This window comes from Haliotis rubra, unplaced genomic scaffold, assembly GCF_003918875.1.
Source record: "Haliotis rubra isolate DU_JTF1 unplaced genomic scaffold, ASM391887v1 Scf189, whole genome shotgun sequence".
Lineage (NCBI taxonomy): Eukaryota > Metazoa > Mollusca > Gastropoda > Lepetellida > Haliotidae > Haliotis > Haliotis rubra.
In genome coordinates this window covers 654,482-726,570 of record NW_025765880.1, presented here as the reverse complement: position 1 = coordinate 726,570, position 72,089 = coordinate 654,482, and the positions used below count along the sequence as shown (strand labels likewise).

At 39.3% G+C, this 72,089-nt stretch overlaps 4 protein-coding genes across 4 annotated transcripts; all 4 read left to right on the top strand.

Annotated features, from left to right (window-relative positions):
- The first annotated feature begins 21,382 nt into the window (after positions 1–21,382).
- Positions 21,383–28,030, top strand: LOC124274201. Its single transcript, XM_046709507.1, has 4 exons — positions 21,383–21,664; positions 25,489–25,849; positions 26,150–27,006; positions 27,983–28,030. Exons 1-4 carry the CDS (start codon positions 21,383–21,385, stop codon positions 28,028–28,030), a joined length of 1,548 nt encoding a protein of 515 aa, XP_046565463.1.
- A 3,992-nt stretch (positions 28,031–32,022) lies between these two features.
- On the top strand, positions 32,023–33,111 carry LOC124274199. The gene has a single exon (XM_046709506.1). It carries the CDS (start codon positions 32,023–32,025, stop codon positions 33,109–33,111), a length of 1,089 nt encoding a protein of 362 aa, XP_046565462.1.
- A 15,221-nt stretch (positions 33,112–48,332) lies between these two features.
- Positions 48,333–52,037, top strand: LOC124274198 (sodium-dependent glucose transporter 1-like). Its single transcript, XM_046709505.1, has 3 exons — positions 48,333–48,411; positions 50,269–50,554; positions 51,079–52,037. The coding sequence occupies exons 1-3, from the start codon at positions 48,355–48,357 to the stop codon at positions 52,035–52,037; spliced, it is 1,302 nt and encodes a 433-aa protein (XP_046565461.1). The 5' UTR covers positions 48,333–48,354.
- Positions 52,038–61,207: 9,170 nt separating this feature from the next.
- LOC124274197 lies at positions 61,208–63,942 on the top strand. Its single transcript, XM_046709504.1, has 3 exons — positions 61,208–61,225; positions 61,696–62,691; positions 63,791–63,942. Exons 2-3 carry the CDS (start codon positions 61,755–61,757, stop codon positions 63,940–63,942), a joined length of 1,089 nt encoding a protein of 362 aa, XP_046565460.1. The 5' UTR covers positions 61,208–61,225; positions 61,696–61,754.
- Positions 63,943–72,089: the final 8,147 nt, after the last annotated feature.

The following is a 72,089-nucleotide window of genomic DNA, read 5'->3' as shown; positions in this document are numbered from 1 at the left end:
GCACCAGGTTAGTTATATTTGGTTGTAGAATGGCTTCTAAAGTTTTAGGTTATAATATCTCAGTAATGCATATAAAATAAAGTTCTAGACTAAAAACGTCTATTAATATTAAATAATGTTAGCAGTTTGGATATGTAAATATGTTGTGCTAATTCGTGATAGGCTGTAAAGTTTTTATGCCTCAATTGGATTGCTATTTTAAATATTTTCACATAATGTTTCTTGGATGGGTGTCGTGCGTTTAGTCTGTGGTGGTGACTGTTGAGAATATGATGTTCACTCCTGTGTGCTAGTGATGGGTTCATTGTGATTCATGTTAACTTTCTGTTCACTTTACTGCATTAGTCTCTAGTCACCTGTCACGCATCGAGCAGATGTCTAGGAGTAGCTTCGTCTTATAGACGGGTGAGCAAAGTTTGAATATAATGTAAACCTGTAAATAGTTCATTTTCCTCTGGAAAATGTAACCAATATGCTAAGTTCTTATTTCACACTCAGTATGCTTATATTTGTGAACTAACTGAAAAGGAAAAATATTTGTTATCAATGTATTTATTTCGCTCAATGTGACCATGATTTATATGTGCTTCAGTTGTCTCCCTCTTCTGTTAATCAACTGTTACAAATGAATCTGTGCTAATACCCTTGTGATAAAAAAACCAAACAAACCAAAACATTGTGATATTAATATATATAAATGAAATGTTTACAGGGTATTCTTCTGCTTCTTCTGCTACTTCTTCCTGTGATCTAAAGAATAAATGGTTTCGCACCCTACAGCAAGTCGTTGTGTTTTCTCGGCGTGATAGCTGTGACATGAATACAACATAGTTATAACAGTGGAGTATGAATACAACAAATGAAATCAAACGGACTTGTTAGTGATTCAACTGTTCTCTGACAACATAGTTATAACAGTGGAGTATGAATACAACATAGTTATAACAGTGGAGTATGAATACAACATAGTTATAACAGTGGAGTATGAATACAACATAGTTATAACAGTGGAGTATGAATACAACATAGTTATATAATAGTGGAGTATGAATACAACATAGTTATAACAGTGGAGTATGAATACAACATAGTTATAACAGTGGAGTATGAAATCAAACGGACTTGTTAGTGATTCAACATAGTTATAACAGTGGAGTATGAATACAACATAGTTATAACAGTGGATAATACAACATAGTTATAACAGTGGAGTATGAATACAACATAGTTATAACAGTGGAGTATGAATACAACATAGTTATAACAGTGGAGTATGAATACAACATAGTTATAACAGTGGAGTATCAATACAACATAGTTATATAATATTGGAGTATGAATACAACATAGTTATAACAGTGGAGTATGAATACAACAAATGAAATCAAACGGACTTGTTAGTGATTCAACTGTTCTCTGACAACATAGTTATAACAGTGGAGTATGAATACAACATAGTTATGACAGTGGAGTATGAATACAACATAGTTATGACAGTGGAGTATGAATACAACATAGTTATAACAGTGGAGTATGAATACAACATAGTTATAACAGTGGAGTATGAATACAACATAGTTATATAACAGTGGAGTATGAATACAACATAGTTATATAACAGTGAAGTATGAATACAACATAGTTATGACAGTGGAGTATGAATACAATATAGTTATTATATGAATACAACGTAGTTATAGCAGTGGAGTATGAATACAACATAGTTATAACAGTGGAGTATGAATACAACATAGTTATAACAGTGGAGTATGAATACAACATAGTTATAACAGTGGAGTATGAATACAACATAGTTATAACAGTGGAGTATGAATACAACATAGTTATAACAGTGGAGTATGAATACAACATAGTTATATAATAGTGGAGTATGAATACAATATAGTTATTATATGAATACAACATAGTTATAACAGTGGAGTATGAATACAACATAGTTATAACAGTGGAGTATCAATACAACATAGTTATATAATATTGGAGTATGAATACAACATAGTTATAACAGTGGAGTATGAATACAACAAATGAAATCAAACGGACTTGTTAGTGATTCAACTGTTCTCTGACAACATAGTTATAACAGTGGAGTATGAATACAACATAGTTATAACAGTGGAGTATGAATACAACATAGTTATAACAGTGGAGTATGAATACAACATAGTTATAACAGTGGAGTATGAATACAACATAGTTATAACAGTGGAGTATGAATACAACATAGTTATATAACAGTGGAGTATGAATACAACATAGTTATGACAGTGGAGTATGAATACAATATAGTTATTATATGAATACAACGTAGTTATAGCAGTGGAGTATGAATACAACATAGTTATGACAGTGGAGTATGAATACAACATAGTTATAACAGTGGAGTATGAATACAACATAGTTATAACAGTGGAGTATGAATACAACATAGTTATAACAGTGGAGTGTATAAGGTGGAGTATGAATACAACATAGTTATAACAGTGGAGTATGAATACAACATAGTTATAACAGTGGAGTATGAATACAACATAGTTATGACTGGAGTGTGAATACAATATAGTTATTATATGAATACAACATAGTTATAACAGTGGAGTTTGACTGCAACATAGTTATAACAGTGGAGTATGAATACAACATAGTTATGACAGTGGAGTGTGAATACAATATAGTTATTATATGAATACAACATAGTTATAACAGTGGAGTGTGACTGCAACATAGTTATAACAGTGGAGTGTGACTGCAACATAGTTATAACAGTGGAGTATGAATACAACATAGTTATGACAGTGGAGTATGAATACAACATAGTTATAACAGTGGAATATGAATACAACATAGTTATATAACAGTGGAGTATGAATACAACAAATGAAATCAAACGGACTTGTTAGTGATTCAACTGTTCTCTGAGAAAAATTGGGCACATTTCTCCGAGATCGATCTTAATTACAAGAAAAGAGCAGAACCCATATCAGCAAAAACAAATATTAAGACCCATTTAATTTCACACCGAGGATCAAAATAACGCAGTATACATACTTTACCTATCATGGCAACCCAATACATGTGCTAGTCTACACACCAGTCATTGATAACTTGCGCAACATGAATATGAGCTCATAAGACACACATGCAGTTCTAGGATGCACAATATTCTGATCCTGAATCCCGAAGATAACAGAATTTAGACAATCATGGCATCCTACCTGAATGACTCACTGATGTGGTTGATACCAGTTTGAAAGCACGTTATTCAGACAACCAATATATCGTGCGAAGGGAGAAGGATTGTTTTATAAGCATTCCCATGCTGGTTGTACAGCATAAGAGACGACATGTCTTCGAATGCAGCCATCCAGATGATAAAGAATCCATTCTTCATCATACCCACTCTCTTAAAATATCCGACTTGTTCGTCACAGTGCGAGATTCCTTTCTGTCCAGGAAGTACTGCTTTGTGCTATCATCAGTTGCACACCAGGTAATGACAGAATACGTAGCTGCGAAAAGCCAATATCGTTCAAGAGTATGTTGAGGTAAAGAAATAACATGTTTGACCTTATCATTTCTAGAACTATACCCCTTACTCAAAATCTTAAGTCGGTCATTAAATTGGGGTCCTATCCAATAAATCCTCTGGTTAACAAAGTCGGCACCTATCAACTTAGACATTTTCTGGAGCTTTGTAATAGTCTGTTCTGTCCTTGTGTTAACGTTCAACATAATAATTCTCGGCTTGCCACGTCTGTGAGGCACTTTGACATAAAAGACACTGTCCAAGATGGGATCAGAAGCAATAAGCCAACCGCCCTTGAAAGAAGCCAGTGTCATCTTGCTACATCCGTTACAGCAGAATTTTGAAAGTGATATCATAGGAACAGGAGATTTGTTCTCCACGATATACACAACACCATCATCCACGTCGACAGCGATGTCCGTAATCTCTTCAATTTCGATGTTCAAAGTAACAAATGTTTCTGTTGCAAAGTCAAAAGCCTGAAGGTACGTCTTCTCATCCTTCGTTTGGAGAGTGAAAATGTTTGGCAGGGCATGAGTAGTACCTTTCTTGTACTGAGGATGAATGCATTTGCAATGTGATGTTTCACGAGGATCCCCGTGACCTCCAGCAGGGACAGTAACTCTTTCAGGAACAGATGATACCTCCTTTTTGTCATTGGTTGGAAGCATGGTTCCTTGTTTCGGGGAAGTTATGGCGACATCTTCAGTGGGAGATACCACATCTTTAGTCGTGAGTCTTTGTTCTGGTCTCGTAAAATGTTTGTTTGAATAGACGATACAATCATTGGACGCACGAAGACCACCAAACACGTCATCATCTACATTGTAACTTGAAAAGGTGAGGCATGTTCTTGGTTCCTTCTTGTGATGCGAAACGTACCTGCAGTCTTGTTTCTGGGCACATAAGGCAATACATTCAATCCTGCTGAGATGCAACCTCTTCTCAATCAGCTGAGACAGCTGCTGCAGTCTTTGTGTGCCACACCCTGCATGACAAAGACGCTTCCAACTACTTATCTGTATCCCCATACCTGTTCCACAGAGAAGAAATGCGGACATGATGAATCTGAGAACTGAGTCTGTCATGTTCACAGGACTACCATACACAGTGCCGATGCTAGTTTGTTGGATGGTAACCAGCATATATGCCCACGCCAAAACCACGGGTCACTTAAAGCATCCTCCGTTTAACTTACTATTAACCCTATCCTAATACGTTCTTTAAATGTCACTTAAACATATCTCGACGATTAACTTCACCGATTTGCAAATATATGTGGTTTCTTTATAGTTTAAATCCACTTATGCTGATATAGCTGAGAAATAAACTTTTAGAGATGAAAGTAATTTTGGGGGGAATAAACATTGTTAAGTAAAAGGGTTCATTGGTTTCTAATGTTATTATAAATATTTCATGGAAATCAATCAAGTAATTGTGGGCTACTTCTTTGGATATGCAAGGTAGATTCTCCAAACAATTATACAAATCGAACATACGTGATAGAATAATAGACTAGGGCTGGGACGGGTACTCGGGTACTCGAATCCGGGTCGGGTACAGCTGGAATCGAGTACCCGGAAAAGGAGAGAACTCTGTAATGGCAAGGGCAGACAATAACTGGTCTTTTTTATTATTGACGTAACACCCTTTTGCATCATTTGCATTGTCCGATTAATGGGGGTCATTATTAACGACTGTAATATATCTGAGCATGAGCAGTGAGGAGTCTAGTTACAGTAACAGCGGCAATGGTGTTACTCTATATATTGGTTAAACCAGGGATAATCTACAACACATATAGTCTCCCTGGTGAAACCAGGGATAATCTACAACACATATAGTCTCCCTGGCTAAACAGCGGCAATGGTGTTACTCTCTATATTGGTTAAACCAGGGATAATCTACAACACATATAGTCTCCCTGGTTAAACCAGGGATAATCTACAACACATATAGTCTCCCTGGTTAAACCAGGGATAATCTACAACACATATAGTCTCCCTGGTTAAACAGCGGCAATGGTGTTACTCTCTTTATTGGTTAAACCAGGGATAATCTACAACACATATAGTCTCCCTGGTTAAACCAGGGATAATCTACAACACTCTCTCCTGGTTAAACCAGGGATAATCTACCACATATATAGTCTCCCTGGTTAAACCAGGGATAATCTATATATAGTCTCCTGGTTAAACCAGGGATAATCTACAACATAGTCTCCTATAGTCTCCCATATACCAACCAGGATAATCTACAACACATATATAGTTAAACCAGGGATAATCTACAACACATATAGTCTCCCTGGCTAAACAGCGGCAATGGTCTCCTCTGGTTAAACCAGGGATAATCTACAACACATATAGTCTCCCTGGTTAAACCAGGGATAATCCTGGTTAAACCAGGGATAATCTACAACATATAGTCTCCCTGGTTAAACAGCGGCAATGGTGTTACTCTCTATATTGGTTAAACCAGGGATAATCTACAACACATATAGTCTCCCTGGTTAAACCAGGGATAATCTACCACACATATAGTCTCCCTGGTTAAACAGCGGCAATGGTGTTACTCTCTATATTGGTTAAACCAGGGATAATCTACAACACATATAGTCTCCCTGGTTAAACAGCGGCAATGGTGTTACTCTCTATATTGGTTAAACCAGGGATAATCTACAACACATATCTCCCTGGTTAAACAGCGGCAATATTGTTACTCCTGGTTAAACCAGGGATAATCTACAACACATATACATATAGTCTCCCTGGTTAAACAGCGGCAATGGTGTTACTCTCTATATTGGTTAAACCAGGGATAATCTACAACACATATAGTCTCCCTGGTTAAACAGCGGCAATGGTGTTACTCTCTATATTGGTTAAACCAGGGATAATCTACAACACATATAGTCTCCCTGGTTAAACAGCGGCAATGGTGTTACTCATCTATATTGGTTAAACCAGGGATAATCTACCACACATATAGTCTCCCTGGTTAAACAGCGGCAATGGTGTTACTCTCTATATTGGTTAAACCAGGGATAATCTACAACACATATAGTCTCCCTGGTTAAACCAGGGATAATCTACAACACATATAGTCTCCCTGGTTAAACCAGGGATAATGTACAACATATTGGTTAAACCAGGGATAATCGGCAAATGGTCTGGTTAAACCAGGGATAATCTACAACACATATAGTCTCCCTGGTTAAACAGCGGCAATGGTGTTACTCTCTATATTGGTTAAACCAGGGATAATCTACAACACATATAGTCTCCCTGGTTAAACAGCGACAATGGTGTTACTCTTATAGTCTCCTGGTTAAACCAGGGATAATCTACAACACATATAGTCTCCTGGTTAAACCAGGGATAATCTACAACACATATAGTCTCCCTGGTTAAAACCAATGGTGTTAATCTCTCATATAGTCTCCCTGGTTAAACCAGCGGCAATGGTGTTACTCTCTATATTGGTTAAACCAGGGATAATCTACAACACATATAGTCTCCCTGGTTAAACAGCGGCAATGGTGTTACTCTCTTTATTGGTTAAACCAGGGATAATCTACAACACATATAGTCTCCCTGGTTAAACCAGGGATAATCTACACATATAGTTAAACAGCGTCTGGTTCAAATGGTATAGTCTCCTGGTTAAACCAGGGATAATCTACAACACATATAGTCTCCCTGGTTAAACCAGGGATAATCTACAACACATATAGTCTCCCTGGTTAAACAGCGGCAATGGTGTTACTCTTATATTGGTTAAACCAGGGATAATCTACAAATCTACAACACATATAGTCTCCCTGGTTAAACAACCAGGGTGTTAATCTACAACACATATAGTCTCCCTGGTTAAACCAGGGATAATCTACAACACATATAGTCTCCCTGGTTAAACAGCGGCAATGGTGTTACTCTCTATATTGGTTAAACCAGGGATAATCTACAACACATATAGTCTCCCTGGTTAAACCAGGGATAATCTACAACAAATATAGTCTCCCTGGTTATTCAATCTCTGTCAACTCGTGATTGGATATTCAGACGTAAAATAAATAGCCTATGTTCAGTTTCATAGTCTTATTGACATCATTTCAAGTTTTTCAATCTCTGTCAACTCGTGACTGGATATTCAGAAAGTTGACAGAAGCGCTTTATTCCTTACATTTCCGGGTACTCGATTCCGATTCGGGTAAGTACATGCGGGTACTCGATTCCATTTTTTCCTACCCGTCCCAGCCCTATAAAAGACACAATCCTTTTCATATTCATGTATTTTTTGTGAAATTCATTCCATTCAGCTGAATAATAATAATTATTGTTTATCAGCCAAAACTGAGCCCATATGGGTAAACTATATTTTCAAACTAGATGAAGATAAATCAGTGATGCGGTGATACACCTGATATTGTCCTTTGACAGTTGTTTATGTGCATACATTGTCAAAGTCACAGCATTGCTGAAATATTGTTGACTTTGGACTGCTATTATCATAATAATAGTTAGCCTCACAATGACATGTACATACATCCACGTGTATGCATGGGTATTTATGCATAAATTATCTTTAGGTAGTGGTTTTGAATCCAATGTTCTGGAACAAACATCTTTAAAAACTGCATGGACAGCAAGCCTCCCAAATGACAACAAGGCGTGCTATATCCATCAAACCAATGAACATGGAAAGCATGATTGGAGCACATTATTTCTGCAATGACTTCTTCCGCAACTTCAAAACGTTCAGTGGCAGGTCTCCTCGTGTGACTGTACAATTAGGCTTCAACATACCAGATGATCTGTTAGGTCAGTTATGGCCCGCCTGTCAGTCATATTGCAAGGTATTACTGTACATGTTCATTTCCTCATAGTGGTAAGTAATAACTTTTTTAATTCAAGAAATTGTATCCGATTTACATGTACGAATAATATATGTTCTTCGCTTGATCTTGAACACTATTCTTAATCTTACCGTGTTCCTTACACTAAACTCATATTCATAGGTTTAATATCACGTTTTGGTTATCGAATTGGAAAACGTCAACCAGCCTCGATTATCCGTTGATGCGGATTCCATATAGCCGCATGTTTATAGGAAGCATGAGTGAGTGACCTGATCTCGGATTGTGTTGTATATGTACATATACTATCATATCCTTTTCAATCGATTTTCATTCGGATAATGGGGAAGACTATAACGAAATCTTTTCTATCCATGAGCTTCATACAGCTATTGAACAACTTCACAATACTGCTACAGGAGCTGATAACATTCATTATCAACTCCTGAAACACTTACCTGAATCCTGTTTAGAAACACTATTAAATATGTTTGATGACATTTGGACATCTCGTAAATTTCCTTCATCCTGGCGTGATGCCATTGTTGTAACCATACCTAAACCTGGACGTGATCATACAGATCCCGCTAATTATAGGCCCATTTCCTTGACTAGCTGCGTTTGGAAAACCATGGTCAATAACAGATTAAAGGAGAATACGAGTGAATTGCAATAATTTGCTAGGTGAAAGATAAAGTCATCAGAAACATATTCCCACATTTTCAATTAAAAATTATGTATAATTATGTTTTAATTGCGAAAACAGTTTCTGTAAATCTCAGCTTCGGCCATTATGCATATTTCGCTGGAACCCACGTGACCTTTCTGCTCGTGACGTCAAATGTGCCTGGAGTCCGCCATATTGCCAAAGACCAAGCGCTACAGTAGTACAAATCGTGTTGTTTCTGTTGTTTTTTAAAATGGTACGATGGTGTATTGTGTTGCCGGGGGATGCACGGCATCATCCAACATGGGAAAGAACCACCATTTCTTCCGTTTTCCAAGATTTCGGCAATAGAAATGCGCCGATCATTCCTAGTCGGATTCATATGAAAGAGACATGCACGCATGGGGTATGGAAATCCCCAAGCTAGGCTGAAGAAGGAAAAAGTACCCACGAGATTCATTTATACTCCATATTCCCTGTAACAACTTACTGTCAGTGGTATTTTTAACATAAATTAAATCAAGTCCGATTGCCAGTCGAATTGCCCCCGCTACAAAATGACCCAGCAAAGTTGGTCAAATTGCCCCAGTGGGGTAGTCAAAATGCCCCAATTTATTTAAAATGAATAAATATAGGCCATAAATGCATAGTTTTGTCAACTTTGATATTATGTTCTTCATATATAAGTATATACATAGTTATGAGTTTACTTATGAAACATTTATCAGAAATATTACTTCCTAATAACTTTTATATGTAGAACATAATATCATAATAAGTTGACAAAAACTATGCATTTACGGCATATATTCAATCATTATAAATAAATTTGAACAAATGAGAATGAATGACCAAATTTGCTGGGCATTTTGTAGATTTCTCTTCAGATAGATTGCTAGACTTTTAATAACATTTGTCAGTAGTGTGTGCCGTGAAAGTTGTTCTGTATTCCCACTGGCTGACAGGATGTCATTCCAAGGTTATGACCGAGTACCATAACTATTTCCATAACCAAACAATGGGGAACATAGGTTGTCCTGACTAAAATTTTTATCAGTTTTCGGGGAATAACGTATCTGCGTCGCGAATATTATCTCTGCTCGACCAGGCTGGGATATTGTGTCGAGACTTGATACGTTATTAATGAGAACTAGGAAGGATCCTAATTTTTTCCAACAAAATAATTCCAGTGTAATTTTTGAAGCAGATAATTTTTATGTTCCCTCGTCTGAAGCATAATTATTTTGTTTTTAAATCCCAGACACCATACAGTCACCCATTTGACACAAAATGAACTGTTATCACATTTAAAAAAAATTTCTTAGTGACTGGTCATATATTTATAGGGGTGAGTTTGCTGGCTGGAACTGTATGACATTTTGCTGACAAATAGTAATCTTGTTGAATGATATGGTATATTTTAACATTTATTTTGACCTCAAGCGGTGCCTCCGTTTCGCTTGATTCTTCTTCTTCATCCTCACTGGAAGATTGTCTTGCAAGATGAAAAATCGGATCTTATTGATACGGTCTAACATCCATTTCAGAAATGACATCAGGAACATCTTTTACTGCTTCAGAATCCACAGACACTGTTAAGTTGTGAGGTAAAATCAAAGAGGAAGCCATCAGCAACAGGCACTTATGACGTCATGTCACGTGATACCCCGTCTGCTCATTAACTGTCGGGTGTTTCCGTAATAGGCGGAAATACGAGTACATTTTTGTGTTTTTATTGCTATTTTACAAAGTTTTTGTTCAATTTTAATCACGGAATGTGACTCTTAGAATGTCCTTTACAATATATCCAAAGTTTTGTTTTCGTTCGTTTTCTCCTTTTACTAATAATTTAATCGCAAATATTCAATGTGGTTTTCGTAAAAATCGCAGTACCATTGACCATTTAGTGCGACTGGAGTCATTCGTTAAGAATGCCCTTATTAACAAGCAACATGCAGTGTCAATATTTTTCGATTTAGAAAAAGCTTATGACACGACATGGAAGCACGGCATTTTAAAAGATTTACATGATTTTGGTTTACGGGGCCGTTTGCCTTAGTTTATATCCGAGTTTTTAACTGACAGGCAATTTCAAGTCCGCGTGGGTTCTACCCTGTCTGATCATTATAAGCAGGACCAGAAAATGTAATTCCGAAAGCGGAATGGTTAAATCATTTTAAAAATGTATTTCATAATGATTTTGTTTTTAATAATTCTTTTGATGATTGGGGCGGTGGGGTAACCTAGTGGTTAAAGCGTTCGCTCGTCACGCCGAAGACCCGGGTTCGAATACCCACATGAATGTGTGAAGCCCATTTCTGGTGTCCCCCGCCGTGATATTGCTGGAATATTGCTAAAAGCGGCGTAAAACCAAAATCAGTCAGTCAGTCAGTCTTTTGATGATTGTCTATTGCAGGATGATGCAACACCAGATATTTTAACTGCAGATATGTCAGACGTCGAATCACTTGTATTAGACTCGCCCATAACAGATAATGAAATATCAGAAGCGTTATTGCATTTGAAAAAGGGGAAATCAGCTGGTCTTGACCTCGTCGTGGGGGAAATGCTTAAAGAACCAATAAACTTTGTTTTTTGTTACTCTTTTAACCATTACATATGAAAGATTTGTGGTTAGTCTTATGCGGAACACCAAATTTATTCTTTAAAAACTTGTGGTTAATTAATACCGAGCGATTAAAAGTGGCCAAAAAGTCGCCTGCTTCCCTCTCGCCCGCCAACGAAACCACAGACAGGTTACGTAACTCTGTCGCCAGAGCACTGCAGTGACGTCATATGAGGAACGATTTTCAGTTAGTTGTATAGAAAATGTGTAGCACGCTCATCATTTTGATGATTTCTCGACATCAACGACGACATGCCGAATCGTTGCTTTGTCGTCGATTGCTCCTAGGGGTCGGGCGATGGTGTCCCCATGCACAGATTTCCACAGGACCCCGCAGTTCGTGCTAAATGGGTTATGTTTGTGAGTGCGAAGCGAGCGTTGTGGAAGCCTGAAACGATATCTTACTTGTGTTCAGATCGCTTCACGGAAGTTAAAGAATCAAAACTACTTACTAGTTACTAGTAAAATATGCATATGATTGATGACCATAAAGATTTTCTATGACACAACTTGTAACATAACGATTTCTTCCTCGGAAGTGAGGTTGTGGTCGAAGTACCAATAATATTGTAAGTAGTATTATATTGACACCCACCTCGCTGCCACGAGAGAAATTGTTATGATATACGCTATGTCATGCAAAATCCTATTGGCCATCAATAAAATACATATTTTACTGCCAGTAGAAAGTAGTTTTGATTTTGTAACTCGGTGAAAACAAACCTAAATACCATTTATCCTCAGACTGGCGGATGTTCCCGACAGGGCGCCGCCATTTTTAAAAATAAAAAAATCTGTTAGAATTAATGAGATTATAGTTTGTTTTCATCAAGTTAGAAATTCAAGACTACTTTCTACTCGTAGTTAAATATGTATTGGAATCATAACCAAACGGATTTTGCATGACACAACTTATAACATAACGATTTCTTCCACGGAAGCGAGGTGGGGGTCGAAGTCACAATACTGCGCGATAAATTTCTTGCTACATTCCTATGGTTAATGTCCACTCACCAGTATGTAGATACTAGTCAATGTGCGTCTTTATATTTGGTCTTATAATCCTAATTAGTTTATTATCACACTTGTATGCATTTTGAAACTAAATAAAAAGCAGACGATCTGCTGATACTTATAGTGAATTTATAACAGAACTGTAATATCTAGACATTTTATAGTTTGCCAATGTGAATCATAATTCGCACACACACCCTAGTGCATTTTGTCTGTCTCATTACACTTCACGGCGAAAACAATGATTCTGTTGAATGCTACGACAAATGAATAAAAACAAAATGCAACTATTAAAATTAAAACAGATTAAAGTTATAGGAACAATATCAGGCCATTACCTTGTTCGAGGAATGTATCCATCAATATCCACAAAACTGTTCCAAATTATGTGTCTTTTAACAGTTTAATATACGAAAAAGTGATAAATCTTTTCAGGTATTGGTGTATAGTCTCATTGGTCACCCAAGATAGCACACCTGGCAACTAATTGCATAATGTCCGCCTTTCTTTAAAAACAGTAATTTAGTTAGCCAATAATGGGCAATCAATCAATGTATTGCCGGTTAATCCTTTGAACGGAGCACGTTGTTTGTACGCAGACACCGACACGACAGAGTGTATTCAGTATAGATTAGTAAATCTACATACATAAACACTACCTTTTGACAATTCCGCTGTGTAAGATAAAAGTAATTAATCAATCAGCGTGTTATCGGTTAATCCTTTGATCGATGTTTATAATGTTGAATATTTACTCCAGACACAAGAAATGCCAAATGGGAACCTTTGTCGGGTAATCTAAGTGTGTTACCACTAATTATACCTGTTATAAATTCATTAACTGACCATCAAGTGAATGATGACAAATAACATGTGTAGGTTTATACCACCTAACACGGGTTACAACAAGGGAGTATTAATTGCTGTATTGCATGTGAAAACTTATGGGCCGACACTGTTTTGAGAATACAAACAGATTTTTACATGACATGATTAAATATCGAGGTAAAAAAAACACAGAAATGGGATCAATTTGGATCAGTCATTATACAAATAGGGCCTAACGACACCAATGGATTTTGACAGAATCGTCTATGAAAACAAGTTGTAACTCGGAAACTAGGCAAAGCAGGAGACAAAATTAAATGACAGTAGATTGTGAGAACATATAGCTTTCATTTTCCACAACAATTGTCACGATTTCAGGTTTATACAAGCCTGTAAACAAAATAATTTAACCCCTAAAATGTAGATGAATTCTGCATCGGCCCTCAAAGCTATTCCTCATATGACGTCACAGAGGCGCGCCGCTCTGATTGGTTGAAATTTCGTTCGCGGGTGAGAATTGTGCACTGTTGTCAAAAAGGTCGATTTAAGTCAATTAAAGGTCGAAATGAGTAGTTTTAATGACGGGGTTTCATTTATAACGATGCCAGTTAGTGATTTATGTATTTGTACCCCCTAGGGTTTATGTGACCTTTAAAAGTTCAGCGTTTGTTGTCATGCCCTTTTTGAATAAGTGTTTTAATAAATTCCCGAATCACAAGCAGGCTTTAGAAAGAAACTTCTGATCATATCTTTACACTATTTGCACTAGCCCAGAAATGTCTATACCGTCGTAAGCGTAAATTATATGTAGCTTTCGTTGATTTCCGTAAAGCATTTGATTCTGTCAATCGTTCTAAATTGTACTCTTTAAGTAATGCTGGCCTGAAAGGTAGAATGTATTCAACTTTAAAAGCAATGTATACTAATGTGATACCTTGTGTACGTTGTGGTGATGATAATACTGATTTTTTCGACTGCCCCGTTTGCTTAAGACAAGGATGTGTTGTGAGTCCAATTCTATTTTCCCTGTTTATCAACGAATTGTACTACGATATTACCGCAAATGGTAAGCATGGCATCCAAATATTTCCAGATCTCTTAGAAATTTTATTCTTTTATTTGCTGATGACGTAATTCTTTTATCAGAATCTGTAGTTGGACTACAAACCCAGTTAAATATTTTGGAACGGTATACTAAAACATGGGATTTATCCGTTAATCTAGATAAAACTAATATTGTTATATTTAGAAAAGGTGGCCGGATATCTTCTAAAGAAAGGTGGTCCTTTAATGACCAGCCTGTAATTGTCTCTGATCATTACACTTATCTTGGTATTAAGTTTATATCTGCTATGAACTGGAAAACATCTGTTACTGAATAATCATTGATAGCTAAGAAAGCATTGATAAGTCTTTTATCTGCCTTGTGTAAAATTGGTGTGTTGACGCCCAGTATTTACTTTAAACTATTTGATTGTCAAATTCAGCCTATTCTTTTGTATGGATCCGAGATTTGGGGATTCCAGAGATATGAATGCATAGAAAAAATACATCTGATGGCCTGTAAGAAATTGTAAATGTAGGACCCTCTACACAGAATTGTATGGTGTACGGTGAATGTGGGAGGTATCCCCTGTATATAAATGCTCATATTCGATGTATAAAATTCTGGTTTAAGATATTGTGTATGCAAGAACATAGATTACCCCAAAAGGCTTATAACATGCTTGTTCATTTGGACAACATTGGTAAAGTGACGTGGGCATCTTATGTAACAAATCTTCTGTTTGCACATGGTAATAGTTTTGTATGGTTAAGTCAGTCAGTTGGTGATGCAAGTTTGTTTTTAACTCAGTTTCGAGAAAAAAGTCTTAATATGTTTAATCAAGAATGGTATTCAGTAATACATAATAGTTCACGGTGCGACTCTTATAGAATATACAAATCTGTCGTTTTTAACATCGAAGAAATTAAGATATCCATTTATACGTTTTAGGTTAGGTTTGATCAACATAATGGTAAACGAAGGAAGACGTTTTTATATTGAACGATGCAAGAGAATGTGCCCACTGTGTAATATAGATGTGGAAAATGAAATCCATTTTTTACTTGTATGTCATTTTGTATAAAGATTTGCGTACGAAATATATAGCTGAATATTATCTATGTAAGCCACCTACATTAGCATTTAAACTACTTCTTTCATCAACTGACCAGCATGTTATAATAAAGCTGTCGTACTATATCAATTATGCTCTTAATAAATGTAACAATCTCATAAAAAGTTTTGTAGATCCATCATATTTCACTGCTTGTACATAATTTACTGCCTGTATTATGATTTGCTGTTTAGATCACTAATTACTACTTATTGCACCATATGTATAATGGATATGTATAACTCCAATGTATATGGGCCGGAGGCCTTTTGTACAATAAACATCTTTGACTTTGACTTTGGGTGTCCCACAAGGCAGTATTTTGTCTGCCACTCTGTTTAGTATTAAGATCAACAGTTTATCGAAGGTTTTAAGTGATTCAATAGATTTTGTCACTTTTTGTGGATGATTTCAATATTTCTTGTCGTGGTAAAAATATGAATACTATTGAACGGCAACTGCAGTTGTGTTTAAACAAAATAGATAAATGATGTCTTGAAAACGGCTTTAAATTTTCTAAATCAAAACCTAATTGTATACATTTTTGTAGAATGTATAAACCGCATAAAGACCCTGAACTGTTTCTAAATGGCACTCCCATCAAAGTTGTTAAGGAGGCCAAGTTCTTGGGTTTAACTTTTGACTCACATTTAACGTTTTAGCCACCTGTTAAATACCTTAAAACTCAATGCCTGAAGGCTCTTGACTTGTTGAAAGGCGTTTCCAATTCTAAGTGGGAAGGGGATCAAACTACCCTCCTACAACTTTATCGATCATTGGTCCGTTCAAAACGTGATTATGGTTCCATCGTATATGGTGGAGCCTGCAAAAGCAGCCTACAACTGTTAGATTCTGTCCACCATCAAGGTCTAAGACTTTGTCTTGGCTCCTTTAGAACTTCACCTGTTGACAGCCTCTCTTAATCAATGCCGTATAAAACGTTACAGTACATAACAAAACTATATTCCTTCGAGTCAAACCCTGCATATAACTGTGTCTTTAATCCCCTGTATGAGGATCTGTATAACAAAAAGTCTTCTCTTGTTCCGTCTCTTGGTATGAGTGAAACCTTTCATTTCTGCTGCTGGCATTGAGCTAGAAAATATAGCTCCTTCCCGTCTGCTTTCTTCTCCTCCTTGGCAATTGGTGAGGCCACAAGTTGACCTTACACTCCCAACATTTAAACAATCAGAAACTAATGACTTACAATATAAACAAGAATGTAATCAATTAAAAAGTAAATATAATACATACAAATCCTTATTTACATATGGATCAAAGGATGTTGGCGCGGTAGCTTGTGCCACTGTCATTGGATCTGGAACAATATCTTCTCGATTACCGGATAACAGCTCTATTTTCACAGAAGAAGCTAACGCCATATTAACAGCCTTAAAATATATTAATAAACACCCTAAATACAAAAAATACATCATCTTTTCAGATCTCTTTCTTGCCTTCAGGCACTGCAAAATCTTTCTTGTAACCATCCACTTTTAATAGAAATCACTGAATTATATAATGATCTTGCTTCTGGCCAATGCGACATCGTCTTTTGCTGGTTACCCAGACACGTTGGCATTTCCGGGAACACAATGGCCGATTTTGCTGCTAAGGCAGCACTCAACAAATCTGTGACACCACTTCTCATTCCATACTCCGATTACAAAGCAACCATTAGATCGTACATCCGTGATCTGATGCAGAAGAAAAGCGACACCCAAGTAGGTATCAATAAATTGCATGAAATAAAACCCATAGTTTATATTGGTAACACCTACTTGGGTTGTCAGTCCAGATTTGAAGAGGCCATTATACGACGATGTCGTATTGGCCACACAAGATATACTCATGAATACAAATTGAAAGGTGAGGATCCTCCGTTTTGCATCCCTTGTGATGAAAGAATCACGGTCAAGCATGTCTCGCTTGACTGTGTTGAATATTCAATCAAAAGGGATAACTTTTTTAAATCACGAACTATGAAGGATTTTTTTTATTAATATCAGTTCTGATTTAATTATTGCAATTTTAAAAGAATTAGATAAGTTAAATGATTTGTAAATAGAAAAATATTTTATGATTGGAAGTTTAAACTCAGATTGTTAGTGGCTGTACCCTCAAGGAGGTTTAAAGTATTGTAAAGTTTTTGTCCTCCTCAGAGGGTACGTAAGTCCCAAATCTCTCAAAGTAAAGTTCAAACTTACCAGGATTTTAAGCGCAGAATTTTTTTAAATTTTAATTATGGCTAAATTTGACTACAATCGCCGGCTGCTGAAGGGATATGTAAATCCAACTAGGGCCCATGTAGGTAGCAAAGGTACTGTAAGTCCCCATGGTCCTTAGTATGGTGATCAACCTTCAGTTGCTGGTGATCTATAGCCCGTTCGTATATTGTTCTTTTGTCTCTCGTGATATATTTTTATGATACATACTAGTTTTAAATTAAAAGTTGTGATATTCTAGTAGTTTTACTGTCCTTTGATGACAAGTTTTTACGTTATACATTTATTGATTTGAATATTGATATCAACTGTTCTCGTCACGATATGGCTGCAATATTGCCGATGTGACGTTAAATTTTAACACACTCACTCACTCATACCCTTTTCTATTACATCATTTCAATAAGCACATCTTTTTAAATATCAAACACACACACAGACATATATATACTCTCCCAAAAAAGAAACGCATCATGAAAATAGCAATTGCATGTAGCAATGAATTAAAACGTGATTCATTTTACAAAAGGTTTTGCTCTGTTTAAGAGTCCTATGGTGTTTATGTTTTGAAACATCACAACAAAACGCACCATCCGTAAAATACCCGTATTTAACAGCATGATTTTAAATTTCGGCGTGTAGTGTCACAGAATACACAATTCACATGCAATGCACGTGAAAGGTGGGGATCAGATAGTCTCAGTGATGGGTATAAAAGGTTGATCGCTGTCTGTCGATTATTCACTGTATTTGGAATATTGTTGACGAACGCCAAATGCCACGTCTAAGTGAAGCCAACAGTCATATCGACATTGGTTTGCTTGAAGCTGGGCAGTCTCAACGTGCAGTTGCCCGAGGCACGGATGTTCACCAAAGCACCATTTCAAGGCTCTGGGAGAGATATCGCCGGCAGAATACGGTAGCAGATGCCCCTCGTAGTGGTCGACCTCGAGCGACCACTGCGGCGCAGGATCGCTACATCCGGGTATATCACCTGCGTCATCGAACAGCTACGGCGACCAGTATCGCTCGACAAATACCCGGATTGAGGAGGCTTTCTGCACAGACCGTCAGGAACAGGTTGAGACAGGCTGGTTTACATGCCAGAAGACCTTATTTTGGCCCTGTGCTTCGACAACAACATCGTCGACATCGAGTTCAATGGTGCACCAACGTTCAGGCCTGGAATTGGCGTAGAATCTGTTTCAGTGATGAATCACGATTTCTATTGGAACGACGCGATGGAAGAATGCGGGTGTACAGACGTCGACGTGAACGTTTCGTCGACGCTTGCGTTCCCCAGGTGGACAGATTCGGCCGGGGAAGTGTTATGATGTGGGGAGATCACCTGCCGTAGGAGAAGTGATTTGGTGTTGATCCAGGGCAACCTGACAGCTCAACGGTACTGTGACGAAATCCTACGCCCACACCTCCTTCCAATCATTGATCGCCAAAGGGAGTTGTCAAGATCACCGGACTTAAACCCGATCGAACATCTGTGGGATGCCCTGGACAGACGGGTGCGACGCCGTAACCCTAAGCCCCAGACACTTCAGCAACTCGCACAGGCACTACAGGCAGAGTGGGCTGCGATTGGGCAACACGAGATTCTGAGACTTATTCGTTCGATGCCGAGGCGATGCCGTGCAGTTCTGGATGCCCACGTTGGTCACACGAGGTATTGACTTCAGCGCCACCACACGTCTCCATGTGACACTCAAACTGACTTTCCTCGAGTTGGTGCCAAAGACGGATAAGTCTGCATTCCCAGTTTGCTATATTTCATTGACTCATAAGCCTACAAGATGTTTCAAAATAAACATAAAAATACAGTTGAAATTCCTATATGCGTTTCTTTTTTGGGAGAGTATATATATAAAATATATATAAAGTATTATACTTTTATAACTATAGCTGTAATAGTATAATACTGAATCACTAGAAATCAATGTGTGTGTGTGTGTGTGTGTGTGTGTGTGTGTGTGTGTGTGTGTGTGTGTGTGTGTGTGTGTGTGTGTGTGTGTGTGTGTGTGTGTGTGTGTGTGTGTGTGTGTGTGTGTGTGTGTGTGTAAAAGCGGTAAAAGTATAATACTGAATCACTAGAAATCAATGTTGACACGAGGTGGTGGCGAAAATGGTAACACCATATCTCATAACTGGTCTTCCTGATTGATATCCACATACTGGGTCATTATCGAATTGCAGCCCGGTCCTGGTGTTGTCCCTTTGCCCTCGTGTACACATTTTCAGCTAAAGCCCCGTAGAGGTTTCCTCCTAAATATAACGTTACATCTTCTTTTCAGGGAGTTATTATTGGAATTATAGGACCAATCTTACCCGACCTGAGATGCCTCTTCAACGCTGGTCTAGACGAGCTGAGCCTTCTCCTCTTGGTATTAGGGATCGGTGGAATCTTCAGTCAGCTAATAATATCATTTGTGATGGAGAATGTTCCTATATATATCGTGCTTGGCGTTCTGATTGTAGTGAAAGCCATCTACTTCTTCTCATTTCCGTATGCCGGAAACATCATTATGGGCACAATACTACAGACGTTAGCGGGAGTAATTGGCGCAGCCTGCTTTAATCGTAAGAATATATAAAGCTATACTTAACAGATATCCTATTGAATTATATTGGATCACTTTTACGACAATACATGTTACTAAACCAAGTATCATCATATAGCTGCCTTGCTCCAAGGCTGTACTGAATGCTAAGTAATGACAGTAATTCTATCACTTAAAGAAGCAAGGCTAGATAAGCCGACAATTAAATCTAAGGATGCTACTCTGTTAGAGGGCAATATGTTCATATAATTTATATGTTTTTAGAAATTTGAGAAAATATCATTTAAACTATTAATTTTTACCTTAAACACTCACCAACTGCAAGTCTAGATAATTGGTCGTAACAGGAACATGGAGTGAGTGAGTGAGTGAGTGCTCTTATCCAAGATGTTAGTTTATACAGAACTATAGAAAGTTCTATGTCCATAATGTTAAAATGTATATCTTGTAAAAAACAAATATAAAAAGAATTCCCCTAATGGTTTCTAATGAAAGGCTAAAATATATTACCCAACGTACATTGTTTTAGTGCGTCATAAAACCTGATTCCATGTTTCAGCTATCTTGTACAAGTGTGGACTGTTATGGCCCGGTAACCCACGCCTTGTGCACCTTCATTTTGGAGTCTCGTCGTTTGGAAGCGTCTTAGCACCGTTGGTTATCGGACCTTTCCTCAGCGATGGTGCCGTAACGGAGATGTACAAAACACGGTATAACATCACAACTGACAGGGGTCCTTTCCAGCACAACAACACACCTGTTTTCAACGCAGAACATATACAAAACAGGCGGAACTTGACATCCGTGATGAATATTTCATCTCTTCAGATTGACAGCATTGATTGTAGTGGTCCTGGCGGTATTACTCTTCTCCAATACCCTTTTATCATGTTTGGGGTGATCTGTGTTATGTGTGTGCCGGCTTACGTCTACTTCCACGTCAAAGAACAATCTTCGTCTCAGTCAGACCAATATGAGACACTCAATGCAACACAAGACAACCCTGAGTCTCAGAAACGCAGGAAGAAGGACTACCTGTTTATCGTGTTCATGTTCCTTGTGCTTTTGTCAGGTCAGGGCTTCCCATCAGGATACAGCGGTCTTCTGGCAACGTTTGGCATTGAGAGTCGCCTCCAGATTAGTCTGTCCACCATGACTCTTATGACATCAGTATTCTGGTTTTCGTTTCTGATTGGTCGATTGGTACCGTGCATTCTTCCAGCAAGTGTGAAACAGATTTACATCTTGAGTGCAAGCTTTACGGGACTGCTAATTGGTATAATTGTGTTTTGTTTTTCCTTTGATAATACTGCAGCACTCTGGGTGGCGTCTGTGATTCTTGGACTGTTTTCAGCGCCTGTCCTACCTGCTGGATTAGCATGTTCAAAGCAAATCCTGAACGTTTCGCCAAGAATAGTTTGTGTATTTATTATTGCTGTTGGTATTGGGTTTTCCTTTCCCTACATATGTGGTGAGCTCATGAATGGATATGGTACTGATGCCTTTGTTTACTTCTTTATAGCTTACTATTGCTTTACTGTTTTGAACTTTATAAGCCTGCTTGTGGTTATCAGATATGTACTGTAATATATTTGACTTGTCATAACTTATTCTGTATCAATACAGCCTTCATATTGTGATGTTAATGAGTAAAGGGACGGATTGGCCATAAGATATCTCATATAACAAGTTCATTGAAATCATTATCCTTCTCGACATTTACTGTACATATCTCACTGATGGGTAAACCGACTTATCAAGACAAGTATTCACATATTGAAACACACAGGTTGTGTTATAATGTCTTACTGCCATTCTTTATGGTCTAAATGTGATAACCTGTTACTTTCATGAATAAATTACGTGATAACAGTTTATAAAATGCTTCAATCTATTTTCGTTGATCTAAAACATCCTCCTGATCATGGTAGATGTTTTTGTCATGACTCACAATGTAATGTTAAAGGGGCGAGGTGTGAGGTGAAACGATTAGGTTGATATCTCGCATAACGTTCATGGACGTATATGTTTATAGGTGTTTGTACAATTCCGGAATTGTAATGGGTATGTGCTGAGTTTACTTGTCTTGGTTTTGTCTCCATAATGCTGATTGTCAGACAGGGTAGCAACATGCGCTTTTTAATATATAAGAATTGGAAGTCGCGGTGGCTGAGCAGGTTAGGTATCTGACTTTGTGTGCTGGCGATTTGGTGCCTGATTCTGAGGGTATGGGTTCGAATCTCGGATGAGAATCAACTCAACAAAAGGGCTAGAATCTGTACTTTACTAAGAAAGTGTAATCCCAAATATATCACATGTTATAAGTCTGAGAGACCTCAAATAATATGTCAGTTTTTAACAGATCGGCAGTTCCAGGTACGTGTGGGTTCCACCATGTCTGATATGGATGATCAAGAACAAGGTGTACCACAAGGTAGCATATTATCAGTAACGTTATTCAGTTTAAAAATATAGGGCCTACACAGATCGCTCGTCCGCTCGAAACACGATTATGGCAAAAGCAATCTACAATTATTAGATTCTGTTCACCACCAAGGACTCGGATTTTGCCTTGGGTCTTTTAGAACTTCTCCTGTTGACAGTCTCTACGTTGAGGCCGATGGGCCATCTCTAAACCAACGTCGAATATAGTTGTACTTTCAATATATCTTAAAACTATATTCTAATGAGTCAAACCCAGCATATCACTGGGTTTTTAATCATCTTTATGAGGATCTGTATAGCAAGAAGTCTTCTCTTATTCCGCCACTAGGAATAAGAATTAAACCTTTCATTTCTGCTGCTGACATTGAGCTCGAAAATATATCTTCTTTCCGCAGACTTTCTTCTCCTCCTTGGCAATTGGTAAAACCACATGTGGACCTTACTTTATCTAAACTACATAAATCGGAAACAAATAAACAAATCAACTACAATACCAACAAGAATATAATCAGTTAAGAAGGAATTATGATACGTCAAATCAATATTTACAGATGGATACAAGGATGGGGACACTGTTGCTTGTGCCACTATCATTTGATCCAAAACTTTATCAACCAGATTACCAGATAACTCTTCCATTTTTACAGTTGAATCGAAAGCCATTTTAACAGCTTTGCAATATATTAGTAAACAGTCTGAACACAAAGAATTCAATATTTTTTCAGACTCACTCTCTTATCTTCAGGCAATTAATTGCAATTCGTTACAAATTCCACTTTTACCTGACATCATTGAATGATACAATAATCTTGTTACTGGGCAATGCAACATCGCCTTGTGTTGGTTGCCGAGCCATGATGGAATCTTTGGCAACACAAGGGTTGCTGCTGCTGTGAAAGCAGCCCTCGACAAATCTGTGACGCCACTTCTTACCCCATACAGTGAGCTTATATCAGTGAACAGATTGTGAGTGGCCGAATCCTCAGGGGGGGTTGAAGTATTATAGAATTATTGTCCCCCTGTGAGGTACGTAAGTACCAAAACATTCAAGGGAAATTGAGCTTACCAAATATTTTAAAAGTAGTATTTTGTGGTTTTAAGTCATGGCTAAATTAAACTACAATCACCAACGCCTGAAGGGATCATGTAAATCCGGCTTGCGTCCATGCAGGTAGCAAAAGTACCATAAGTCCCCACCGTCTGTATCGTGATCTACCTTCAGTTGCTGGTGATCCATAGCCCGTTTTTCATATGTATTCTATTAATAGTAAGAAAGTTTTAGATTTACAAACTAGTTTTGTATTCATATCTGTGATCCTATAGTGGTTTTTACTGTCCTTCGTTGGCAGGTTTTTATAATTCAACTCTGTATTTATGATGTATTTAGTGCTTACATATGGATGAAATACTGCCGATGTGACTTCAGAGTTTAACTCACTCACTCACAAACATAATTTTACATTTCTACGATTTGCCTACATCTACTGATTAGTCAGAAACTGACCTTTCACCCAATGAACCAATCTGGAGATCCTCTCTCCACCAGTTGGAACTTAACAGAAGCTGGCCTTTGTGTGCTCTTGTCTAATAAATGATCACGTAGTACAAAATGATTAATATTACAATTTTAGTCCCTGTGGACGGGGATTGAAGTAGTATTAGAAAAAGTACAATTGTTTTAATAAACAGCTACATGTTACACTTGCCAGGGACTGAAGGGGTGGTTCAAAACCAGCTGCGGTCCCACATGTGCATGTAGCAGATGTTGTGTTAGTCCCTATGATCCCAACTTTGGCTTGCTGGCTATTTTTATTCCAACTAGACTCACTGATGCGGTGATACATTTGATATTGTTCTTGGACAGTTGTTTATGTGCATAAATTGTCAAAGTCATGCATGACTGAAATATTGTCAATTTTAAACTGTATTATCACAATAATAGTTAGCCTTATAATGACATGTACATCCACGTGTATGCATGGGACATTTGCATAAATTATCTTTGGGTAGTGGGTTTGTATCAAATGTCAAACGTTCTGGAACAAGCATACTTAAGACATGAATGGGCAGCAAGCCTCCCAAGTGACAAACAAGTGTTATATCCTTCAAAACATTCTGTGGCAGGTCTCCTCGTGTGACTGTACAGTTTGGCTTCAACATACTAGATGATCTGTTAGCTCAGTTATGACCCGCCTGTCAGCCATATTACAAGGTATTACTGTACATGTCCATTTCCTATTACTGGTAAGTAATAACTTTTTGAATTCAAGAAAATGTTTCACATTTACATGTATGAATAACAAATGTCCTTCGCGTGCTACTTACAATATACCATTTCAAAAAGTATATCTTTTTAATATAAAGTGCATATATACATTAATTATTTATCACTTATCGGTAAAAGTATAAAACTGAATCACTAGAAATCAATGTTGACACGAGGTGTTGGCGAAAATGGTAACACCATATCTCATAACTGGTTTTCGTGATTGATATCCACATGCTTGGTCATTATCGAATTGCAGCCCGGCCCTGGTGATGTGGCTTAGCACTTGTGTACACATTTTCAGCTAAAGCCCCGTAGAGGTTTCCTCCTAAATATACACGTTACATCTTCTTTTCAGGGAGTTATTATTGGAATTATAGGACCAATCTTACCCGACCTGAGATGCCTCTTCAACGCTGGTCTAGACGAGCTGAGCCTTCTCCTCTTAGTATTTGGGGTCGGTGGAATCTTCAGTCAGCTAATAATATCATTTGTGATGGAGAATGTTCCTATATATATCGTGCTTGGCGTTCTGATTGTACTGAAAGCCATCTACTTTTTCTCATTTCCATATGCCGGAAACATCATTATGGGCACAATACTACAGACGTTAGCGGGAGTACTTAGCGGAGCCTGCTTTAATCGTAAGAATATATAAAGCTATGCTTATCATATTGAATTATATTGGATCACCTTTACGATAATGCATGTTAGTTTACCTAGAAAGATTAGACAGTTGCATGGTCGTAACAGGAACGTTCACTAGTGAGTGAATGCTCCCATCCAAGCTGGTATTTTATACAGAACTATAGGAAATATTTTTTGTACATTATGTCAAAAAGTGGATCTTTAAAAAGCAAAATGCATATATAAGATATGTTTCTCCTTGAACGGTTTCTAATGAAAGGCTAACATATACTACCTAACGTGATTCCATGTTTCAGCCATCTTGTACAAGTGTGGACTGTTATGGCCCGGTAACCCACGCCTTGTGCACCTTCATTTTGGAGTCTCGTCGTTTGGAAGCGTCTTAGCACCGTTGGTTATCGGACCTTTCCTCAGCGATGGTGCCGTAACGGAGATGTACAAAACACGGTATAACATCACAACTGACAGGGGTCCTTTCCAGCACAACAACACACCTGTTTTCAACGCAGAACATATACAAAACAGGCGGAACTTGACATCCGTGATGAATGTTTCATCTCTTCAGATTGACAGCATTGATTGTAGTGGTCCTGACGGTATTACTCTTCTCCAATACCCTTTTATCATGTTTGGAGTGATCTGTGTTATGTGTGTGCCGGCTTACGTCTACTTCCACGTCAAAGAACAATCTTCGTCTCAGTCAGACCAATATGAGACACTCAATGCAACACAAGACAACCCTGAGTCTCAGAAACGCAGGAAGAAGGACTACCTGTTTATCGTGTTCATGTTCCTTGTGCTTTTGTCAGGTCAGGGCTTCCCATCAGGATACAGCGGTCTTCTGGCAACGTTTGGCATTGAGAGTCGCCTCCAGATAAGTCTGTCCACCATGACTCTTATGACATCAGTATTCTGGTTTTCGTTTCTGATTGGTCGATTAGTACCGTGCATTCTTCCAGCAAGTGTGAAACAGATTTACATCTTGAGTGCAAGCTTTACGGGACTGCTAATTGGTATAATTGTGTTTTGTTTTTCCTTTGATAATACTGCAGCACTCTGGGTGGCGTCTGTGATTCTTGGACTGTTTTCAGCGCCTGTTCTACCTGCTGGATTAGCATGTTCAAAGCAAATCCTGAACGTTTCGCCAAGAATAGTTTGTGTATTTATTATTGCTGTTGGTATTGGGTTTTCCTTTCCCTACATATGCGGTGGGCTCATGGATGGATATGGTACTGATGCCTTTGTTTACTTCTTTATAGCTTACTATTGCTTTACTGTTTTGAACTTTATAAGCCTGCTTGTGGTTATCAGATATGTACTTTAAAAGGCTTGACTTCTCATAACTTAATCTGTATCAATACATCCTTGATGTTGTGGTGTAAATGAGTAAAGGGACGGATTGGCCATAAGATACCGCATATAACAAGGTCATTGAATCATTGCCCTTCTCGTCATTTACCGTACATGTCTGACTGACGGGTAAGCCGACTTATTAGGACAAGTATTCACATATTGATCACAAGGAAACACACAGGTTGTATGTTATGATGTCTTACTGGCAGTCTTTATGGTCTAAATGTAATAACCTGTTACCTTCATAAATAAAGTACGTGATGCTTCAATCTATTTTCGTTGTTCTAAAACATCCTCCTGATCATGGTAGATGTTTTTGTCATGGCTCACAATGAAATGTTAAATGGGCGAGGTGAGGTGTAAACCTTAGGTTGATATCACACATATAGCAACGTTCATGGACGTGTGGGTGTTTGTACTATTCCGGACCTGTAATAGATATGTGTTGACTCCGAGTTGACTTGTCATGGCTTTGTCTCCTTAATGCCGATGGCCAGACAGGGTATGATATGAATAAAATTAACAATACTGTAGAGAAACAAAACATACACCTGTTCAGTCCCGAAGGACAGTTGTTTAGGACCAATTACAAAAGCATGGTAACAAGATATGACCGAGTCGAGTAACCTCTTCGCTGACAAACCATGTTCGGTAGTATCTCAAACGGGGTTTTTTTTGGGGTTGATTTTTTTTTGGTTTAGCTTTTGATATTGTTTTGTTTTGTTTTGTTTTTTGCTCCAAAGGCTTGAGCTATTGGAACGTTGTCCAATGTGCAGGGAAAATTGAAATCATTCCTCCTGTCGTACAGTCTTTTGCCACTCTGAATAGATAATATTATGCATCTGACTATAACTGGTATCCTTCATTTCTGCTTCAGATGGATAAATCAGTGGATGTAGATTGGTTAGTTGATTGCTGTTGACCGATATCACATCATCGATTACCCGGAGCTTAAATTTATTTTCTTAGCCAAATTGTCTTTTTTTGGCGTTTTGGCTCAGAATGTTCCATTTTTATATTTTATTATTTATATATATTAGCAAAAAAGGGAGCACAGTTTGCCCCAAGAGGATACTTCCTTCTTGCCTCAATATCCCATATTTTACGAAGATACCATCAACGAGGAAGTCTAACGTATCAATGGTTTCTCAATAAACTTCAGATACCAATGGCTTTCATTTGTTGACACGTTTCCTTGTACCTATATAATTGGTCACCACGTTCTGTAACAAATGTTCATTGGATAACGGGATAAATGTTAGGTCCTTAGGTTTGTGATATGGTATAGCTGTATGCTCTAAATATAAGCATATGTTTTTGTAAAATTGAAATGGGCTCTTTTCTGATACTGAAAATAAGTTGATGCAATTCTGTTGAGGTTTGAGAATCGACTTGGCATTAATTACACAGTGACTCATCTAAAATACTTCTGTGATCCAGGTTAGAACTGATAACAAATTGTATCGGGTAGTCATGCCAGTTGCGTAGACCTAAGCTCGTGCTGTTGATCACTGGATTGTCTGATCCGGACTTGATTATTTACATATAGCTGGAATATTGCTGACAAACAAAACAAACATGTGTAAGTTGTGACCGTTCAGCCAGCATCAGGATCACTTAACTTTCTACCTAAGAAACTTGTTCTCGACGTATCAAGTTGTTTTCTATTTCTCTGTCTGTGGTATCTCAACCTATTTTCTACAATACTATACTTTGTTAACTGCAACCATTTTTAAACCGTTCAAGACACGATAAATCATCTCCAACACGTTCTGTGGATCCTTACTAATATACAGACACAGTCAACGGTTTAACATATAAACAAGATTTATTGTCCATATGGTGAAACATAAGCAGTGTCATATATATAATATGTGCGCATGTGTACATATCACTTTTGCCTAGCAACCATCGTTTCTGTGTTTCATCGTCTGTGACGTCGTTAAACAATTGAACGTGACGTCAATGAAGAGGGCCGTCACATTTGCTTACCTTGGTTTACTGCACAAATGAACCTGAATCTAATGGATAATAAAGTAATTATTACACTCGAGAGCAATACAAAATGTCCCACTCGTTTCGTATAAGTCGTATGACACACTTGCTCGTATAATACTCTCTATATATTCCACTGAAAGCATGTTTGGGAATTTCAAATCCTATAGAGGTGAACATATGTTCTCAACTGTGTATATGCATGTTTATGGCTTGTGCAAGTTTCCATACACGTTATTCATCTGCATATTCATTGATATATGATCACCATATTTTCACGATGCTGTATCTCAGTGAGCAGTAACAGTTGGCTAATATGGCCGGCAGTACCAGTGTGAAAGGCGCGGTCTTCTACCTTCATTCCATGTGTTTAGTAAGTAGCTCATTTCGTTGCTATCGTTTCCATTAATAGTGGGAAAGTCAGGTGTATAGTATAAGATATATCCATGATAAAAACTTGTTACACTGTTTTGCGAAATGTAATGAGTTGTTTTTGCTTAAGATATACGAGATGTTGTTGCATTGCTTTAACATATGATAAATCTGTACTCTAAATGCTCCGGAACAATGTAGTGTCAGTTCGAATCATGGATGGGGCTCAATCCCCAACAGTACTTGAATCGGTATTTTTCTGAGAAAGTTTAATCCTAAATTTGACATAAGCAACATTTAACCACTGAAGGTATTGTGTATTCAGAACAATATTGCCTTTCACATTTACATATAAACAGAATATTAGTCAATGGAGACATGGGTTGAATAAACCCCACAACATAGGAATATTTAACAGTATCAAACATATTCAGAAACGGAAACAATATTGCAACATCCTACACATGGAACCTATACATGTGTGTTCACATATTGTGATTCATTTAGGTTTAACATGACTACAACTATATATTTTAATTATACAGGGAATACTCTTTGGAGTAATAGGACCTTCAATCCCTGACCTCAGATGTTCACTTGGCGTCAGTCTGCAAGTTGTTACATCCCTGGTACTTTGGTTTGGGTTAGGAGGTGTATCTGGTCAAGTTCTTGTGGTTGTTCTACTGAAGAAGATGCCGACCTACCTCCTCCTTGCTCTGCTTATAACCCTCTCAAGTCTATCAACAGCCTTGGTGCCTGTTTCCGGGAACATATATTTCGCCTCACTGCTTCTGTATCTTGCTGGGCTGTCTACTGGACAAGGGATGTCAGGTTAGTCGGGGGTGCTCGGTTGCCCAGTCGCCTTAATGCGTGGCAATATGAGGGTTCAAATCCCGATGTTCCCTGATTTGATTTTGTTTCTAGGTTTGTCGGCACATTATACCTACTCGAGCGTTTCAACACATTGGTCTCACACCTGGTTCACTTCCATCTTTTCCACATTTATGTGGACTCTTTGGGATATAACTTGAAAACTGTTCAAAAGGGGGTCAAAGTCATCTTTGTCACTCATTCACACCGGCATCATTGAGTTGGTTTAATGCCACAGAATTTCAGTTATATAATGGCGTCTCAGGGAAGTAACCCCTTACATTGATGCTGATCTTGCAAAGTGAAGTCCTAGATAAGGAATATGTGGCTTACTGATCAGTGTCACGGTCACCATCACGATAAGTATCACGGTCAGCATCATGGTCAGTATCAAGAACAGTATCACGAACAGTATAACGGTCAGCATCACGATCAGCATCACGATCAGCATCACAAACAGTATCACGATCAGTATCACAGTCAGCATCACGGTCAGCATCACGGTCAGCATCACGGTCAGTATCACGGTCAGCATCACGATCAGCATCACGATCAGCATCAGGGTCAGCATCACGATCAGCATCACGGTCAGCATCACGGTCAGTATCACGGTCAGCATCACGATCAGCATCACGATCAGCATCACGATCAGCATCACAAACAGTATCACGATCAGTATCACAGTCAGCATCACGGTCAGCATCACGGTCAGCATCACGGTCAGTATCACGGTCAGCATCACGATCAGCATCACGATCAGCATCAGGGTCAGCATCACGGTTAGTATCAAGAACAGTATCACGAACAGTATAACGATCAGCATCACGATCAGCATCACGATCAGCATCACGATCAGTATCAGTCAGTATCACGATCAGTATCACGATCAGTATCACGATCAGTATTACGATCAGTATCACGATCAGCATCACGGTCAGCATCACGGTCAGCATCACGATCAGCATCACGATCAGCATCACGATCAGCATCATGATCAGCATCACGATCAGCATCATGGTCAGCATGACGATCAGTATCACAGTCAGTATCACGGTCAGCATCACGATCAGCATGACGATCAGTATCATGCACAGCATCACGATCAGTATCACGGTCAGCATGACGATCAGTATCACAGTCAGTATCACGGTCAGCATCACGATCAGCATGACGATCAGTATCATGCACAGCATCACGATCAGTATCACGGTCAGCATGACGATCAGTATCACAGTCAGTATCACGGTCAGCATAACGATGAGCGTCACGATCAGTATCTGAGTCAGCATCACGGTCAGCATCACGGTCACAATCACGGTCAGTATCACGGTCAGTATCACAGTCAGTATCACGATCAGTATCACAGTCAGTATCACGATCAGCATCTCGATCAGCACCATGGTCAGCATCTCGATCAGTATGCGGGTACAGTATCTCGATCAGCACCACAGTCAGCATCTCGATCAGCATCACGGTTAGTATCATGGTCAGCATCACGATCAGCATCACTATTAGTATTACGATCAGTTTCTCGATCAGCATCAAGGTCAGCACGACAATCAGTATCACTGTCAGCATCATGGTCAGCATCACGATCAATATCACGGACAGTATCACAGTCAGCATCAAGAACAGTATCACGGTCAGCATCACAATCAGCATCACAATCAGTATCACAGTCAGCATCATGGTCAATATCTCGATCACCATCACAGTCAGCATCTCGATCAGCATCATAGTCAGCATCATGGTCAGCATCATTGTCAGCATCACGATCAGTATCGCGATCAGCATCACAATCAGTATCACAGTCAGCATCATGGTCAGTGTCACGATCACCATCACGATCAGTATCACGCTCAGTATCTCGATCACCATCACAGTCATCATCTCGATCGGCATCACGTTCAGTATCGTGGTGAGTATCACGGTCAGCATCACGATCAGTATCACTGTCAGTATCACGGTCAGTATCACTGTCAGTATCACGGTTAGCATCTCGATTAGTATCACAATCAGCATCACGATCAGTATCACAGTCAGCATCACGGTAAGAATCACTGTCAGTATCACGGTCAGTATCACTATCAGCATCACGGTCAGTATCAGGGCCAGTGTCACGGTCAGTATCACGGTCAGTATCACCGTCAGCATCACAGTCAGTATCACAATCAGCATCACGATCAGTATCACAGTCAGCATCACAATCAGTATCACAGTCAGCATCACGGTCAGAATCACTGTCAGTATCACGGTCAGCATCACGGTCAGTAGCATTGCCAGTGTCACGGTCAGCATCACGATCATTATCACAGTCAGCATCACGGTCAGTATCACTGTCAGTATCACGGTTAGCATCTCGATCAGTATCACAGTCAGCATCACGATCAGTATCACAGTCAGCATCACGGTAAGAATCACTGTCAGTATCACGGTCAGTATCACTGTCAGCATCACGGTCAGTAGCATGGCCAGTGTCACGGTCAGTATCATGATCAGTATCACCGTCAGTATGTCGATCAGTATCACGATTAGCATCTCGATCAGTATCACCAACAGTATCACCGTCAGCATCACAGTCAGTATCACGAGCACTATCACGATCAGTATCACGATCAGTACCACAAATGACAAAACCCTTTCAATATTTGCCATTTGCCCTTGCTGAAAGCAGACATGACGTTTAAAACAAGACTGTGTAACCACTCATGACACTGAAATATGAGTAAATATACATATGAAGCCAGAGTAATTTAAATTCAGTCACGTAGATGCCTAGCAGATAGACGGCCTAATGATTTAATAGTAAAATTTAGATATTATGTAAACGCTAAAATAGACACCTCAAGAGTACCTCTAAACTTGGTACAGAATGTCCACACTGTAGGGTTTTGTCTAATATACTTTACTTCTCATTACAGTTTTGGTACATCAGATGAACGTGGTATGGCCGGAAAATGCAAAGATTGTTCACCTACTCTTTGCTACCGCTGCCCTTGGACCAGCGCTTGGACCTTTGATTTTAGGACCATTTCTCAGTAGTGGTGCGGTCACCATGTCATTTAGAAAGACGTTTGATGTAAACAACAAGTCCGAAGGCTTTGAACACTTGACGTTTAATACGTCTGATGACTATATGAGACCATCTACGTGGACTATTATGGCACCATATCCATCCACGACAGAAGAACACATCAACACAACAGAACCGTGTCAGAATGTTGTAACTTTCATACAATACCCGTACATCATGTTCGCTTTTATGGGTCTCCCTGCAATTGCTGGGCATATTTTTTTCCACTACAAAGAACGACAGATGCCAGAATACGAAATCATGCCAAATCAAGAAGCCAGACGACGAACAATAACAGAGTGGTTCTATATAGCTTTGATGTGTACATATTTCATCCTTGGACAAGGTATTATGGGCATTTACAGTTCACTCCTGACAACATTTGGTTTCGATGGCTCTTTACAGCTGTCTTTGAACCAAATGGCAGTGATGACGTCAACATTTTGGTTCAGTTTTACAGCGGGTCGGGTTTCTCCTAGCCTTCTGCCAAACAGCCTCAAACATACACATTTTATCATCGCGGTGTATGTTGTTATGTTTATTGGTCATGTATGTCTGTTCTTAGCACAAACAAGCGTTGACCTCCTATGGTTTTCAACAGTCCTAATCGGTTCCAGCACAGGTCCTTTACTATCGGCGGGATTAATTTGGTCCAGAGAAATTATTGCCATGTCACCAAACATAATTACAGCATATATTGCATTCACTCTGGCAGGCTTTGTTCTAACCCCCGTGTGTGGTTACCTAATGGGAGAATATGGCCCAAATGCGTTTGTATATTTTCTTGTTGGTATATTTGCCTTTAACATCATTGTATTAGCATCCCTAATTATTTTAGCCAAATATATTTGAATACAGGTAAGTGTTATTACTTTCAGCTTACTTCCTATTTAGAGATATGATATGGCTTAGATATTTGCAGAATAATAGTTTACTGTGTAAACAATAATTGAAATGATGTACTTTATTGCTGATACATCTATCTGATCACAGAATTTGGTCAATGGTTGTTTTCGTGCTGTATTTACCCCGAGGATAGGAATATAGCTATGCTTTTGAATTATTAAACTTTCTCGCTGATACAGCTATGTGAAATCTGGGGATAAGATTTTTAGGTAAGAAGTAAGCATCCCAGTGGACACCAGTTGTTCTTCCTGTATTGCTTATCGGTAGGGATAGTTTGGTGACATGATCTTTAGTCTTGTTTAAATTTGACAAACTTTCCTGTCTATTCCCCTTTACGTGTGAATAGGTTATTGTTAATATTTGAAATGAAGACATGCTGTCAGTGTCATACGTTCACGTCTCAAATCATCAACACATATTACAGACATGTTATACTATAGTGAAGGTTGTTAAGTTACGTGTTACGTGTCAGAATTACAATGCAATACCTAAAGAAAAGAACGAACGCGCCCATGTGTATATATATATATATATATATATATATATATATATATATATAGTTTGTGGGTGTGCGTGTGGCTGTTGGTGTGTGACTGTGTATTTGAGAATAAAGACATTAATTATATATTGTATTTATATGTTGAGATATCTTTCATATGTAATAAGTTCTTTTCTGTACTGAGATTTACATAGCTATAGAAATTTATGCTTATGAAATGTTTATTAATGGTATGGTATACAATGCGAAAACGTGGTGCTGATTGCCATCTGCCAACGGACACGTCAATGCATGGTTAGGCATCTTCAAAACCACTGTACTGCAATGTGCATTGTTCTGCTTGCTTGCTGCAAAATGGAAAACCCTTTTTTGTACTTATACAATAACAACACACATTTATCATAATCTTTTTTCAAAACAAACGATTTACATCCCTTTCTATCTTACCTCACACATAAATGTCGCTTTCTGATTGGCTGAGCGCTCTTCTATTATTTTCAATGTACCCCGCTTACAAGCGTGTAACATTTCAATGTACCCCGCTGTCAATGGAAAGTCATTTGGTACTTCGTGGTAGTAATTCTTTATCTCGAATAACATTGAATCACGTATGATGTACGGAAATTACCGATGTTTTACGAATGCAAATCGATGGAAGGGAGATAACTCTAAATCTGTTTTTCTTGTCAGCAAAACCTAGCGATGGCTACTCAAAGATTTGTACCCGTGCTTAAAACAATTAAAATTAAGGTGTTCAGGAAGATAAATACGTTGTTCACTGGTCCCTCGGGGCCCATGGGTTGATGTACCCTCGATGTTTGTTTATGTTCCCCTCGCCCTTCGGGGCGATGTTTTTTTCGAGTTCAGAGAACATAAACAAACATCGAGTGTACATCAACCCATGCCCCCCTCGTGACCAGTGAAAAACTTATAGTGTCATTTATAGCATGCAGTTAAAAAGACTCATTCTGTCCTAGACAGCGGACACGCAAAGCCTCACAGAACACAACCATATACGTAAGCCTTACTACTCTGGTGCGATCACAACCTGGTACACAACCTATAAAGCTCCAAGTCTGCATGGTTGTCAAGAGAGAGAAAAACGTTTCACTCTGCAGTAAGGCAATAGTCGACTTCCTGGCTAGATCCAGGCTAGAAGTGGTCTTCAGTAGCCCATGCTTGTCGTAAAAGGCGACTAACTGGGTCGGGCGGTCAGGCTCGCCCACTTGGTTGACAAATGTTATAGTATCCTAATTGTGTAGATCGATGTTCATGCTGTTGATCACGGGATTGTCTGGTACAGACCCGGTTATTTACAGACCGTCGCAATATAGCTGGAATATTGCTGAGTGTGGCGTTAGACGACAACTATACAAACTCCTGTAGAGATTCGGAAAGAACGTCCTCGGGCGGTGGGGTAGCGTGATGGTTAAAGCGTTTGCTCGCCACGCTGAAGACCTGGGTTCAATTCCCTACTTGGGTACAATGTGTGCAGCTCATTTCTGGTGTCCCCTGCTGTGATGTTGCTGGAATATTACTAAAAGCGGCGTAAACCCATACTCATTCAATCAAGATTGAACCCCTTAAATTTCTAGCATTGGTAATTTTATACAGATAGTACAGAAATAAACCAATGTAGTAGATGACTTCCCGGTTTTCCTTTTAGATTAGTCTACCAGATGAATTGCCAATGTGGAGACTCTTACATAGGTGAAACGTCCCGCCCTCTCCCACTACGAATTAAAGAACACAAAACTTCAGTCCAGAAAAAAGACTCCAAATCCGCCATAGCCGACCACACCCAAGCCATCCCTGGGACAACATCCACATCCTGGAAACCAACCGATCAGACTACAAGATTAGGAAACTTCTTGAAGCCATAAATATCCAACGCTTCAACCCCACCATGAACCGGGATCAAGGTTATTTTATCTCCTCAGCCTATCACCACCTAATTAAAGATCACCAGTAATCCACCGATACCTCGTCCAATTGGCTTCTATTCTCCCTTTTGTGCATTGTAATCACAACCAAGCAATGTGTACATCAACCTACTCTCTTCAACTCACGATTACCATCTCAATGTACATCAACTCATCTATTGTATCAACTCATTCTGCATATTGTTTTAATCACTATCACTCTGTACATCAACGTACTCTGCTCAAATCACTAATTAGCAATACAATGTATATCAACATTGTCAATTGTATATACACACTATGCAGCTATGTATATATTCTCCATGTTACAACTCTTTGTATCACTTGTTTGATGACAGTGTTAGTACCTACACCGAAACGTCGCACTCATTCCAATAAAGAAGTTGACTATCCATAGAACTTGGTTTTCCTTCATCTATACAACTTCTAAAAATGCCTCTCAAAGAAGAAATGGTGTCGATTGGCGTATATAGAGCAAGAATTGGACTCTTCTCTCAACCCAAGGGCACCCGGCAAGTAACGCTCGACAAACATGGCGAGTATTCACCTACTGTCGTTGGTACTGATGTGCATTTCAGACTTGTTTTGTGTGCAATGATGTTTTCACTGCACATGGGATTGAGTTATGCTGTTATGGTCACATGTGAAAATATCGATTTTCACTCATATTTACCAAAAGAGCATGTTTATGAACTTGTATATGCCACTGACGTCATGCCCGTTGAAGCTGATTGTACAGCTTGGGTAGCTCAATCTCAACGTACGCCCGACGTCTGTCTATTAGGACTGACTGACTGACTGAGTTTGGTTTTACGCCGCTTTTAGCAATATTCCAGCAACATCACGGCGGGGGACACCAGAAATGGGCTTCACACATTGTGCCCATGTGGGGATTCGAACCCGGGTCTTCGGCGTATCTGTCTATTAGGAGGTAATCCCGTGCCGGCTGGGGTTATAACACATCGGATTCTGTGTGCTAACGACGTAGAAATGAACCCTGGACCAGTGACCCTAGACGAAGTTAGGGACACCATACTAAAGGAGGTACAGAACGTGAAGCATGAGCTTGGAGGCCAGATCAGCTCACTCTCGAGAGAAGTGCGCGATTTAAGCGCCAGGTTTACAGATCTCGAAACAAAGCTGTCAAACCTCCATAGTGATCTGGAAAATGTGCGTCACAATCAGGACATAATGTATGAGGACGTCTCCTTGATCTCCGTCCAGATGGAAAAAGTAGAGGAGAAAATATCACAGTTCGACAGCGAGATCGACAAACTAGAAGCCTTCAGCAGACGTGACAACATTATTCTATACAACGTTGCAGAGGATACAGGGGAGTCGCACAACGATTGTAAGTTCAAAGTACTTGACATTTTGAACAATAATGTAAAGACTAAGACCTGGATTGCTGATGACGTCATACGATCACATCGACTCGGCCCCCAACATGTTGACATCTCTAAACCGAGGCCGCTCATCGCTAAACTACGCCTCTCTGATGACAAGATCGAGGTTCTGAAATCACGAGCAACACTCAAGAGTAACGGTTATGGCGTCTCCAATGATTTAACCGCCAGACAACGCCAACAACTTAAGGATGTTAGAGCCCAGGGATAGATCGGTTACTTTAAAAATGGTAAGCTGATGACTAAACCACGTAATGATGCGCAACCCCAAGACACGGGAAGATCGGAGAAAACCAATCGATAAACGAGGCGAAGTGACATTCATAACAGGAGATAGCAGTGCGGCCAGGCCCAGGATCCTCTCTCACAGGATGGAAACTACTCGCGCACCGGTAACAATAAACTGTCAGTATTATCATGGAACATTAGTGGCTTGTGTAAAAAGTTTGATGACCTTGACTGTATAGCTTATCTCAAGTCATTTGATATTGTGTGTTTAACGGACACATTTATCACTGATTTTGCGAACTTGTACTGGCTACCTGGATATCAGACATACTTTGCCCCAACAGTGAAACTATCTTCATCAGGTAGATGTTCTGGTGGTGTGTGTGTTTGTGTGAGACAAGAAATTGTGAACCAGTGCTTTCAACTTAACACACAGATAGACAATTTGATATGTCTAAAATTTCCCAAAGCTACATTTAGTTTAATTAATGATTTCATGTTGTTGTGTATGTATGTTCCGCCTGTAGGCTCTACATTTTACAACAGAAATAATAATTCTGGTTGCCTTATTGATAAACTTGAGGCTTTTATACTGGATCATTGGACTGATTTCACGTCATCACATGTATTACTTTGTGGGGATTTTAATGCTCGCACAGCTAATGAAAATAATCCAATCCTTGAGCAAAGTGTAGACTTTGGTAATGATGATGTATATATTGAAGAAGACAATGCCCCTGTCGAGCAGCGGGCGTCACATGACTCTACTATTAATAGATTTGGACGCATTTTATTGGATTTGTGTTATGTTTGTCGTCTGTATATATTGAACGGGAGAGTTGAAGGTGACAAAGGCGGCGAGTTTACTTATGTAGGAGAAAGGGGTTCTAGTGTTGTTGATTATTTTCTTGCATCTGTTAGTTTTTTTAGAGTTTGTAGAAATGCTAAATGTTGGTGATCGGTTAGACTCTGACCATTTCCCCCCTTGAGTTATCTTGCAGGTTTCCTTTAAGCAGTCATGCTAAGCGTACTGTAGATTGTGATGACCATGACGCTGACTTTAGATTTGTCTGGGATGAATCGAAGATAGACTTATTTACTGCATCATTGAGACAGGTGCTGCATATCAATGATAATTCTTTATTAACTAAACTTGAAAATTCCCATGAAGAGGGCATTGCAGATTTTGTATATTGTCTTCTTCATTCAGCTTCAAGTATGAAAAGACAATGAAGCATTTTGATCCTGGAACTAGTAAACCTAAATTGAATAAAGCTTGTAGACAAGCGAGGACAGAAAGCAGGAAAGCCCTAAGAAAATTTAGACGATGTCGTAGTGAATATAATCGTAAAGGTTACTGCAGACTTAGAAACATTTATAAATCTTCTTGCAGAAAGTTCAAATATGATATCCAATCGTCAAGACTTGAGCGACTTAATAACTCCCTAAACAGCCCGAAACTATTTTGGAAAAATATACGTTCTCTGAAAATTCGCTCTACCCCCATAGTAAATATATCGCAAACGGAATGGTTATGTCATTTTAAGAATCTCTTTTCCAAGGAAGATATTTCTTACGATGTTGACAATTGGTTATCAGATTGTGACAGCGATGTGCTAAGTGAAGAGTTTAATGATGTTGATAGGCTTGTGCTGGAATCACCTATTACGGAATATGATATACTGGATGCTGTGTCTCGTCTTAAAGTTAGTAAATCTGCTGGAGTTGATGGTGTTATTTCAGAAATGCTAAAATACTCATTACCTGACATTATGCCCTTCCTGGTTAAAATGTTCAATCGAGTATTTGATACAGGTCGTTTTCCTTCCGTATGGGCGCAATCTATTATTTTCCCGTTATATAAAAACGGAAATGCACAAAATCCTGACAATTATAGGGGTATTTCTCTGACTAGTATTCTAGGTAAAACTTTTACATCTATTATCAACAGTAGGTTAACACAGTGGTCGAATATGAGAGATTTAATACCGGAACCTCAAGCTGGATTTAGAAAGGACTACTCAACATTTGATCATATATTTACCTTGTATGCTATTATTGAGAGATATTTATCCTTTAGCAAGCGAAAGTTGTATGTAGCTTTTGTAGATTTCAAAAAGGCGTTTGATTCTGTAGATAGAGGTAGAATGTGGAAATGCTTAAGAAATATAGGTTTGAGAGGTAAAATGTATGGTATCATAAGATCGATGTATTCCAATGTAAAGTCATGTGTCCACTGTGGCTATGGTGTGAGTGACTTTTTCGATTGTCCTGTCGGTCTGCGTCAAGGATGCATTTTAAGTCCTTTACTTTCCTCCTTTTTCATTAACGAATTATATTTAGATATCATGAAGTCTGGTAAACATGGCATCCAACTTTCTCCCGATGTAATCGAACTTTTTATGTTATTATTTGCTGATGATGTCATTCTTATGTCCAGCTCTGTAATGGGTCTTTAAAATCAAATAGATATACTCTCAGCGTATACAGATAAATGGCAGTTGAGTGTGAATCTAGATAAAACAAACATCGTTATATTCCGAAGAGGTGGTCCTTTGTCGGCTAGAGAGAAATGGTTTTTTTAAAGATAAACGTATGAATGTTGTGAATGATTATAAATACCTTGGCATATTGTTTACCCGTACGCTGAATCTGAATAAGTCCGTACTTAACCTGGCGAGGAGAGCAAAGAAAGCTCTTTTACAACTTCACTCTGTTGTTCCTATGCTCGGTCTTGTTCCACCGACTATTTACTTCAAATTATTTGACTCTCAGATACAACCGATTTTACTGTATGGATCTGCAATGTGGGGTTTTAAAGAGTATTATACCATAGACAAAATTCATTTGCTTGCCTGTAAAAAGTTTCTAAATGTTGGTTTGTCAACACCAAATGTTATGCTTTATGGTGAATGTGGGAGGTTCCCATTGTACATATCATCTTATTGTCGTTGTTTAAAATATTGGTGTAAAATAATTATTATGCCTGAACATCGTTTACTTAAAAAAAGCTTTCAATATGCTTTTACATCTTGATTATCTTGGAAAGAATAACTGGACATCCCATATTCGCACCTTACTATTTAGATATGGTTTTGGTTGTATTTGGTTATCACAGACAGTTGGCAATGCAAATATGTTTATTAAACAGTTTCGTATGCGGGCTATTGATATGTTTAAGCAGGAATGGCATTCAACTATTAATGAAAGTTCTAGATACGATTCATATCGTCAGTTTAAGTCGTTGCTTGAGCCAGAGTGTTATCTTGCTCACCTTCAATACAGAAATATTCGCAATGCTTTTATACGGTTTAGATTAGGCCTTAATGATTTATTAATTAACCGTGGAAGATATGTTTCAATGAAAAAAAACAAAGATTATGTCCATTCTGTTTTATTATTGAAGACGAATTCCATTTTATGTTTATTTGTCCTGTATATGAAAATCTAAGAAATAAGTATCTACCGCAACTGTCTTTATCTCAAATCAATGTTAATCTATTGTCTTCCTTACTTTCCTGCAAAGAACCTCCAAAACTACACAAAGTTGCTCTATTTATCTACAATGCATTTTTGTTAAGAAAAGAATTGATTAGTTAGAAAATTGATTATATATGCCATTGTCAAGATGTATCTCTTTTGTATATGGGCCTATGGCCTTTCATACAATAAAGAATTGAATTGATTTGAATTGAATAGCATGCTTGCTAAGATTCATGAATATATTTAGCAATAGAGTATATTTGTTATAATAAAGCAAACACATAACTCATGAATTCATCTTCAAAACAGGAATTGCCCCTTGATTTGCAATATGTAAGTAACCTTTTTTTCAATTCCAATACATATAATTTCAAAAGCAATCTTATAATTAGCACATCTTAACTTAGAGACAACAATCCTTAAGTGTGTCGGAATATCTTTCTACATTTCAAATAGTCTCATATTCTTTACAGATTACACCCTCTGGATAGTCATTAACTGAAGAACACCATGACTGTATTAAATTATATATACTTTACATTCCCAATTTCTTGGCTTAGACAACATAACCAAAACCATACCTAAAGAGTATTTGCCTAACTTTTGATGCCCAAAACATCTATCGTATAAACGTAAAATTTAACATTTAACGTTCGGTAACACTTGTGCGGAAAACTGTTTAGGGGACGTAGAGTTTAAGTCCACACCAGTATGTAATTACCCATGGCATATAAACATATCTTACACGGTGTCTGACATACACACCAAGAACTATACCATTAAATGTTGTTCTCTTCTTCTAAGGTAGCCTATTGTTTACAAAAACTAAGTTAGAGGGCCTCTATTAATTTCCCCATATTTCCCATAGGCACTATCGTCGAATATTTTTTTAATAAATCAGATCATGAGATGTTACCAATATAGCTTTGAAAAATCATATAGAGATATAATAGCTTTATTAGCTTCAGGTGTTGTGTGGAATTTGTTCTGTACAAGTTTGAAGACAAGTCCTAGATACCTATAAAATGACGCAGTTTCAAATTATTTACATAATAATTGGCGTAGGGGCACCATTTCTAAAGATTGTTTTTGTTTTCTATTTGAATTAACTTTCATTCCTGCATCATTACAAAGTTTTACAGAACATTTAGCTTCTTTAGTAGTTAATTACAAGTGTCGGAAATAGTAAACATATCATCAGCAAACATTAGTGCAAAGGACTCATTCATGAAAATCCCTAGCCCCTCTTCCTTTTCCACTGTCCTATAAAATTCATAAATAAATATGATGATTTAAAATGCAGTATGTACTGATTGTGATTTCGGGTTCAAATATATTCCCACCGTGACTGGAGACCAGCCACAAGGAGACGATTCTACACTGAGTAGAAGCATTTCTGAGTGTGCTGGCAGTCACGATGGATGACGTCTTGCTGTAATCAGGGGAACCTGTCTTCCCGCTATGTGGTGGAACGCCGTCGGCCACCTGCATGTCGCTGGGCAACTGACCAAAACACATTGTATCAACTGAGCGCATTGCTGATCACACTGAGGGTGACGCCAAAGACGTTTACAACGTGACGTTGCCGTAGCCCAGTTTCAAGCATGTGTCTGAATGAGCCTAAGTCCGCGGTCATCAAGTGACGTGGACGGAGCATTCAGTTGATATGCTCTCTGACAATGATTGCCAAATCATTGTTTTGCGGGATAATCACTATTTATTTAAATATTTGTTAATCTTTCTTTTAACTCAGCAAAACTCCAGCTTAAATAACAAACTTTGAGTACTATATTACATTCACGTTAGTATTAGTCATGCCAAGATTATTGTGGTTTTAAGCAAATATTTCAGGATCTTTGAAACCCTTTGATATATCGTTTTCAACACCAGTGTTTCATTATTTCATTAGTGACAGAATTAATACATAATGCATACATCAAAACCTATTTGCAAGGTTTATTTTCTAAAAACAGTGTATATACTGAACCGCAAAAGATAGGCCACGCCGACAGAGGTTTCTTAAAACACACACTTTAACTCCCTCTAAGGAACAATCAAAAAGGAGGATTGTGTTCAAACTTGATAATTATGGTTAACACATTTTCGGGAATCACATTCTGAGTTCACACAAACAAAATAACCAAACATGGTATTATTAAGACACCTCAAAGTCAGTATCGTGTGTGGCCTCAATGGGTATCGGCGACGGCATTGCATCACCTGTAAATGGAATGAATTAGCCGGTTCCTGAAGGTCATAGGCACTTGGGTCCATACTCTGCAAAATGCCTGATCGAGTGTCATACAGAACATTTTACCAAGTCTGCCTTTTTAGGTGCGTTTGGTCGATATACTTTCTCATCAGAAAGCACACTGATGTTGGTAATAACTGTCAATTTGGATTGAAAAACATGTCAACAAAACGGTACAATCATAATAAAAAACCCACCTTGTAAGCACCAAATTTTGCATTTGATTTTGAAAAGTTGCTTTTCTTTTGCGGTTGAGTTTATTTCTCTTTTTTCTGTCCAAAACGAGATTGTACGATGACAAGTAAATGGGCGATTATGCAAAGCCAGTCAGTGTTGCTTTAGGAGTCTGTGGTGAGAAATGTTACGTCCAGAACATGTAGATGTTATCTAAAAGCAACATATGAACAATTTAGGACGTTTGGACGTGTAAAATCTGGAATATCCATTGTTATTTAAAGGTTATTTGATACTGAGTCACGTTAAACCGAGACAACAGACCGACAAGTGAAATTCTATTTTCCTCACTGTAGTTGCTATCTTCATCGGTCTCTAGAGAGCACAGTGAAATTTTGTATTATGTATCTCAAAGGTTTTGCTGATCATTTTCTGTTCTATGGTGCATGTTAAAAGTATCACCGTTTGGTCATGTTCGCGAATCGCCGAAGACCCTGGTTCGATTCCCCACATGGGTACAATGTGTGAAGCCCATTTCTGGTGTCCCCCGCCGTGATATTGCTGGAATATTGCTAAAAGCGGCGTAAAACTAAACTCAGTCAGTCAGTCAGAAATGTTCACGAATGTCAGATGTAACCGAGGTAGCTGATGGAAGCGTTAGTAAAATCTGCCAACAACCCCCACTCGCTGGCTTTCCGAGGCCGAAAGAGCAAATCCACTTTTGTTATCAGCTGGGTCTTCTGCTGTTTATAGTTATAAGTGACCTGTTTATAGGTGTTATGTTTATAGGTGTTATGTTTATGGGTGTATATTTGCTTGCTCTGAAGTTCAGAAGTTCAGTTGCGACAGCGTGATAGTAAGAGTGTAATGAATACGCGCACTGACCATTGAAATATCTTACTTGCTGTGGATTCACACAGTCAGTTCCGACAGCCTGATACAAACAGAGTAATGGATATTAATATGGGCTATAGAAAATACACCACCCTATCGCCTCATGTCAACATTTCAACGCTGCAACCGTTGAAATATAAGCTGACATGGCGCAAGAGCAGTATCTGCTAACACCTTACTGTTGATCATGACTTGTCAGGCACCTCTATCGGCACACAATGCGATAAAAGGTGACGTAATGTTATGTCATGACTGTCTCGCACCATCGCTTCTCCCGACAACAGCTGTCGACAGTGACAGTTGGGTTCGCGCCAGTTGTCAAACGGACAAATAGAATTACAGTGGACTCTCTCTTATCCGACATTCCCTGTAAACCGAGATGTATATTTGGTCTTGAATTTGTCCCTACATAATATCATATAAGAAACTCCCTTTAATCCGACATACCCTCTATTCCGAATTCTGACACTCAAATCCGGTCGCAAAACATGTTCTTGATGCAAATTGACTCTCTCTAAACCGACATTGTAATTTCACAATCAGTGAATACATGGGCGAGAGGTGGCCTACCAAGGATAAATAGGATTGACAGTTAATTACTTGCTAATTACTTCTTCAAAGGATTCATAGATTGTTGAAATCACATGTTAAGTGCTTGTTATGATTCACTGACATTGACTTTGACACTGAGATCATCTCAATTTAGCATGAGTATTGCCAGTGCCACAACACAAATTATATTATAATAAGAAGCCATAGTCAGTTACTGCACTACAGTTCAATGGCTACCCCGCCTCCTACTAGAGGAAGGACTGAGTTAACTCTAGATAAAACTCTATATGAACACACGTTTCGATTTATCTACTGGTGGACTGAAGTTTTCTAGATTCATCATGAGCTCGGTAGCAATGTAAATATGCTGAGTCAATAAGGTCCTTGGTAAGTTTTCTATATGTTGTTGAAAATAGATTACTGGAAACGTTTGTTTTGTTGTTTGAGACAGACTTACGTTATAATCCATTCCATGTGAATCAGAGTAAACAATTCTCATCATTTGGCTGTAGTCACTTTCCAAAGCCACAAGTGTCATTATCCAAACCATACGACACAATCCTTTGTATCTAACCCAGGACCATAAGAATTCAAAGCTAATGAATGACGCATTTCCCATTACTGTAGCCATTACTACTTTCGATATCTACGTGACAGATACAAATAGCTAGATTGTATTAAAGCCAAGGAGCCCTTATCGCTGCTCGTACCTATATTTGTGAATTTGTTTTTGTATCAATTCCGTGAAACGGCTATCAATATATTTAATCAATATTGGCATTCAGTGTTAGATAATAGGTCACGATATGATCCCTATAGAATGTTTGATACCCTACTCCAACTCGAAAAGTACCTATCACACTTAACGTCCAAAAGGTTAAGATATTCGTTCATACGACTTATATAATATGATTAATGAAGGAACACGTATGTCCATCGACAGATATAAATGAATTTGCCTATTGTGTAAATTATCTATTGAAAACGAATTTCATTTTTTATTTGTCTGTCCATCTTACATAGATTTACGTAAACTATATATTCCTAATTATTACCGCTCCAAGTCACGTACTGTAGCATTTAAACAAATCCTGTCTACTTGTGACAACTGTATCAGCTAAAACTATCACAATACATCTACAATGCAATGTCTAAGCGTGATACTCTGTTTAAATTATCTCTGTATTCAAGCTGTATGTGATTGTACAATGCATGTAACTCCAGTGTATATGTAAATACAATAAACACCTTTGACTTGACTTTGACCAGACAATCCAGTGATCAACAGCATGAGCATCGATCTACGCAATTGGGATACGATGACATGTGTCAACCAAGTCAGCGAGCCTGACCACCCGATCCCGTGAGTCGCCTCTTACGGTTACTGAAGATCAATATACCCGGATCTTCACGGGTCAGACCAGACAAGTACATGCTGACACGGTATCATTCCTTGTTGAGTACAAGAAACGATAATTACGACACTATGTATTATTTATATATAACAGTCATAATAGCAGAAAACCTTCCTTCAAATGTAAAATTATAGAAGCTCTGAACAGCTCTTCGATAAATACTTCTGCTAAAGCTACATCTTAACACATTTTGTAAATGTATGGCAAGTGATTGAAAGGAGTTCATTTGAAAATTCAGTTCTCTATCAACATAAGTGTAGGCCATCGGCCCATAGCCACATAGGTTACATTGTACATGGCAAACCATGGTGTGTACAGTACAGATTAATAATGTTAACATCTTAGATATATTGCATGACAAATAAAGTTAGCTAACGTATTGATGAGTATATAATCTGATGATCACATGAGGAATTTAGCTATACATGGATTGGTGCAATAGGTTTTAGGTAAATGGTTCAAGCGGAGCTATTTAATTTTGGAACACACGAGAAGAAAATGGTATTCATCCTCAATGTGACCTTCATCGCGTTGTAAACATAATCTATCATTTCTATTTATATTATAATACTTGCAAGATTGGATATGTAACTGATGTAAAAAAAACATCTAAACTGAGCGAGGGCTACTCTAAACTTAATGTTAATTAAATTTAAATACAATTCCCTGGAAAATTATATTTTGAAGTAAGCACACGCCATAGATTTGCTGCCATTTCAAAGTAAACTATACCAATTCTGTTCATGAATACATTTAAGCCGAATGAGTTTATTTATCATGCTATGAAACTAAGGTGTATAAATTTTATAACGCCCCAGAGGCTGGTGTTAAGTCATGGTTTTACGCTTGAATGACTACATGTTTATTCAGAGGTGAAGATGTTACATATATTACGTGCATAATTCATGTTCCGTTCAATGTGTTTCCAAAACTGCAAAGTGAAACCGATTTACATAAAGTTGCCCAACCAGAGTTAATTTATGCAAAGAAAAGGGCGTGGCTGTGCTGGGATAACGTGTCTGCCAGACAATTCAAAAGTCAAAACAAACAGTAGTTTACATTCAGGGGACAACTGTGCTTTACCACTATGCCTTCAAGAACTATCACCCAAGGTATTATATTCAGCTTGCAGGCAGCATCCGTTGTAAGTGCATTTACTTTTTCAAGCGATAGAAAGAAAGGAAGAATCCCTTCCAACAACGTAGTGCTTTCATGAAAACATATGTTTGTACTGATGAACTTGTATCTTTATACCTCAACATTTCAGACCTTTGAAGCATTTGCAGGGCGATGGGGCAGCCTAGTGGTTAAGACGTTCGCTCGTCACGCTGACGACACGGGTTCGATTCCCCACATGGGCACAATGTGTGTAGCCCGTTTCTGGTGTCCCCCGCCTCGATGGCCAGTCCATGACGTTGATTCCAGCGTTTTGAAGGAAATTTCGTGTCAACATCGCGGTATGCGGCCGAGCATTATCATGCTGGAACTGTAGACCTGGGCCATGAGCCGCTATGAAAGGAACGAGTTCAGGGGTGAGCACCTGGTCGCGGTAAGCAGCAGCTGTGAGGTTTCCACGGATGACCAGAAGTCGGGAACGGTTGTTCTCACAGAAAGCACCCCACACCATGCAACTTCCACCCCTGAATCTGTCGACTTCCTGTACACAACATTGGGCATACCGTTCACGACGTCGTCTCCAGACTCTATGCCTGCTGTCCGCGAATCTGAGGGTAAACCTGGATTCATCGCTAAAGACGACTCGATTCCAGTCTCTCTGGGTCCATCGGAGGTGACGTTGGGCCCACAGCAGACGTTGACGTTGATGAAACGGCGTCAATATTGGCCCATGATATGGACGTGGAGAATGGAGATTGGCAGCCCGCAACCGATTTCGAATGGTCTGTGAGGACAGTCGACCTCTAAACATCTCAGCCCTGGTTCTTGTAGCCGGCAGAAATCTGTCACGTAAGTGACGTAGGACGATTTGACGGTCTTCTGCTCGTGACGTTACACGTGGACGACCCGACCTTGGGCGATCAGAAGTGGTGCCAGTTTGTTGTAGACGACCTCGCAAGTCATACACAGTACGACGGCTGCATCCCATTGCTCTTGCGACGTCAATAACTGATCTTCCCGCTTGCAACATGCCAACGGCACGTTCACGTTGCACATTTGACAATCGTGGCATTTCAAGTACCGCTAGAACTGTGGTTTAAAAGTGTGTGTTTTCAATTCTTGAGGCCAATGCAAACACGTGCATATGAAGAAAACTTCGATGCGAAGATCACGTGATCGACTGCACGTGCAAAACCTGATTTGGCACTAACGTCATTTGCACGACGAATGGATGGGTTTGAGTGGGTTTTGCTAACGTTTTTCTAGAGTCGAAAGATGGGGATCCCATTTCGGATACATAGATGTATCATCAGAGAAAAATTATTCATTATTTTTCAAATTACATTTTGTGAAGTTTCTTTTTTGACTCAGTATATAATGATTACTCGTAACTATCATTTAGATTCCTTTCTTTCATCTGTGTTTCATTTCCCATCACATTCTGATATAATGTAAGGGGCGGTGAGGTAACCTTGGCTCGTCACGCCGAAGACCCGGGTTTGATTCCCCACATGGGTACAATGTGTGATGTCCATTTCTGGTGACCCCCGTCGTGATATTACTGGAATATTGCTAAAAGCGGCGTAAAACCATACTCACTCACTGATATAATGTAAACGGCTATATTATGTCTTGTTTCTGGAAACTATGTCAGAATTTTAAGAGGCACTTTACATTTTGACGTCCGTACTTTGAGCTTTCTTTTCCAAGAATTTGCGTGCAGTTACGTATTTCTACCTGATTTCTATTGAATCTGTGATATTTTCCCTTGTCAGCTTTCACTGAAAACGAAATTAATTGTGTCACCTAGATACTTCTGATGAAATGTTGAATCGTGCTTCACCCACTCGCCAACATTATCTGATCAGTTTCTTTTTCATTTCAGGGATTTGTATTCAGCGTGTTCGGTCCGAGCCTGCCTGACCTGCAGTGTTTGTTCAATACAAGCCTCAAAGCCTTGAGCCTTCTGTTTGTCTTACTGTCTCTCGGTTTAGTCTTTGGACAAAGTATCTCTGGGTGTCTGATCAAGAGGTTCTCTCCCTATCTGCTCATGTTTATTGCCGTTATTCTACAAAGTGGAAGTTACATACTACTGCCTCTGCCCAAGGAAGTCTATGCAGCAACTGTGGTTATAACCCTGATTGGAATATCTTCTGGACTGGGCATATGTGGTGAGACCTTGACCTTCATACCCATACAACCAAGATTGCTACAAGTTCATTCTGTATTTATATAAACCTATGAACTATATGTCATTTGGTTGTCATCGGAGTGTGGCAAACTGATTACAAAACTTATGCAAGTTTTGCTTGAATTCGTAACACCTTGTTAAAGATATCCTAAAACCCACACTACTAGATTGTATGTAACCCCATCGTTCCACAAGCACAAAGTGCACTCAACCACGTCTTTAAAATATATCTGATGATGATAGCTTGTCTCAAGAATATGTCTAAGTACGTTTTATATCACAGATAAACATTTATACCTTAGTCATATAAAGGATAGAAAAGACGAAATAGCATTATTATTATCTTCCTTTACTCAAATACTAGCAGTCGCTCTATGAAGATATAATCGGAATGAGTATAACGTTAAAATATTTAAAGAACTGTGTATACATATGAGAACACGTGATCCTTTCTAACAATGTCAGGATAGTGTGATTGTCTGATCCGAAGTCAATCTTTTGCAGTTATCTTGCACATGACGAACGTCGTGTGGCCTGGCAATGTTCGCATCACCCATCTGCTGTTCAGCGTGGCCTCGGCAGGGTGCGTGCTTGGTCCCCTCTTGTTAACCCCTTTCCTTAGCGATGGCACAGTCACCTGGAAGAATCAAACTAACTTCGTACATTCGCTACCACACTTAAATTCCTATTGTCTCGATATGGATAACGAAACCCATGTCGATGGGAGCATCCATGCATGTTTAAACTGTCAAAATGTCTTCACAATGATACAATTTGCATTTTTGCTGTTGGGTTTATTTGGAGTTCCTTCTATCGTTGGTCAGTTGACGTTCTTCATTAAACTGAAGCTCGAGGAGGTTACTGGTGAATACTCCACCATAAATAATGAGACGACAAAACTAAACAAACCAAAAGCCCCATATTTAGTTCTGATGTTCCTATTCCTCCTTCAAAGTCAAGGATTCCCTTCGGGGTTTTCGGCACTTTTATCAACTTTTGGTGTCCAGAGTTCACATCTCAGTCTAAGCGAAATGTCTCTTATGACGTCATTCTTCTGGCTGGTATTTACCGCGGGCCGCCTTCTGTCAGCATTCCTGTCGGGAAGAATAACACAGACAAATATCCTCAATGTGTGCATGGTAGGAAATGTCATCGGCACAGTTGTACTGTGTGGAAGCTTTTACTGGGGTCGAATATCGCTGTGGAGTACCTGTGTGTTTTATGGATTGTGTTCGGCACCGATATTACCTGCAGGTATAGGCTGGTCAAGACATGTCATCCAAGTCACACCGAACATCGAGGCTTCTTATATGGTTTCAATGTCTAGTGGATTAGTGATGCCATACATCTGCGGATTTCTCATGGATACATTTGGACCTTATTCTTTTATATATTTTTTCATCGCATTTTGCGTTTATAATTGCTTCATTTATATATCTGTGCACCTGTATATAAAAATGTGATTGTTTGCAAAATGTAAACATATTATTAATGTAACACATATTATATTTGGCATTAAACTTTCTCAGTAAGGTACAGATTCTAGTACTTTGGTTGGGATGAGTTGGGTTGGACTTCCACAATTATGGAAGTCGGACAACTGGTAATCTAAACCACGGACGTCGTGTACCCCTCTGACAAGTGTAAACTGGCACGGCTCCCACTACCAGGTACTATGAATGCACAATGCCATTCAGAAAGTAGGTCTTGTGTTACGAAGTATTAGACCTAAAGCGTTCAGACGAGGTTGATCATAATGATTAAATTCTGCTTACAGTATTTTAGTTTCAGATTATAATACAAAAAGTTGTCTTGCTTTGACTGTGAGTGTCAAGGATAAACTATATAGCTAGACACTCCGATGTCTGGTGGTACTTTTACCCATATCACGTTCTGTAGTGTTGGCATTGGCTCGTATACACTAACATAGCTTAGTTCGGAACTCAGCCAACATATTTGTAAATGACAGTCAAAAGGGTTGGCAGTGGCTCATTTATAACATAAAATGGTCATGATTGGGACATATTGGAACATTGTTGAATAACTATGTCAGGCATGAACCGCATCACTTCCGTGTAGACTAGACCCATAATTATATAATGGCTGCTGCTGAAGGTATATGTGGCCAGCTATCTGATGCCCTAATATATTTCACTAACGTAACGTATTTACTCCTGTAACTACGACGGTGACTAGAATGGATATACCAGGTATAAATATAAGCCAACAATGCGTTTTACTGTATATTCATCAATTATCAATCTCACAAGCAGTCAACGGTCAGAATTGTATATTGTTCTCTCTTGTAAGTATCCATCCAAATACATGGCTCAGGAGTCGAAGGCACTGCAATTCGTTGTGCAGAGTTGTATCTCTTTGGCGTGCCAGGACTCTGTGATCCCGATTCGCTCAGTTTGTTTCAGGTTTTGGTGTCAGCACAATAGCCATGATAGTAGGTTGCACCCAAGTGGTAGCGTAATGTATATACTGATACACCTGAAATTATTATCAAAGCGTCTGTATGCTCACGTACTCACGCACACACTCGCTCACACACTCTACAATGATGTTTAATGTGCAACCCTGAATGCACTCTGCAACTGTTTCAAAGGCTTGTGTATTAATGATTAATGATATTAATTATTCTAATTCATCTTTTAGAGTTCAACAGGAACATGAGAGGAAGGTTTGTCCTATGTAATTCACATGTTTTACTATGTGTTCAGTACTTTTCACAGGGTAAAATGTGTTGAATTGATACTAGGGTACTGAGACCCTACAGGGTCCAGATTAGTTTCAGCTGCAAAACCAATTTCAGATTTAACCAACTTATTAAAACCAACTTTGAGCCCAGTAAATAGAAAACCCCATTAATTGATGCACTTGCAACAACAAGTGGTGGTGTGTGGACCTGTGCGTAGAGCTCCGGTCTCGAATCAGTTGAAGTTAAGCAACGTGGAGCTCGGACAGTCCTTGGATGGGTGACCGTGTTGACTTGACTCATGAGAGTTTCTAGGACTTCAGTCCTGTCCCAAAACGAAGCACTTGTGATACATGTGGTCTCACCTTAGGCCAGTGAGTTATTATGTTCAAAAATCGCCTCTGTTCACCCAGCAGAAAATGGGTACCCGGTTGGATAAAGTCATGTGACTATAACCTTCTTGCGCCTAACAGGCAGCTTGGGTTATCCGGGTTAATAATAATCAGATCGTCCAGTGAGCAACTAGTCAGAAGAATTATTATTATTATTCAATATATTTCCATTGCAGACAACAGCATATAATTATTTTCGAAGCATTATGTGAGACGAGCCTCCCATACCTCCACGACTACATTCATTTGTATGCCTGATTAAAAATCCAAATGTATTGTCAGGTATGTTTTGTATAGTTTGCTCTAGAACTCACATCTACACGTATCCAGCCATTATACAAAAAAATCTCATATAATTTTATTCATAACCATAGCTTATTATACTATCATGCTTATCATTAACACTGACGCGTTTATAATTTATGTTCAACGCCATATGAAGCTTGAATTTCACAATGCATTAACCTAATTCCATTTAATGAATAGATGTTATCACGAGTGTGTAAGGAAAATGGATATCCTGTATTGTAGGGGAGCGGTTGTCGCTACCCCGGCTGTTGTTTAAGATATGGGAGCAATTAAAGTGTAGAAGTCACTACAACATCTGTTGGAACCGGCCTTTACATACCGTTCACCCACATACGTTTCCCCCTGCCTCGACAGGTCAATCACATTCTGTCTCACACGTTTAATTGTTTGCATGTTAGATCATCGAGTCAAATAATCCAATAGGTGGCGTAGCTTTCACTCATACCCACAAATATCACACTGGCAATAATAATAATAATAATAATAATTACATTGGCAAGATTCAGGAAAAGCATGCTAAATATGCGGCCCTCGCCTTTAAAATGTCTCGCTTGTATCCCAAGTACACTGTCGTCAGGCTCCCCATTGTTCTCGGTGCCCTTGGTTTGGTACCTCCTGATGTCTTGGCGCAGATCAGGAGAGTGCCCGGGTTTTCCACCGGGCGCACAGCCCTTCTGACACGCTGGGTAATGCAGAATGCTGCAGTGTTGGGGAGCCTTCATATTCTCCGGAAAGTTCTTGGTGGGTTCGACTAGGCAGTGTTTCCTGGGGGAAGTCCCATTCGCTGTCTGGGCTGTGTGTAGAGTGGGCGAGGGCCCTGAGCTGATGATGAGCCTTACCAGCCTGACTGTGCCAGGATCACCCGAACCCTCTCAGCTGCATTTTCATCTTTAATCTGTAAAACATAATAATAATGATAAAATCAGGGAGGAATTCGAGATTAAATGTTTGCTCGGCGGAGGCTTACCCGACAAGTAAGCGTATCGATTGGCCTAATAAGTGCTATGCGAAGCGTTGTATACCGATCTGTTAACATGTACCTAGAAGAGTTCAAATATCAACACCGTTTAGCATTACGATCATTATATTCTGAATTGCTACCATATATTGTCATATGAAAGTATTCACTCATATAACTTGCATTACAGGTAATAAAAATATAGTTAGATTCTTTGTTGAGCGGGGAGAGTATGGCATATACCTCTGTCGAATCCCCCCATATGTTACCTTTAACCATAGCTAAGGAACTTATCGAAACTTCAATTTAACTTACCCTCCGGATACATTGACTCCCAAGGAATATTAAATGGCAAATGCAAATGCAAAAAGAACGATAAAACTGTAGTTTATTCAGAGAAGCATTCATGGCAAACATTTACTCGTTATGTAATGCTGATAACTTTGGTCATATGACGTCAATAGGTGCGGTCGTTTTCAAGACTCTGGCTTACAACCCTCCAAGAAATCACATAGGTATTCAATAACCGAGCGTTGTGCTCCGCCACCTGCTATAACATTACTAATCCCCAACCTCATTGACTGTATCAGACGTTGAGGCATTGCGTTCCATTCTTTATAGAAAGCTTGCTCCGATACATCAAGATATTGTACTGGATGATGTCTCTGGCGTCATGTCTCAAACATGACAGAGACCTGGACCTGGTAGAGTTGCTACTGCCTCTTGACGTATGGAATGACAAACGGCTCGTGCAGATGCCCAGCCATCAGTAATGAACAAAAGAAATGGACTTTCCGCATACCAGTGTCATCTTTGGACTTTCCGCATACCAGTGTCATCTTTGAGCAAGTGTCAGTTGAGGTTGCCGCATATTTGCTTATAAATAACGAAATCAACTGATTTTCCAAGTTATCCATCTGTAATTATAGTTTACTGAAACGTAATATGTTTAAGTAACGTTTACACTTATTGCCTATGATGCTCGCCTTTGATCGTAGCATATCTAAAGTAGCCCAAAGCGTCAAAATACAAAATACATACAAACAAACATAATAATTATATGAATATAAATGGCTACATAGGGTTATAGATGGGAAATACCATAAACGTACCACCCAAGGCAGGAAGCGTCTGAAGAAGTAGACAATAGTTTTTCACTGTTTTCTGAACGTTGTTTTCGCAGGGTTGAAGATATTTTATTAGTTCTGGCAGTACATAACTTATACCTGTTGTTTCCATTTCATATATGTAACTTTTCTTTATTGATAGAGTATTCATGCTATCAATGCAGTTTTCTTTATTGATAGAGTATCCATGCTACCAATGCAGTTTTCTTTATTGATAGAGTATTCATGCTGTCAATGCAGTTTTCTTTGACAATGTTTCACTGTAGTTATTCTCTAATCGTCACATATAAGATGGCCGAATTGTAAGCGAAATGTTCACCTCCTAGTGAGGTGAGGTGAAATTGGGTTTAACGTCGTGCTTGAGAATATTTCGCTCATATGACGACGTGCATGCGTGTGTATGTGTATGTGTGGCTGCTTGTACTAGCCCAGACTTAAGCTGGTTTTATAGTGCTAGCCCACTGAGATGCCATGCCGCAGTGAAGCATGAATACCCCACTCAGACACATTATACTGACTCCGAGCCGACCAGTCCTTGTTGTACCGGTTAATGCCGAGCGCCAGGCAGGACCAACAAGTACCATATTTTAACGTCTTTGGGTATGACGCGGTCGGGGATCGAACCCGCGACCTTCCGCTCTCCGGGCGGATGCTCTAACCACTACATCACGGAGGCGGTCTCACCTCCTAGTGCCCACATTAACAAAATATACTATATTCTATTGTGTGCTCATGAAATAAAATTTTGTTTGAAATTCAACTGGCTCTTTTTCCACGTTTTATCAAGATGATCATTTTTCAAGGTAGCAGTATTCCATATCTTTGATTCCGATGATTACCCAGCCGCACTCTCCATACAGAGAAGGCATTGCAAACAAGCGTGAGAACATTGCAAACACGGGCAAGAACAATGCAACCAAGGTGAGAGCAATGCAAACAAGCGTGAGAACATTGCAAACACGGGCAAGAACAATGCAACCAAGGTGAGAGCAATGCAAACATGGGTGAGAACATTGCAAACACGGGCAAGAACAATGCAACCAAGGTGAGAGCAATGCAAACATGGGTGAGAACATTGCAAACACGGGCAAGAACAATGCAACCAAGGTGAGAGCAATGCAAACATGTGAGAACATTGCAAACACGGGCAAGAACAATGCAACCAAGGTGAGAGCACAAACATGGGTGAGAACAAAACACGGGCAAGAACAATGCAAACCAAGGTACAATGCAAACATGGGTGAGAACATTGCAAATATGGGTGAGAACAGTGCCAACAAGCGTGAGAACAAGTACAAGATTACTGCATACATATTGCGACAGCCACACAATTCTGTTGGCGTGGTTGCGTGCATGCGTGTGTGAATGTGTAGGTGCGTGTGTCTGTGGCTGTTTGTATGTATTAGTCCAAACTAATGCCGGATTTACAGTGCGTCTACTGAGATGCCATGTCGCAGTATAGCCTGGCTACTCAACTCAAACACACAGTTCAGACTCCGACCCAACGGACATCTTGTGTGTGAGGGAGCTGTGGATGAAACACCAAACGTGCACCCTTTCAAAAATAGCTATGTGTGTCCCCCAACTTGGAACCTGTTGCAGTTGTACTTCACTTCATAGTTTAAAAAAATGGTTTGCACACGCCGAGGATGGCAGAGAGATCACGTAGAATGGGCGGGGATGGATCTGATACGGCTTAATTACGTTGTATTTTTAAATAAGCTATAACAACAGTCGATTCGTTGTTCCTTCCTCACACTAAAAACTTCGGATACTTCGACAGTAATCTTCCTTCACTCTCATGAACAATGGATTAGACACCGACAGTAATTATCTTCCCTCACTCTCAAGAACAATGGATTAGACACCGACAGTAATTATCTTTCCTCACTTTCAAGAACAATGGATTAGACACCGACAGTAATTATCTTCCCTCACTCTCATGAACAATGGATTAGACACCGACAGTAATTATCTTTCCTCACTCTAAAAAAACAAAGGATTAGACACCGACAGTAATTATCTTCCCTCACTCTCATGAACAATGGATTAGACACCGACAGTAATTATCTTCCCTCACTCTCAAGCACAATGGATTAGACACCTACAGTAATTATCTTTCCTCACTCTCATGAACAATGGATTAGACACCGACAGTAATTATCTTCCCTCACTCTCATGAACAATGGATTAGACACCGACAGTAATTATCTTTCCTCACTCTCAAGAACAATGGATTAGACACCGACAGTAATTATCTTTCCTCACTTTCAAGAACAATGAATTAGACACCGACAGTAATTATCTTCCCTCACTCTCATGAACAATGGATTAGACACCGACAGTAATTATCTTTCCTCACTCTAAAAAAACAAAGGATTAGACACCGACAGTAATTATCTTCCCTCACTCTCATGAACAATGGATTAGACACCGACAGTAATTATCTTCCCTCACTCTCAAGAACAATGGATTAGACACCGACAGTAATTATCTTCCCTCACTCTCAAGAACAATGGATTAGACACCGACAGTAATTATCTTCCCTCACTCTCAAGAACAATGGATTAGACACCGACAGTAATTATCTTCCCTCACTCTCAAGAACAATGGATTAGACACCGACAGTAATTATCTTCCCTCACTCTCAAGAACAATGGATTAGACACCGACAGTAATTATCTTCCCTCACTCTCAAGAACAATGGATCAGACACCGACAGTAATTATCTTCCCTCACTCTCATGAACAATGGATTAGACACCGACAGTAATTATCTTCCCTCACTCTCATGAACAATGGATTAGACACCGACAGTAATTATCTTCCCTCACTCATGAACAATGGATTAGACACCGACAGTAATTATCTTTCCTCACTCTCAAGAACAATGGATTAGACACCGACAGTAATTATCTTCCCTCACTCTCAAGAACAATGGATTAGACACCGACAGTAATTATCTTCCCTCACTCTCAAGAACAATGGATTAGACACCGACAGTAATTATCTTTCCTCACTCTCAAGAACAATGGATTAGACACCGACAGTAATTATCTTCCCTCACTCTTATGAAGAACAATGGATTAGACACCGACAGTAATTATCTTTCCTCACTCTCAAGAACAATGGATTAGACACCGACAGTAATTATCTTCCTCACTCACTGGATTAGACACCGACAGTAATTATCTTTCCTCACTCTCAAGAACAATGGATTAGACACCGACAGTAATTATCTTCCCTCACTCTCAAGAACAATGGATTAGACACCGACAGTAATTATCTTCCCTCACTCTCAAGAACAATGGATTAGACACCGACAGTAATTATCTTCCCTTACTCTCATGAACAATGGATTAGACACCGACAGTAATTATCTTTCCTCACTCTCAAGAACAATGGATTAGACACCGACAGTAATTATCTTTCCTCACTCTCAAGAACAATGGATTAGACACCGACAGTAATTATCTTTCCTCACTCTCAAGAACAATGGATTAGACACCGACAGTAATTATCTTCCCTCACTCTTATGAACAATGGATTAGACACCGACAGTAATTATCTTTCCTCACTCTCAAGAACAATGGATTAGACACCGACAGTAATTATCTTCCCTCACTCTCAAGAACAATGGATTAGACACCGACAGTAATTATCTTCCCTCACTCTCAAGAACAATGGATTAGACACCGACAGTAATTATCTTCCCTCACTCTCAAGAACAATGGATTAGACACCGACAGTAATTATCTTCCCTCACTCTCAAGAACAATGGATTAGACACCGACAGTAATTATCTTCCCTCACTCTCAAGAACAATGGATTAGACACCGACAGTAATTATCTTCCCTCACTCTCAAGAGCAATGGTTTAGACACCGACAGTAATTATCTTCCCTCACTCTCAAGCACAATGGATTAGACATCACCACTGGCCAAACCTCACACTGTAGCACAGTGATAGCTCATATGCGATCTTCTTGTTTTAGACAAACTGCTATAACGCTGTGTATTTTCAAACTGGATGTGATTTCACCTAACTGCATATGTAAGTTAAGTGTGCAGGTGTTTTCCTATTTCACCTTCACAGCAGTGTTATGGTAGACATTTCCAAAGTTGACGGTAGTGGCAACAAATCCGATATACATGTAATACCCATGTTGACTTTTTCTGTTATCCCCGTGCCATTTTTAGCGGACTTGTTTTGCGTGTGTTCGTGATGGGTGTCTCTGTAGAGCAGAATAATCTCATCTCGAACACCTGGGGTCATCAATGTTTGGTAGTGGTTCATACATGTACGCTTATAAGACCCGTGCAGATCCGGGTTAGAATTGATCTTCAGTAACCCATGTTTGTCGTAAGGCACGACCAAAGGGATCGGGTGATCAGGTTCGCTGACGTGGTTAACTCTTGTCATCGTATCCCAATTGCGTAGATCGATGATAATGCTGTTGATCACTGGATTGTCTGGTCCAGACTCGACTGTTTACAGACCGCCGCCATATAGCTGGAATATTGCGGAGTTCCGACGTACAACTAAACTCACTCACTCAATCAGGTGCATAGATCGGCTCATGTGTCAATCACCGCTCTCTATGTTTTGTTTTAAAATCTTCCCATTCGTCATATGTGTACATATATATTGCTGGAATAGTTTTGAGTGCGGCGTAAAACTAAACTCACTCACTCACATACGCTTATGATGTATTAAGAATCGTAAAATTAATGCTTTTTTATAATTTTGTAGATTTTTCTAATGATTAGGGAAAGAGTGTTCTAGTTTTATATTTTCCTAAATAATCATGTTTTATGTTTCGTGGTGATACATGCCACTTTGTTTAATAGCTCTAAATGAAAGTCGTTCTTAATCCAAGGCCTCCCGATGGGAGTGATCGGACCCAGCCTCCCGGACTTGCAGTGTTTGCTGGGAATAGACCCGAGAGTTTCGAGTTATCTCTTGCTCTCTCAAGGTGTCGGATGTTGTAGTTGTCAGTTTGTGTCGTCACTTTTCTTCACACATATATCTCCATATTTGATCATCTGCTGCTGCCTGATCTTTGATTGTCTGAGCTTCTTCATTCTCCCAGTCAGTGGAAACTTCTACATTGCTGCAGCCGCCATGTTTGTGATGGGGGGGTACGACAGAGGTAGGCTTATGCGGTGAGTACCTATTGTTTCTATGTCACTGATAGTTCTCAAAGCCTCCTACCTAATGATTCATAGTCATGCATACGACATACCTCTGATAGTAAGTGGATGTTGTTTAGAACCGCAGTACGGCGGTGAAAACTATATCCAAAAGGTGGTATCATACTGAAAATAAAGTATACCGTTTAAGGACCCAGTATGGACTACTGCGTTGCTGGAGGTTTTGTCGGAGATGTATCAGATGTTTCTGCAGTACACGCGTAAAGACTCAGTGTTTTGTCTGAAACATTTAGTAAAACCACACATTTCAGAACAGACATTTGTGTCTTTGAAAATCCATGAGAAAATATTTTCTGAACATTTCCGGGAGAAGAATTTCAGATGATCCACCCACAAGACAGTTATAATGTTAAAAAGCTATTAGAATTATGCTGAACTATTTAAGGATACAAATGTATCTAAAACATGGTCATTTCTTGCAGGTTTGTTCCACCTTTCGCATCGGGTATGGGCAGGGAACGAAAGAATAGTTCACCTCGTGATGGCAATAAGTGCTTCAGGGGCTGTGCTGGGGCCTCTACTACTGAACCCTTTTCTTCACGACGGCGTCTTCACAATGGCATACTTTCAAAAACACAACACAACTCTCGAGGATATATTTCATATATATCAAAACCTGTCTAACACAGGTCCTGTGACAACACTCGACAAATACCACATGGACCTTCCTGGAGTGTTACCTGAGAACACCTCTCAGTCTTTGAATGAACTGATTTCTGCTGAAAATTCACTCACTGGGAGTGCACGTTCCACATCATGTTCCGACTTCAGTACACTTATCGAATATCCATACTTTATCACGGGGGTGATAGGTGTACCAGCGATCATCCTTGGGCTCTATTTCTATATCAGACCTGGAACACACTGCCCAAGCAATTCCTACGAGACAGTGGTAGATTCAAGCACTGGAATTACCAACCCTGGAAATCTGTATTTTGTATTGATGTTCCTGTTCCTTCTCTGTAGCCAAGGCATTTCTGTAGCATTTTCGTCTCTCCTCACAACATTTGGTCTGACTAGTTCCCTGAACATCAGCCTGAGCACAATGTCAGTGATGACATCTTTCTTTTGGTTTATTCATTTTATTGGTCGTATGTTAACAGTACTACTCCCAAGAGGGACCAGACAGTTGTACATACTATGCATCTGCCTCGTGGGTACTCTCCTTGGAACACTTACTTTGGCAATGACTGAGTGGCTAGGAACAGCCGTTCTTTGCGCAGCGTGTGCGTTGATTGGCTTATTTACTGGCCCTCTAGTGTCTGCTGGGCTTACGTGGTCGGGTCAAGTCATTGCAGGAACACCAAAAATCACATCCTTCTACGTAGTGGCCATATCTTGTGGATTTGGTGCTCAGTTTCTCTGTGGGTCTGTGATGTATGCTGTTGGACCAAAAGGATTCGTCTCCTTTTGTGCTGGTATTTCTTTAATGATGTTAATACTTTACGTAACTTTATATGCAATTATTCGATCATTTAAGGGGAGTTTGTAACTCATGTAAACAGTTGTCATTTATTGACTAACCATGATTTAACATTTCAGCTAACATCGGGTAAATTACCTGTTGTGTCATCAAGCAGGATACTTATGCTCCAAGCTAAAGGACTAAAGTGTTGTTACAAATTGTGTCATTTGGGTAACCCTGTCACCTCAACCTAAATTCTTTCCTCTCTATCATGGCAACACATGGTGGGACACGAAGAGTGGGCTTCACCACTTTTGACATCACCAGGTTTCAATTCCAGTTTTAGCCATTATGTATTATATACAAATATAAGCAACAAAACCCTTTCCATGATCTACATATTCTAATCATACGAAATATATGATAAAAGCAGAAATCACCATGATCACTGGAGGATCCCAAGTATTTTGACTTTCGACAGATATCAGGCATAACATTCAGTAAGATGCAACAACCACAAAAATACTCTAAATACGCAACCAGGATACCTTCTCATCTGTTTTTATCAACCATAAACATTTACTGGGACTATCAAGTGTGTGAGTAGACTGAACTCTTGAACGGTTTTCAGTAATATCAATAATATCAGTAATATTTTCACTCATATAACTTGCATTACAGGTAATAAAAATATAGTTAGATTCTTTGTTGAGCGGGGAGAGTATGGCATATACCTCTGTCGAATCCCCCCATATGTTACCTTTAACCATAGCTAAGGAACTTATCGAAACTTCAATTTAACTTACCCTCCGGATACATTGACTCCCAAGGAATATTAAATGGCAAATGCAAATGCAAAAAGAACGATAAAACTGTAGTTTATTCAGAGAAGCATTCATGGCAAACATTTACTCGTTATGTAATGCTGATAACTTTGGTCATATGACGTCAATAGGTGCGGTCGTTTTCAAGACTCTGGCTTACAACCCTCCAAGAAATCACATAGGTATTCAATAACCGAGCGCTGTGCTCCGCCACCTGCTATAACATATCTAACCCCCAACCTCATTGACTGTATCAGACGTTGAGGCATTGCGTTCCATTCTTTGTAGAAAGCTTGCTCCGATACATCAAGATATTGTACTGGATGATGTCTCTGGCGTCATGTCTCAAACATGACAGAGACTTGGACCTGGTAGAGTTGCTACTGCCTCTTGACGTAAGGAATGACAAACGGCTCGTGCAGATGCCCAGCCATCAGTAATGAACAAAAGAAATGGACTTTCCGCATACCAGTGTCATCTTTGGACTTTCCGCATACCAGTGTCATCTTTGAGCAAGTGTCAGTTGAGGTTGCCGCATATTAGCTTATAAATAACGAAATCAACTGATTTTCCAAGTTATCCATCTGTAATTATAGTTTACTGAAACGTAATATGTTTTAGTAACGTTTACACTTATTGCCCATGATGCTCGCCTTTGATCGTAGCATATCTAAAGTAGCCCAAAGCGTCAAAATACAAAATACATACAAACAAACATAATAATTATATGAATATAAATGGCTACATAGGGTTATAGATGGGAAATACCATAAACGTACCACCCAAGGCAGGAAGCGTCTGAAGAAGTAGACAATAGTTTTTCACTGTTTTCTGAACGTTGTTTTCGCAGGGTTGAAGATATTTTATTAGTTCTGGCAGTACATAACTTATACCTGTTGTTTCCATTTCATATATGTAACTTTTCTTTATTGATAGAGTATTCATGCTATCAATGCAGTTTTCTTTATTGATAGAGTATCCATGCTACCAATGCAGTTTTCTTTATTGATAGAGTATCCATGCTACCAATGCAGTTTTCTTTATTGATAGAGTATTCATGCTATCAATGCAGTTTTCTTTGACAATGTTTCACTGTAGTTATTCTCCAATCGTCACATATAAGATGGCCGAATTGTAAGCGAATTCTTCACCTCCTAGTGAGGTGAGGTGAAATTGGGTTTAACGTCGTGCTTTAGATTATTTCGCTCATATGACGACGTGCATGCGTGTGTATGTGTATGTGCGGCTGCTTGTACTAGCCCAGACTTATGCTGGTTTTATAGTGCTAGCCCACTGAGATGCCATGCCGCAGTGAAGCATGAATACCCCACTCAGACACATTATACTGACTCCGAGCCGACCAGTCCTTGTTGTACCGGTTAATGCCGAGCGCCAGGCAGAGACCAACAAGTACCATATTTTAACGTCTTTGGGTATGACGCGGTCGGGGATCGAACCCGCGACCTTCCGCTCTCCGGGCGGATGCTCTAACCACTACATCACGGAGGCGGTCTCACCTCCTAGTGCCCACATTAACAAAATATACTATATTCTATTGTGTGCTCATGAAATAAAATTTTGTTTGAAATTCAACTGGCTCTTTTTCCACGTTTTATCAAGATGATCATTTTTCAAGGTAGCAGTATTACATATCTTCGATTCCGATGATTACCCAGCCGCACTCTCCATACAGAGAAGGCATTGCAAACAAGCGTGAGAACATTGCAAACACGGGCAAGAACAATGCAACCAAGGTGAGAGCAATGCAAACAAGCGTGAGAACATTGCAAACACGGGCAAGAACAATGCAACCAAGGTGAGAGCAATGCAAACATGGGTGAGAACATTGCAAACACGGGCAAGAACAATGCAACCAAGGTGAGAGCAATGCAAACATGGGTGAGAACATTGCAAACACGGGCAAGAACAATGCAACCAAGGTGAGAGCAATGCAAACATGGGTGAGAACATTGCAAACACGGGCAAGAACAATGCAACCAAGGTGAGAGCAATGCAAACATGGGTGAGAACATTGCAAACACGGGCAAGAACAATGCAACCAAGGTGAGAGCAATGCAAACATGGGTGAGAACATTGCAAATATGGGTGAGAACAGTGCCAACAAGCGTGAGAACAAGTACAAGATTACTGCATACATATTGCGACAGCCACACAATTCTGTTGGCGTGGTTGCGTGCATGCGTGTGTGAATGTGTAGGTGCGTGTGTCTGTGGCTGTTTGTATGTATTAGTCCAAACTAATGCCGGATTTACAGTGCGTCTACTGAGATGCCATGTCGCAGTATAGCCTGGCTACTCAACTCAAACACACAGTTCAGACTCCGACCCAACGGACATCTTGTGTGTGAGGGAGCTGTGGATGAAACACCAAACGTGCACCCTCTGCCCACTAAGTCTTGCAGGCGGAACACTATACGAAGTCCTGGTGTCTAAACAAAACCCGTCAATCGGACCAAAGCAAATGAACCACCACGATATGAATACTGTCCTTAAACTAATAACAGGGTGTACAATGTGGTTTGTACTGAACTGATTACATCAATCGGTGAATGGATCCCCAGTACCCAGAGGACTGTGTTCATAATATGATTAAATTTACATTATGCATACAAATAAACACGCATCAGCTGTTGCATGGTCTCTTTAAAAATATCGTATAAATATAATATTGTTAACAAATTGAAATTGAATGTGCGTGGTTCAGTACGTAATATTAGATGCTACTGGGGCCGAGGTGTCGTGGTTTGGAACAGTATTGCGAACGAATACATGGGAACATTTCCTCCACTGGGCAGAATATAAGTATCAATGGAACTATGGATGTCTATGCATTATGCAATTATTTTCTTCCACGGCTTTGTAATTGTAAGTACATATTTAGATTATTCTTCTTTCCCATGTCATGTAGAACGGGGATCACAACGCGATTTTAGCGCAATGAAAATTATCCTGCGTTGGAATTGGAACATAGACCTACGATCTTTATAACACTTAGACTGCTTCGTGGAACATGTCTCTGGCTGGTGTAACCCCGTCACCCTGTGGGATTCCAGGTTAGAATAGACAACGAGCAATCTATGCATTTCGTAAGAGACAACAAATGTTTTGGTGGTAGTTCGGTAACTTGGTTGATTGGGCTCATCGTTACCGACGGCGAGACACGTTGCTTGTGGCAGTCACCAGTTTGTCTGATCCTGATTCATTTATTTAGGAGCACCCGTTATGCAGCAGGTATATTTCTTGCCATAACATTATCGGGTGTTGCTCACACCGTTAAATGTTAGTTTCACGATCAATTGAAGGTTTTGAAACCTTACCCCATTTCCATGGCTACAGGACAATCTCCGCACATTTGCAGGACGACACAGGTTAAACATTAGCTCTATGGTTGAAGTACGAATGGACTAAACGCTACTTTCAAAAATAGCTATGTGTGTCCCCCAACTTGGAACCTGTTGCAGTTGTACTTCACTTCATAGTTTAAAAAATGGTTTGCACACGCCGAGGATGGCAGAGAGATCACGTAGAATGGGCGGGGATGGATCTGATACGGCTTAATTACGTTGTATTTTTAAATAAGCTATAACAACAGTCGATTCGTTGTTCCTTCCTCACACTAAAACTTCGGATACTTCGACAGTAATCTTCCTTCACTCTCATGAACAATGGATTAGACACCGACAGTAATTATCTTCCCTCACTCTCAAGAACAATGGATTAGACACCGACAGTAATTATCTTTCCCTCACTCTCAAGAACAATGGATTAGACACCGACAGTAATTATCTTCCCTCACTCTCATGAACAATGGATTAGACACCGACAGTAATTATCTTTCCTCACTCTCAAGAACAATGGATTAGACACCGACAGTAATTATCTTCCCTCACTCTCAAGAACAATGGATTAGACACCGACAGTAATTATCTTCCCTCACTCTCAAGAACAATGGATTAGACACCGACAGTAATTATCTTTCCTCACTCTCAAGAACAATGGATTAGACACCGACAGTAATTATCTTCCCTCCCTCACTCTCAAGAACAATGGATTAGACACCGACAGTAATTATCTTCCCTCTCACTCTCATGAACAATGGATTAGACACCGACAGTAATTATCTTCCCTCACTCTCAACAGAACAATGGATTAGACACCGACAGTAATTATCTTCCCTCACTCTCAAGAACAATGGATTAGACACCGACAGTAATTATCTTCCCTCACTCCAGACACCGACAGTCAATGGATTAGACTCTTCAAGAACAATGGATTAGACACCGACAGTAATTATCTTCCCTCACTCTCAAGAACAATGGATTAGACACCGACAGTAATTATCTTCCCTCACTCACTCTCAAGAACAATGGATTAGACACCGACAGTAATTATCTTCCCTCACTCTCAAGAACAATGGATTAGACACCGACAGTAATTATCTTTCCTCACTCTCAAGAACAATGGATTAGACACCGACAGTAATTATCTTCCCTCACTCTCAAGAACAATGGATTAGACACCGACAGTAATTATCTTCCCTCACTCTCAAGAACAATGGATTAGACACCAGACAGTAATTATCTTCCCTCACTCTCAAGAACAATGGATTAGACACCGACAGTAATTATCTTCCCTCACTCTCAAGAACAATGGATTAGACACCGACAGTAATTATCTTCCCTCACTCTCAAGAACAATGGATTAGACACCGACAGTAATTATCTTCCCTCACTCTCAAGCACAATGGATTAGACATCACCACTGGCCAAACCTCACACTGTAGCACAGTGATAGCTCATATGCGATCTTCTTGTTTTAGACAAACTGCTATAACGCTGTGTATTTTCAAACTGGATGTGATTTCACCTAACTGCATATGTAAGTTAAGTGTGCAGGTGTTTTCCTATTTCACCTTCACAGCAGTGTTATGGTAGACATTTCCAAAGTTGACGGTAGTGGCAACAAATCCGATATACATGTAATACCCATGTTGACTTTTTCTGTTATCCCCGTGCCATTTTTAGCGGACTTGTTTTGCGTGTGTTCGTGATGGGTGTCTCTGTAGAGCAGAATAATCTCATCTCGAACACCTGGGGTCATCAATGTTTGGTAGTGGTTCATACATGTACGCTTATAAGACCCGTGCAGATCCGGGTTAGAATTGATCTTCAGTAACCCATGTTTGTCGTAAGGGGCGACCAAAGGGATCGGGTGATCAGGTTCGCTGACGTGGTTAACTCTTGTCATCGTATCCCAATTGCGTAGATCGATGATAATGCTGTTGATCACTGGATTGTCTGGTCCAGACTCGACTGTTTACAGACCGCCGCCATATAGCTGGAATATTGCGGAGTTCCGACGTACAACTAAACTCACTCACTCAATCAGGTGCATAGATCGGCTCATGTGTCAATCACCGCTCTCTATGTTTTGTTTTAAAATCTTCCCATTCGTCATATGTGTACATATATATTGCTGGAATAGTTTTGAGTGCGGCGTAAAACTAAACTCACTCACTCACATACGCTTATGATGTATTAAGAATCGTAAAATTAATGCTTTTTTATAATTTTGTAGATTTTTCTAATGATTAGGGAAAGAGTGTTCTAGTTTTATATTTTCCTAAATAATCATGTTTTATGTTTCGTGGTGATACATGCCACTTTGTTTAATAGCTCTAAATGAAAGTCGTTCTTAATCCAAGGCCTCCCGATGGGAGTGATCGGACCCAGCCTCCCGGACTTGCAGTGTTTGCTGGGAATAGACCCGAGAGTTTCGAGTTATCTCTTGCTCTCTCAAGGTGTCGGATGTTGTAGTTGTCAGTTTGTGTCGTCACTTTTCTTCACACATATATCTCCATATTTGATCATCTGCTGCTGCCTGATCTTTGATTGTCTGAGCTTCTTCATTCTCCCAGTCAGTGGAAACTTCTACATTGCTGCAGCCGCCATGTTTGTGATGGGGGGTACGACAGAGGTAGGCTTATGCGGTGAGTACCTATTGTTTCTATGTCACTGATAGTTCTCAAAGCCTCCTACCTAATGATTCATAGTCATGCATACGACATACCTCTGATAGTAAGTGGATGTTGTTTAGAACCGCAGTACGGCGGTGAAAACTATATCCAAAAGGTGGTATCATACTGAAAATAAAGTATACCGTTTAAGGACCCAGTATGGACTACTTTGCGTTGCTGGAGGTTTTGTCGGAGATGTATCAGATGTTTCTGCAGTACACGCGTAAAGACTCAGTGTTTTGTCTGAAACATTTAGTAAAACCACACATTTCAGAACAGACATTTGTGTCTTTGAAAATCCATAAGAAAATATTTTACTGAACATTTCCGGGAGAAGAATTTCAGATGATCCACCCACAAGACAGTTATAATGTTAAAAAGCTATTAGAATTATGCTGAACTATTTAAGGATACAAATGTATCTAAAACATGTTCATTTCTTGCAGGTTTGTTCCACCTTTCGCATCGGGTATGGGCAGGGAACGAAAGAATAGTTCACCTCGTGATGGCAATAAGTGCTTCAGGGGCTGTGCTTGGGCCTCTACTGCTGAACCCTTTTCTTCACGGCGGCGTCTTCACAATGGCATACTTTCAAAAACACAACACAACTCTCGAGGATATATTTCATATATATCAAAACCTGTCTAACACAGGTCCTGTGACAACACTCGACAAATACCACATGGACCTTCCTGGAGTGTTACCTGAGAACACCTCTCAGTCTTTGAATGAACTGATTTCTGCTGAAAATTCACTCACTGGGAGTGCACGTTCCACATCATGTTCCGACTTCAGTACACTTATCGAATATCCATACTTTATCACGGGGGTGATAGGTGTACCAGCGATCATCCTTGGGCTCTATTTCTATATCAGACCTGGAACACACTGCCCAAGCAATTCCTACGAGACAGTGGTAGACTCAAGCACTGGAATTACCAACCCTGGAAATCTGTATTTTGTATTGATGTTCCTGTTCCTTCTCTGTAGCCAAGGCATTTCTGTAGCATTTTCGTCTCTCCTCACAACATTTGGTCTGACTAGTTCCCTGAACATCAGCCTGAGCACAATGTCAGTGATGACATCTTTCTTTTGGTTTATTCATTTTATTGGTCGTATGTTAACAGTACTACTCCCAAGAGGGACCAGACAGTTGTACATACTATGCATCTGCCTCGTGGGTACTCTCCTTGGAACACTTACTTTGGCAATGACTGAGTGGCTAGGAACAGCCGTTCTTTGGGCAGCGTGTGTGTTGATTGGCTTATTTACTGGCCCTCTAGTGTCTGCTGGGCTTACGTGGTCGGGTCAAGTCATTGCGGGAACACCAAAAAGCACATCCTTCTACGTAGTGGCCATATCTTGTGGATTTGGTGCTCAGTTTCTCTGTGGGTCTGTGATGTATGCTGTTGGACCAAAAGGATTCGTCTACTTTTGTGCTGGTATTTCTTTAATGATGTTAATACTTTACGTAACTTTATATGCAATTATTCGATCATTTAAGGGGAGTTTGTAACTCATGTAAACAGTTGTCATTTATTGACTAACCATGATTTAACATTTCAGCTAACATCGGGTAAATTACCTGTTGTGTCATCAAGCAGGATACTTATGTTCCAAGCTAAAGGACTAAAGTGTTGTTACAAATTGTGTCATTTGGGTAACCCTGTCACCTCAACCTAAATTCTTTCCTCTCTATCATGGCAACACATGGTGGGACACGAAGAGTGGGCTTCACCACTCTTGGCATCACCAGGTTTCAATTCCAGTTTCAGCCATTATGTATTATATACAAATATAAGCAACAAACCCTTTCCATGATCTACATATTCTAATCATACGAAATATATGATAAAAGCAGAAATCACCATGATCACTGGAGGATCCCAAGTATTTTGACTTTCGACAGATATCAGGCATAACATTCAGTAAGATGAAACAACCACAAACATATTCTAAGTACGCAACCAGGAGACCCTCTCATCTGTTTTTATCAACCATAAACATTTACTGGGACTATCAAGTGTGTGAGTAGACTGAACTCTTGAACGGTTTTCAGTAATTGATCAATAATCAAATGTAATCGTAAACCACCACAAAAATAATGTGGGCAATAACAGGACACAATAATAACATTGTTCAAATGAAACAGGCATAGATTAATACTAAGATCAAGACGACAGGTTTTTTCAGGGTGCTCAGTCATCTGTGAGTATCATCGTCTTGGGGGCTTTCAGACAATCGTTAATTGCCTGAACTATAAAACATGTCACTTACTTCTAAAAGACAACTTTATTTTAACAACAATTTTAATATTGAAAATGTCTGTGACAAACTGATTATTCGATCAATCACCCCAGCACTAGTTCTTGTTATGAAATGTATCTGAGTAAAGTCAACAACAGTTAAACTTGACCCAGCAGTGATACAAAACTGATGTGTGCTCTGTGATAGTATTGAAGCACTGCAAGTAATATAATATACTGAACATCATTGAAAACGCACCAGTCTAAACTTGTCCATATTTTCATCAAGATGGATTTCAGCATGA

Coding starts and splice junctions, on each gene's coding strand:
- LOC124274201 (XM_046709507.1), top strand. CDS start 21,383: ATGTTTGGGGTGATCTGTGTTATGTGTGTGCCGGCTTACGTCTACTTC. Junction 25,850..26,149: donor TAGCGGAGCCTGCTTTAATC/GTAAGAATATAT, acceptor TCCATGTTTCAG/CCATCTTGTACAAGTGTGGA. Junction 27,007..27,982: donor TGAACGTTTCGCCAAGAATA/GTTTGTGTATTT, acceptor TCCAATGTGCAG/GGAAAATTGAAATCATTCCT.
- LOC124274199 (XM_046709506.1), top strand. CDS start 32,023: ATGGTCAGCATCACGATCAATATCACGGACAGTATCACAGTCAGCATC.
- LOC124274198 (XM_046709505.1), top strand. CDS start 48,355: ATGCCTTCAAGAACTATCACCCAAGGTATTATATTCAGCTTGCAGGCA. Junction 48,412..50,268: donor GCTTGCAGGCAGCATCCGTT/GTAAGTGCATTT, acceptor TTTTCATTTCAG/GGATTTGTATTCAGCGTGTT. Junction 50,555..51,078: donor TTCTGGACTGGGCATATGTG/GTGAGACCTTGA, acceptor AATCTTTTGCAG/TTATCTTGCACATGACGAAC.
- LOC124274197 (XM_046709504.1), top strand. CDS start 61,755: ATGGCAATAAGTGCTTCAGGGGCTGTGCTGGGGCCTCTACTACTGAAC. Junction 62,692..63,790: donor ATTCGTCTCCTTTTGTGCTG/GTATTTCTTTAA, acceptor CATTCTTTGTAG/AAAGCTTGCTCCGATACATC.